Here is a 72,089-nt window from a genome sequence, read left to right on the forward strand (position 1 = left end):
TACAATCACAAACGGAAACAAACGGTTATGCGTATAATAGAAATTACAGCATGCTTTACTATAAATCAACAAACCTTTGTAGACTCATCTTCAAGTTCCTTGATCACGAACACTCGATCACAGCAACCCAGTAACACACGAACGTTCGTCCAACACGACCGTTATACTGTACGATCGCAACGAACTCAAACTAATCGATCACCATGGTCGCGAACACCGCGAACGACCTCCACAAAATCTCAACTGTGTCGAGTTGAGTATGACACCACCAAGAAGGTTACCTTGGTATTCTCATTATGAGAATCTAGAGGGTGGGCTCTGTATGGACTTAGTTTAAGGTAGAAAATCGGAGGAAGAACAATCGTGTAAATGATTGAGCAAGTGGGAGATGAAACAGTCTATCATATAGGTCAATACCCAATCGTTTAGCAAAAGTTATGCGATCATCTAACAACAGCTATGCGATCGTTTAGCTCGTAGTCTAGCTGAGTGTCTATCGTGTAAGAACACTCCACGATCGTTTAGCTAACTCCAAGCTGTTGCTTAGTAAATTTGATTTACTTGACAACTATCCGTGAGTAATTTCCGAGATTAGAAATCTCAAATACACAAAATGAAAATCTTTTCTCCTACTAAAATTAGGAAAATATTTTTCCTTTTATCTCATGGTTATCATGAAACCACCAATAACCTCTCACTCAATTGGTTATTAGAGAAAAAGAGATAATTATCTAATAATTAATATTATTATAAATATAAATGATAACTAACTTACCATAATATATTTATAACCTATAGTTTTACTATTTCATCTCATGAAACATATAAACCATAGCTCTTTTTCTATTCCATGGCACTTAATGTAAATCTCATTTACATTAATCCTCCACTTGATGTATCTCATACACCATACCGATCATATCATATATAATCGAATTACCTCTTATTAATTTGAACAATTCAAATCAACACCAAGAACTGATCCTCAGCTTGAATCCATTGAGCTACCAAGGTGACCTTATGAACCTCAGGTCGAAGATCCAATGGTACGTGAATGACTGACTAAACTCTTTAGTCATGGGATCCACCATCCGTTAACTGCCAGACACTTCACTAAGGACCGACAGCTGAACTTTCCTTACCACAGATATATTATGTGTCCATCTTAACCAATTAATAATACAACAACCCTTCACAGATCACTCATGAGTATAGCTCGACCAATAACCGTTATGCCCCTGTAGTTACATCTAACTCCTTAAGTACCACTGATTCCTCTAATGAACATAAGTCATAATTCTACTATGACTGATTCCTTTCTTCCAAAGAGAAGCTATGACCACTATGTTCAAGCCACGGAATCAGCCCTTAAAGGAGTAATCTATCTACCTACCCCTGCTTCAGGGAATGAGTGAATTCTATCTTGTGTAATTGAGTTCCTAGCTCCCAAATCAGACAAGTCCCCAAAAAGGTAGGCATGTTGAGTTGGAAATCTGGCCACTCTCACCCATACTAATCAAAGGACCGCCCTCAAAGGTAGGAGTTCCTAAACACTTGGATTGAGGTCGTGTCACCTATGGTCGTTTAGGTGAGATGTAAGTTTTCAGTATCAAAAGCGTTATATACAAAGGCGAATCATCTCATAGTCTGGTTTTATACAAACTCTTTGTATAGGACACCTCCGCTCGCATGTCTCCACATGAATGGTCAGGATCTACCATCTGTAGTAGTTTATAACACTTGCAAACCTCTACAAAGTAGGTCTTATCCGTAGTGTCACCAAGATCAGGTATCCCACCTTAATCCTTATACTACAGACCTATTTAGGTTATCACCTAAGACATGATCCACTTATATATCACATATACATGCTTAAGTTTACATAAGATAACCATGGAACTTTGTTTATTGGATGTAAGTAAATGTCAGAATGAAATAATAGTTATTTGATTCATAAAATAATGTGTATCATAAAACAATGTGTATAATTACAAACAACAAGACTCTGGGAGAATTAAGACACCAATCCCAACAATCTCCCACTTGTCCTATATCCTCGATAGACTAATATACAATACAATAAAAAAAAAACATGTACAATATAAAATAAACTAGGGCATATCCCAGTATCATCTCCCACTTATCCTAAACAAGATGCCACATGTGCTGCAAACTCAGACTCTCCAGGTGACCCTTGAACACTTTAGTCGTGAGTCTTTGTAAAGGGATCAGCAATGTTGTGCTCCGACCCGATCTTCGTGACTATCACATCACCGCGATGCACAATCTCCCTGATCAAGTGGTAATTACAAACAACGAGACTCTGGGAGAATTAGGACACCAATCCCAACAATCTCCCACTTACTGCCTCGATAGACTAATGTACAATACAATAAAAAACATATATAATATACAATAAACTAGGGCATACCCCAATATCATTTCCCATTTTCCCTAGACAAGATGCCACATATGCTGCAAACTCAGACTCTCCAGGTGACCCTTGAACACTTTAGTCGTGAGAGCCTTTGTAAAGGGATCAACAATGTTATGCTCCGACCAAATCTTCGTGACTATCACATCACCGCGATGCACAATCTCCCTGATCAAGTGGTATTTCTGCTCTATATACTTACCCCGATGATGACTCCAAGGCTCCTTCAAATTTGCCACAACCCCATTGTTATCACAATACAGAGTGATAGACAAATCCATATTTGGAACAACTTCCAAATCTGAAAGAAATTTCCTCAGCCAAACAGTCTTCTTAGCTGCTTCATAAGTCGCCACGTATTTGACTTCCAAAGTGGAGTTCGTGATACATCCTTGCTTGATGTTTTGCCACACTACAGCCCCTACACTCAAAGTGAACACTGACCCCGATGTCGATTTGCAAGAATCTTTATCGGTTTGAAAGTCAAAGTCCATGTATCCTGTAAGGATCGAATCTTTGTCCCCATACACGAGCATGTAGTCCCTCGTTCTCCGAAAATACTTGAGGATCATCTTGACCGCTGTCTAGTGATCAAATCCTGGATTGGACTGATACCGACTGGCAATCTCTACTGCATAGCAAATGTCGGTTCTGGTATACAATGTTGGATACATTAAGCTTTCTACAGCTGAAGCATAGAGAATCCGTCTCATCTCTTCAACCTCTTGAGGTGTCTTAGGACATTGATCCTTAGACAAAACGATTCCATACCTGAAGAGTAACAAACCCCTCTTGGAATCTTGCATTTTGTACTTGATCAACATTTGATCGATGTACGATGTCTGAGACAAGGCTAACCGTTTGTTCTTACGTTTCGAATAATCTGGATCCCTAGAACATACTGTGCCTCACCCAAATCTTTCATTTGGAACTGGGCAGCTAGCCATTTCTTAATATCAGTCAGATACCCTACATCAGTCCTAATGAGTAGGATATCATCTACATACAGTATTAGGAAAACTACTGAGTTATTGATGATCTTCTTGTAGACACAAGGCTCATCAACGTTCAGATCAAAACCAAACGACTAGACTGCAGTGTCAAATCTAATGTTCCATGATCGAGATGTTTGTTTCAGCCTATATATGGACCTATTAAGCTTGCAAACTTTTTGCTCTTGATCTGGAACTATAAACCCCTTTAGTTGAGTCATATAGATAGTCTCCTCAAGATTACCATTAAGAAAGGAAGTCTTGACGTCCATTTGCCATATCTCATAGTCATAAAATGTGACTATGGACAGGATTATCCGGATAGACTTGAGCATGACAATAGATGAGAAAGTTTCCTCATAGTCAACTCCCTCGACCTGAGTATAACTCTTTGCCATGAGTCTAGCCTTAAATTGTACATTTTCATCTATACCTCTCTTTCGCTTATAAATCCACTTACACCCAATAGGTCTTACCCCATAAGGTGGATCAACAAGCTCTCAAACGTTATTGAAGTACATAGACTCCATTTCCTAGTTCATGGCTTTAACCCATTCATCTTTGTCAACATTCTCCATTGCTTTCTTAAAAGACAACGAATCCTTGACTCCATCATCAGAAATGACGTTCTGGGCTTTAGTTAAACCCATTTAGCAATCCGGTGGGTTCATAACTCTCCCACTATGTCGAGGCAGCCTGAACTCTTGAGCTGGTTGACTAGATGTATCGACTTCAACAACTCTTGTTGAACCTTTAGCAGTCTCAGTCTCACTGGAAATCTCATGCAAAATGAGATTACTTCGTGGCTTATGATCTGAATGTGGTCTTCTTCCAAGAAGATAGCATTTGTAGAAACAAAAACTTTGTTCTCACTCAGATCATAGAAACATCCACCTCTCATTTCCTTGGGGTAGCCTAAAAAGAGGCAAACCTTCGAACGCGGTTCCAACTTTTTTGGGTTAGTCACAAGCACATGTGCCGGACAGCCCCAAATCCTGAAGTGGCATATGAAGGATCTCCTAACGAAGAGTTCCATGAGCGCGTTCAGATTGCTCCAATTTCACTGTGACCGAAATACACCATATACAATTAAACACACAGTTATGCAAACAAATAGTAATTAACGACATGCTTTGAACAAAAAATAACAAGGGAGAGAGTTCTCATACCAGTTGAAGATGTTCTTTAAGCTATGAAACTCAACGCAGCGGAAGATCTCTACCCGATCAATAAACGCCCAACAAATGCATCGGCCACAGCAGCACGAACAACTGCAAACAAATGAATGCAGCGGGGACAATACTACCAGAAGAAGCCATTGGTATTCTTAGAGTGAGAACCTAAAGCGTGGTCTTTGGTGAGTTTGGTAGAGGTAGAAGGAAGAACTGATTGTGTAGACGATAAGCAAGTGGGAGATAATATGAAGCTATCACATAGCTAGATGCTTATCGCTTACAAGAAACTACATGATCGTTTAGGTTTTACTAAACGATCGTTTAGGAAAAGGTATGCGATCGTTTAGCAAACATGACACATTATACGATCGTTTAGGAACTAATGTGCGATCATCTAGGCGCGAGGTATGTAATCGGTTAGGCGCCAAGCGACTATTGTATAGGCCCTCGACTTATGCGATCGTTTACGTTTCCACACCAACACAAAACCTTCCGATCTTTTTTCGAACCTTTTCAAAATGAAACAAAAGTTCATTTTTATTCTTCGGTTACAATAATCGACATTGTTTTTGTTGGGGTTGATGCCCTAAAGTCTTGTGTCCTGTAGTTTGTAAACAGTATGTACAAACACTTGTGTTGTTAATATATGATATTTACTTCACATCTTGTATTTTGCTCATTTATTTGTTTTATTTGCTTTACCACAAACCAACAAACATAAAATCTCTGGTTATCTGTATATGACTCAAGCATGTATGTGGTGACATACAAGTGGATAATGTCTTAAGTGATAACCAAAAATGGTTTGTAGTATATGGATAAAGGAGGGAAACCTTATCTTAGTAACGCTACGGACGCGGCTCGCTTTCTGGAATGGTTACAAATGTTGTGACTTGTCACAGATAGTCTGATCTTGATCATTCGTGTTGGGGACATGCAAGCGGGGGCGTCCTATACAAAAAGTTTGTATAAGATCTACGATCTGACTACGAAATGTTAACGTCTCGTTATATAACACCGTTCATGATAGAGACTTCACTTCACTAGGATGACATAGGTAACATGACCTCAATCCTGAGTGAGTTGGGAACTCCTGCCATTGAGGGTGGTTCTTTGATTTGTATAGGTGCGAGTGGCCAGGTCACAGATTTAAACCTACTATTTTGGGGATTTGTCCGAGTGGCCAGTCACCGATTTAAACCTACTATTTTGGGGATTTGTCTGATTTGGGAGCTGGGAACTCAGCTACACAAGATGGAATTCACTCCTTCCCCGAGGCAGGGGTAAGTAGATAGATGGCTCCCTTAAAGGTTTATTCTGGGGCTTGAACAATGTGGCGCCACACACCTTCTCTTGGCCCGAGAAGTGTTCACACATGGTTGGACTATGTTGTATTGTTCATTAGAGGAATCAGTGGTACTTAAGGAGTGAAATGTAACTATAGGGGCAAAACGGTAATTTGGTCCAACTGTACTTACGAACATTTATGAAGGGTCATCGTACTCCTAATTGGTTATACCCGATGGACATAGAAATATATTTGTGGTAAGAAGAGTTTAGTTGTTGGTCTTTAGTGGAATGCCTGACAGTTAACGGATGGTGGATCTCGTGGCTAAAGAGTTTAGTCAGCTATTCACGTACTGTTGGAGCTTCAAGCCACAGGTCCATTAGGTCCCCTAGGTAACTTGGATAAAGTCGAGAACCAGTATTTGGGTTAATTTGAAATGTTCAAATTGACAAGAGGAAGTTCGATTATATATGATATAATTAGACTGGTTGATTATATATGATATAATTGGCTAAATGTATGAGATAAATTATTTTGGAGGAAATTAGATATAAATATGATTTATGTTAAGTAGAGGAGAAAATACTATAGTAGATATGTGATGTCAAACTATGGGATATAATATAATATGATTATATTAATTAATTAATTAATTGATTAATTATATGATAATTAATCCTAATATCACGTTTGGACGTGAGTTAGTAGGCAACGTCGGTTATGGTAACTAATGGGTTAAAATGAAAATAGTTTTCATTTTTTAATCGTGCAATCAATAATCCGTCATCCACCCAAGAGAATTCATGAAGCACGCATTGGTGAAAGAAAAAGATCGATCGAGAGTCTATACAATAGTCATTTCTCTGCCTAAACAATCGTCCATCTCGCGCTAAACGATCTCACACTCTCGCCTATATGATCGGATAGCTTCTTTAAACGATCGTATAGTGTGCTGATTTAGCTAAATGATCGTGTACCTTTTTCTAAATGATCGTTTAGTAGATCCTACACGATCGTGAAGCTCCTCTAGACGATTAGCATTTCTGCTATGTGATAGCGGTCTTCACCCTCCCACTTGCTTATTGCCTACACGATTCGTGTTCCTCTGTCCTCTACCAAATTCACCAAAGCCCACCCTTTGGGTTTTCACTCCGAGAATACCCGGGGCTCATTAATGGTGGTGTCGTCCCTGTTGCGGCATTCGTGTTCGCGTTGATCGTGCTGCTGCAGTCGACGTTCCCACCGGGCGTTGGTAGATCTGTTGGAGGGTTCCGCTGTTCCATTCCGCCTTCTTCTTTCTTAGCTTTGTTCCAATCGAGTCTAAGGCAAAGCAAAAGTGGTTCGTATACCTATTTTTTTACCTACTTAACGAAAGGGTTCTGAAGTTTGAAGATAGTCTTCAACTGGTATGGAACTCTGTCTCCTTGTTATTTATCTTTCTTCGTAGCATGCCGTTAATTAAATTTCGATTGCATAACTGTATGTGTTGAATGTATAATGTTATATTTTGGTCACGGTGAGATCAGAGTGATCGGAGCATACTCATGGAACTCTCGGTATGAGATCCTTCAGTTTTCCCACTAATGCACGTCCAAGAGAGTTTTTAGGTTAATTATCATATAATTAATCGATTAAATTATTAATAAATATAATCATATTATATTTTTACCCTATAATTTGATATCACATATCTACTATAGTAATTTCTCCTTTACTTGATATAAATCACATTTATATCTAATTTCTTCCAAAATAATGTATCTCTACATTTAGCCAATTATATCATATATAATTAACCAGTCCAATTATATGATATATAATCGAACTTCCTCTTGTCAATTTGAATATTTCAAATTAACCCAAATATTGATTCTCGACTTTATCCAAGCTACCCAGGGGACCTAATGGACCTGTGATTCGAAGCTTCAACGGCCCGTGAATAGCTGACTAAACTCTTTAGCCACGAGATCCACCATCCGTTAACTGTCAGGCATTCCATTAAAGACCAATAGCTGAACTCTTCTTATCACAGATATATTTCTGTGTCCATCGGATATAACCAATCATGAGTACGATGACCCTTCACAGATGCTCATAAGTACAATTGGGCCAAATTATCGTTTTTCCCTTGTAGTTATATCTCACTCCTTAAGTACTACTGATTCCTCTAATGAACAATACAACATAGTCCAACTATGTGTGAACACCTCTCGGGCCAAGAGAAGGTGTGTAGCGCCACATCGTTAAAGCCCTCGAATCAGCCCTTAAGGGAGCTATCTATTTACTTACCCCTTCCTCGGGAAAGGAGTGAATTCCAACTTGTGTAGCTAAGTTCCCAGCTCCCAAATCAGACGAATCCCCAAAATGGTAGGTTTGAATCGGTGACCTGGCCATTCACACCCATACAAATCAAAGGACTGCCCTCAATGGCAGGAGTTCTCAACTCACTCAAGATTGAGGTCATGTTACCTATGGTCATCCTAGTGAAGTGAAGTCTCTGTCATGAACGATGTTATATAATGAGACGTTAACACTTCGTGGTCAGGTCCTATACAAACTCTTTGTATAGGATGCCCTCGCTCGCATGTCCCTAACATGAATGATCAGGATCAAACCATATGTGACAAGTCACAACACTTGTGACCAATCCACAAAGTGGGCCGCATCGGTAGCGTTACCAGGATAAGGTTTCCCTCCTATATCCATGTACTACAGACCATTTTGGTTATCACTCAAGACATGATCCACTTGTATGTCACCATATACATGCTTGAGTTACATATAGATAACCAAGGATTTTAAGTTTATTGGTTTATAGTAAAGCAAATAAAACATGCAACTGAGCAAAATACAAGATATGAAGTAAAATATCATATATTATAGAACACAAGCGTTCGTACAAACTATTTACAAACTACAGGACACGAGACTTTAGAACATCAACCCCAACAACGTAAATTACCTTTACGGCCTCTCTACAACTAAAAGGTTTTTAGAAACACTTTTCGAGGGAACGTTGTTCAGGATATAGCATGTAGTCACCACTGCAAAATCCCAAAACGAGTCTAGAAGATGAACATAACTCATCATAGACCAAACCATGTCAAAAAAAAGTTCTGTTTCTCCTTTCTGATACACCATTCTACTGAGGTGTACCTGGGACCGAGAGTTGGGATGCAATCCCATGTTCTATCATATAGTTCTGGAATTTGAGGTCTATATACTCTCAATCACGATCAGATCGTAGTGTTTTTATCTTCTTACCTAACAAGTTTTCTACTTCAGCCTTATACTCCTTGAATTTGTCAAGGGCTTTAGACTTACGTTGCATTAGGTACAGATTCCTGTACCTTGAATAATCATCTATGAAAGAGATGAAATATTCATACCCGCCTCGAGCCCTAACATTCATCGAACCATAGAGGTCTGAATGTATAAGTTTTAAGGCTTCCTTGGCTCTGTAACCTTTTCTAGTAAAAGGTCGTTTTGTCATGTTGCCTTCGAGACATGATTCACATACCAACAAAGTGTTTTCTTCTAAACTATTTAAAAGTCCACTTTTCACCAACTTCTCAATCCTATTGAGGTTGATGTGATCTAACCTTAGATTCCAAAGATGGGTGTTTTTCTTAGGAGAAACCTTTGGGCCTTTAGCTGTTGTTGGCGTACTGAACATTTCAGTGTTAAACAAGGCTTTTATAACTAATGGCCTTAATACATATAAGTTAATTTCCATTGAACCATAACCAATCTCCATTCCATTCTTGAAAATAAACCATTTTATTCTCAGAAAAAGTGATGGTATACCCTTGTTCAATGAGCCAAGAAACCGAGATTAAGGAATATAAGGAACTACGAAAACATTATCCAGTAACAGATATAAGGAACTACGAAAACATTATCCAGTAACAGATAACATTTCTTGTCAACAAATAACTTCAACCTGCCTACAGCAACAACTGAAACAACCTCACCAGTGTCGACTCATAGAGTCATCTCTCCCTATGGCAACGTTTGCCAAGAACTGAATCCTTAGTAAGATGAATTGACATGATTAGTAGCACCCGAATCTTGGATCCAGGCAAAATCATCATTCTCTACCAAACATGTCTCCAAGACCAATAAATCAGATTTACCGTCTTTCCTCCTTTTTTGGAGAGTAGTGGGATCAGTGTTAGAACAATTGACACTATTGGTTTCGTCATCTATCCCTTTGCACTCGAAAAGTAAGAACTGATGTTCAAACAAATCTTGCAACGAGTCCATGATCTTGCGTGCAATGACCATGTGTTCAAACCTTTTGGCCAAAACATCAGGTATGTTAGCCAAAATGTGAAGTCCGGCCAATGAATTAGCCTTTATTCACACCTCATATGTATTACGAACACTTCACGGTGCATCAAGGGTCAGGACTTGAGGACATTCCCCAACCATGACAAATTCAAGGTTGTTTGCCACGAAATACATTTTACACGATTCTTTCCACTGTATGTAATCGGTCAAATTAAAAATACTAAATGGAAATACTATGCTAAAAAGAAAAACACATTGACCTATGTTAGGTTTTAAGCAAATACCCGTTGTACAACAAACAACATCCAATAAGGTTTTAGCAAAACTAATTTGAATCCCGTGTGACATCTAGTTTCGCAATGACGCTTCAAAGGTTTAAGACAAAAGCTGCCGAAGGGAGGTCAATTATCCCTCCTCTGAATTGAGAAGTTCTCAACCAGTCATTAATACCAGAACAACTCTTGCTTCTATAACGACTTGCTATCATTAATTTGGTCAAGAGATCATTAACTTACTTAACAATTTCCCGTAAGTGTGACCCGCCATTTTAGGCCTTAGAGATCCGCCCCAAGTAGCCAATGCGAAGGGAAAAAATTCAAATGGGGCAAAACCTAAAGTGACCCTATCCATTTCTAAAGTTCACCTTGATCTTGACCAACTGCACAAAACCCATCCGAAGGGGGACGCTCCCAGGGCGCCACGAGGGAGTACAGAATGATCTAACGGTGTGAACCAATGACAAAGACCATACGACGTGTTGACACACACCCTTCACCCACTTACTATAAACAATCTCTCCATCCACCTTGATATTGACTCATTCAAACACCATCCGAAGGGGGATGCTTCTAGGGGACCAAGAGGCCAAGCATGAATCTCACCGTGTGAACATACAGGGAGAAACGTGAGTGGAAACATAGACATATCAGATACATCTCTTTCTCCCACTGAGTATTTTATAACCTAGGGTTTAATTTACTTAGAAAAAACACGGCTAAGGATTTTAAGTAAGTGATTTTTAGGTTTTCCCAAGAGTAACTTTTACCTTGGATTGTTAAATAACGTTTGATCATCATCCATTAAACTCTTTAACGGAATCTTTGACCAATTGTCGCATGTTTATAGAAAATATATCTAATTCACCTTTCTAGGTAGGTTTATGTAGGATTGTATCAATCGTAGCGGAAGAATAAAGATCATCTAAGCATTCAAATTCACTAATTTTGGCATAATATAAAGCATTCTTCTGTAGAAAAATGGGTTTCAAGACATACCTCTTGAAGAACTTTTTCAAAGCTCCATCTCTAACTGCAATTTTCTCCATATCTTGTTATAGACCACCTCAAGATCTTCCCTACTATTCTCTTGGTGCTCTAGATTGAGTTGTGGGACTCAAAACAAGCTTGAAGCAAGGGATGAAGGAGAAAAGCTCATTACTGCAACAAGGTTGAAGAACCTTTCTTCAAACCAATTTTTCTCTAAAAAAACCTTTTGATTGCATGCACGATTTTCACTCAAATCTTCTCATTATATTGCAGATCAACATGCAAGGAGAAGAGCTGTATGTGTTGCAGCTAATGCTTGGAGAAGACAAGGCCAGAATGGTTGCTTCATGAGTGAGCTAGTTAAGTGATGGATAATGGAAAAATCCATTTTTCCATTTAAATGTGTTTTTGTCTTCTTTTTCAATTTTATCTAAAAATCAAATTTTGATTTGATAAATCTATTTGATTTTAAAAATGAAAAAATTAATTAATTTGATTAATTAATTAATTAAACTTAATTAATTTAATATCAAATATTAAATTAATTTTAACACATATCCATCTTTATATATTTAAATCATATTTAAATANATATCCATCTTTATATATTTAAATCATATTTAAATATATAAATTCTCCTATACTGTTTAATTCTAAAATTAAACATAATTATATCTCATATAATTACTAATTCCCTTAATTCTAATTTGAACGTTTCAAATTAACTTATCACGCTATTCTAGAACTAGTCCGTTACGAGCTAGTAGGGGGACCTCGCGAACCTACAGATCATGGGATCCAACAATCCGAGATTAATTGGCTAAACTTATTAGACCAGATTAATCTCCATTTGTTAACTAAAGGGTCATTCCACTAAAGCCCATAGTTGCACTCCCCTCACTATAGATATATTACATCCACATGATTTAACTATAAATAGCAAGTCGACCCTTCATTGGTTGTTCGTAATAACGGTTGGATCAAATATCTGTTTTACCCCCGAGATTACATCTTATTCATCAAGTCCCTACTGATCCTCTAATGAACAATTGGTTTGTGATTCGATCACTAAACCAAATTCTCTCAGTCTAATGAGAGAGTGGGGCCCCTTGTTCAAGACCTGGATTCAATACTTGAGAGAACAACCTTTCTCCTATCCCTAAATCGGGTAGGCGTCAACTCCGTCTTGCACCCTATGTCCCCAGCTATCTATCCAGTCTTAACCCTAGAATGGGAGTCTTATTGAGCCGGCGCTGTTGAGCCAACTCAACTATGCAAATCTAAGGGCAATCCAGAATAAACAGGAGTTCAGTTAGCTCAGGATTAAGATCGAGTTACCTAGGTCATCTAGGTGAAATAGTCAGTCTTAAACAGTAAATAGCGTTATAAAGTAAGAGTGACTTATTTCTTGGTCCTGATTTTATGCAAACTCATTGCATAGGATGCCCCCACTTCTCTTGTCATAACTTGTACGAATTAGGATCACATCGTATGTAGCACTTTACAACTCTTTGTAACAACTATAGAGTAGGCCGCATCCAATGGTGTTACCAGAATAAGATACCCAACCTCATTTATGTATTGTAGATCATTTTGACTATTTACTCGAACCTGATCTACTCTTATGTCTCCACATAAAGTTCAAGTACTCATACAATAGTCATGGGTTTTAGTTTATTGGATTTAGACTTTCATACAATTTATAAGATCAATAATAAGTATATTGATAATAGAAAATGTTTATCATTTTACAAACTGCGAGTTTTTAGGACATAAAACCCAACAGTTCCCAGGTAGGGGTATTCCGTTTTCGTCAGCTTAAGAACCCCAGTCTAGAAAGAACCTATCTTAGACAAACGGTCCCTTATAGATAGATTTAATCCTATTAAACCTATTTTAAAAGATTAATCTAGATTACTAATCTTATTAGAACCACTTAAACTTAGGTCTATTTCAATTAAATTTTAAAACTCTTTTAAAAAACAATGAGTTCACCCTAAGTTCGCATGCAACTCTTTCTTATCGATTTTAGTTCTAATTTCCTTTATAACGCTTATAAACGGAAAAATGGAAATAACCAAAACCAAAATGCAAAGCTAACACATGCAAGGCAATTATAATGATTATAAACAACCTAAGTGTCCTGCTCAATGTATTGTTCATTTATTGCTACTTCTTTTATATAACGCTTATACAAAACAGCAACGAAAACAAGCACAACATGCTTCCATTCACCCTTAGACTATAACACTTATAATAAAAGGATGATGCATGATAATGCTCACTGCATGCAAAATATAACTCTTATATTTCATGATGCATGCACATTCTTTCAAGTAATTTCGTCATGCAAGATTATAACATTTATAATACATGAGGCATAAATAAATGCACAACGTAAGGTGGGTTTTTAATATATATGTCAAACACTTTGCCATATAAATACCATACATCACATGTATAATAAGAAAATGTTGATGAACCGGGTAAAATTACCTCAAATCCACAAAAATAAAGCTAAATATTACAAAACAAGGAATCTCCGGTTCAAACAGGCGAACTGGGTCTTGAACCGTCCGGGCGAAGCAACGCGTCTCCAACCATCATGCGCCAAACACCCCGCTATCGTCTACATAAAAAAACAAACGCTTTGCTTTATCATTTACCAACGCTCCCAGAGCTAAACGATCGTGTATTTTTTACTAAGCGATGAAGCCCAAGGTACACGATCACCTAGCGTGCTCCGCACAATGCAAGCCTTACACGACCGTCTAAACGACTACGGTGCGGCGAAGCACCATCGCCTAAACAATCGCTTAGCGAGCACCTTCGTATTGTATACCGCGTGATCATGTAGGTAGTAACCATGCGATGAGGCATGCTAACTACACGATCATTTAGCGCACGCCTTTTTTCTAAACGATGAGCATCGAATGCTCCCACTACGATCGTTTACCTCTATCGTCTATGCGATCGGGCAACCAATGCTACGTGATAGAGTAAACGATTTACCCCATCATTTAGCTGAGGCTTCACGACACGACCAACTCTTGGTCTTCTTCCTCGTTGAGAATCGCATCTCCTTACTTCAAAACTTCATCACGAACGACTCGACTAACTCAAACTCTTTGAATTACAGACTCGATAGCATGTTAATTACGCCCAAAAACACAGAGGCCCTTACAAATTAACACTTTGGAATTGAAGAAAGCTTTAAACAAAGACAATTAAACCCATAAAAATTCATCAACGCCATCCACACAAGCATTTAACAATTAAATACAAATGCAGAAAACCCACCAAGACTGTAAAAGAAGTTCAAAACATAATTGAAAATTGGAATATCGTAACAACCTGTCTCTGATACCAATTGAAGGAAATCGGGCAGGAGGATTTTCATGAGCTGTGGAATGATCTTTCCAAATTTCAATTGTATATGAACATTGCAATTACAATCACAAATGAAAACAAAGGATTATGCGTAAAACAGAAATTACAGCATGCTTTACTATAAATCAAGGACAAGAATCAACAAATCTTTGTAGACTCATCTTCAAGTTCCTTGATCACGAATGCTCGATCATAGCAACCCAACAACATACGAACGTTCATCCAACACGACCGCTACATTGCACGATCGTAGCGAACTTGAACTAATCGATCACCACGGTCACGAACACACCGAACACCACGAACGACCTCCACATAACATCAACTGTGTCGAGTTGAGTATAACATCACCAAGAAGGTTACCTTGGTATTCTCGGTGTGAGAATCCAGAGGGTGGGCTCTGTGTGTACTTGGTTTGAGATAGAAAACTGGAGGAAGAACAATCATGTAAATGATTGAGCAAGTAGGAGATGAAATAGTCTATCGTATAGGTCAATGTCTAATCGTTTAGCAAAAGTTATGCGATTGTCTAGCAAAAGCTATGCGATCATTTGGCTCAGCTGAGTGTCTATCGTGTAAGAATACTCCACGATCATTTAGCTAACTCCAAGCTGTCGCTTAGTAAATCTGATTTACTTGACAACTATCCGTGAGTAATTTCCGAGATTGGAAATCTCAAATTCACAAAATGCAAATCTTTTCTCTTACTAAAATTAGGAAAACATTTTTCCTTTTATCTCATAGTTACCATGAAAACACCAATAACCTCCTACTCAATTGGTTATTAGAGAAAAAGAGATAATTATCCAATAATTAGTATTATTATAAATATAAATGATAACTAACTTACCATAATATATTTATAACCTATAGTTTTAATATTTCACTTCATGAAACATATAAACCATAGCTCTTTTTCTATTCCATGGCATTTAATGTAAATCTCATTTACATTAATCCTCCACTTGATGTATTTCATACACCATATTGATCATATCATATATAATCGAATTACCTCTTGTCAATTGGAACAATTCAAATCAACACCAAGAACTGATCCTTAGTTTGAATCCATTGAGCTACTAGGGGAACCTTATGGACCTGCAGCTCGAAGCTCCAACGGTACGTGAATGATTTACTAAACTCTTTAGTCACCTGATCTACCATCCATTAACTGCTAGGCACTTCACTAAAGACCGACAACTGAACTCTTCTTACTAAGATATATTATGTGTCCATTTTAACCAATCAACAGTACGACAACCCTTCACAGATTGCTCATAAGTATAGCTCGACCAATAATCGTTATGCCCCTGTAGTTACATCTAACTCTTTAAGTACCATTGATCTCTCTAATGAACATAAGTCATAGTCCTACTATGACTGAGTTATCTCTTCCAAAGAGAAACTGTGGCCACTATGTTCAAGCCCTAGAATCAGCCCTTAAGGGAGCAATCTATCTACTTACCCCTACCTCAGGGAAGGAGTGAATTTCATCTTGTGTAATTGAGTTTCCAGCTCCTAAATCAGACAAGTCCCCAAAAAGGTAGGCATGTTGAGTTGGCAATCTAGCCACTCTCACCCATACTAATCAAAGGACCGCCCTCAAAGGCAAGAGTTCCCAAAACACTCAAGATTGAGGTCATGTCACCTATGGTCGTTTAGGTGAGATATAAGTCTCCAGTATCAATGGCGTTATATACAGAGATGAATCATCTCGTGGTCTAGTCTTATACAAACTTTTTATATAGAACACCTCCGCTCGCATGTCTCCATATGAATGGTCAAGATCTACCATATGTAGTAGTTTACAACACTTGCAAACCTCTACAAAGCGGGTCGTATCCATAGTGTCACCAGGATCAGGTATCCTATCTTAATCTTTATATTGCAGACCTATTTAGGTTATCACTTAAGGCATGATCTACTTGTATATCACATATACATACTTAAGTTTACATAAGATAATCATGGAGCTTTGTTTATTGGATATGAGTAAATGCCAGAATGAAATAACAATTATTTGATTCCTAAAAAAATGTGTAATTGCAAACAACGAGACTCTAGGAGAATTAGGACAACAATCCCAGCAATAAATATGTTAAATTAGGTGTAATGTAGATGCCCATTATTAGTGTCCATTGGTCACGTGTCACTTATCCATTACCCATTGTGTCGTCCATATGTCTCAAGATTACACACTATTAGTGTCTATGTAATCCACCTCCTACTTGCCAAATTGTCTGTAAATAGTGATATTTGGGGGGTTTTGGAAGACACACACATTGGACAAAATCCATGAAAATTAGAGAAAATGGAGAATTTAGAGAAATTTCTTCTTTATATTTGTTAATTTATTTTATTTTATTTATTCATGTATTATGTTTAATTTATTTTAATATTTATTTATTTTATTATTATATTATTTTTCTTCATATTCGTGTTCTCATTATACGCCATTATGCTCCTCAAATTCACAATACAATTAACTTTTTTTTTCAATCGTTGTGAATGATAATAATGTTAATGCATGTTTCAGGGCTCGTTACAATTGGGCCTAAGCCTGCCTGAAGGTATTTAAGCTCAAGAGACTCTAAAAGTGTTGCCTAAAGAAAAAAGCTAGGCCTCGATTTTCGGGATGGTTGAGTTGAGCCTCACTACTTTCACAAAAGGGGTAATTGGCAAATCGAGCTAACTGCCACCAATGATCTACCATCTTGACATTTCTCAGATTGATTTGTTAGTGGCTCACAAACTTTGAGTGTGTGCCAAGCGATAGGTTTTATAAACAAGCCAACGACATCACCTCCCATTATATGCAACGTCTAATGCTTAGTTGAACTGAATACTTCATTATCTAACTTAAGCATTAGAGTATGGGTAACTTACCAATACATTAATGTGAATTCTCTTTTACAGATTAGCTTGTTTACATACATCTATAGCTCACAAACAACCTGCCCAAAAACTCATATCAATAGAACAGATCACAAATCATCAACATAACTTTTAGTGTTGTAGTGGTTGGTTCGTTATTTGAGTTATTATACATGTGTATGTAATGGCAAGAGAGAAAGTTCTAAATGTGGTTGGTGTCTTCTAAAAATGAAGTCGGTCACATACAATAATAGTCTTTTTTTTGGTTGTAGAGAGAGATATTGTACTCAAACTAAATGGTCCATACAAAAAATTTAGAAATAGAATAAACTTACATCTAGGTGAAAAGTAAAAGGAGTATTATCATATTCCCACTTAGAGAAACTATAGCAACCTTTTTCTCTAAGGAGGGGATGGGTGGTGATTCACACCCTTTTGTTTCAAAGGGCATGGTAAAGAACTATAGAGTCATCTTGTCATTGGTACCTCAAGTATGTTAAGGCTTAATGACTGAATATGTGTACGGATTGATTTAGTTCATAAATCTGCTAAGAAAATGATTGTTAAATACAAGTGCATATTGTCGAAAAGTGATAATATGGAAAATATTTCAAGTATCGTATCTCAAGAGACCATTTGCGAAAATTAGATTTAAAAGAGAATTGAAACTAGAGGTAACCAACAAAAATAGTTGGATTATGATTCTGCAATTGAAAATGTAAGTAATAATGAAAACTAGGGGATTCAACCAAGTCTTAATCCTAGATATATGCTACTTAATATATTGCAATTACATTGCACTTTGAGGCTATTTGGGAGGCTAGAATGTAATCAGGATTACTTAGTATTAGATGAGTGTTGAAATGAGTAAATAATCGAGAGCGTAATGGAAATGGGATCGTGAAGCATGAAAACAATGGGAAAGAGGTTTGGGTTGAAAACTGTGGGAACGAAATAAGTTTGATATTATAAATCAAGCCCCAAATGCTCAATCCAAACATGGATTTTGAATTACATTACATTACAAACTAATTCTATTATAGGCCCCAAACAACCTTTATATGTTATGATCAAAGTTAATCTTTCATTCAACCTTGATTTCAAATACCCCTAAAAGTCTAAGTCCTATATATTTATGGCCCCAATTGTAACTTAGATAATCAATATTCAAACCTTTATCCTAGGTGTGTCTTATGTCAAAGGTCACGTGATGCCCTACGTATGAGCCTTTATTCTCATATTCCCTTGTGAACTTCATATGTTGTCCTTAACGTTTTCAGCATTAAGACTTAACTAGCATGTTAACTTAAGTAATCAGTTAAAATTAACAAGATGTGTCATAAAATTAACAAATGAAATAATAGAAAGAGGTGGATGCAATGTAATTCACAATCTATCTAGCTAGCCTATCCTTCTAGGACATCTATCAAACTGAATCCCTTAAAGATTTTAAATCATACTTACGAGAATAAATATAGACTTCATTGAAGATAAATTCATAAGTGCAAGATAAATGTAAAATGAAATAAAGCAGCAAAAGGTAAATCAAGACAACAACAAATAAATCTAAAAAACAAAATGTTTTTGTCTTTGCGACAATATCTACACTCCCTAAGGTGCTCTCTTGTCTCGATTCATCCTCTTTAAAGGAGAATCTTGCTTACTACTCTCTTTCACAAGATGGAGTTGATCTAAAAACTCTAACTTCATAATAACTTTCATTCTTGAATTATAACTCATCTCTTGAATTATTTGGTAGTATGGAAATTGGCTCAAAGCTTGAAGGCCTTCAAATGGATGGACTAAAGGGCTTTATATAGACATCAAAGAAGTAGTTAGTTGTTAAAATTGATGCTCCAAACTGGCCTAGAAGGATTTGGAGTGAACTAGCAAGTCATAACCCCAAAATCAGCAAGTTCGTTTTGAAAGGATTGAATCTAATAGAAACATGTGATCACCTTTTGCTTTGATTTTCTTTTACATAAAAATTCAGAAAATTGAAAACTTTAATTATAAAATAATCTCATGCTATAATTTTCATGGTTAAACATAAATAAGGAAAAAGAAAAGCAATATCTTTGTAGAAACCTTTTCCTGTATTGCGAAGTTCTTCCTCCAATTAATCGAATTCTCCTATGTGAATCTCCTCCAAAAGGTCTTCCTCGCAAGGAACCAGCTAGTGGGAGTCTCTTAAATTGAGAGGAAGAAGTTGAGAGAATTCAAAGAATTTTTCTCCAAAAAAGTTCTTCAGTGTGTGAGAGAGAGGGGTTATGATTCTTCAAGCAACAAGCAACTAATACAAAATAACTCCGATCTGTATTTAACGTAGAAGTGTAGAGTAAAAAATTTATCTACTCGCTTCCTCACTCCCCTTTATCAAAGAAGAGTTAATTAAATTAAATTAAATTAAATTAAATTGTAAAAGTAAGTAAATTAATTAATTAATTAATTAATTAACTTAATTAAATATTTCATATTTCATATTTAATTAAATAGATATTTGAATCAAATCTATCATAGACCACACGCTTCGGAATTAAATCATCATTTTCATAAGTCAATATTAATTTCTCTCTTAACCTATAGTTTTAACATTCTCATTCATATTAACTCTTAACCTATAGTTTTAATATGAATCTCATTCTTATTAATTTATTATTTGAATCATATTTAAATACATTAATTCTCCTATATTATATAGTTTATATTTGAATCATATTCATAATTAACTATATAATATTGTATCTACATACATTACATTTTATATTAATTGTATCTGATACAATAGACATATTTTTCTTAATTTAATTTGAATATTTCAAATTATTTTTTCAATACTTTGGTTGTTGTTAATCCACTGTAAGTTAGCAAGAGGACTTTATGGACCTACAGATTATAAACTCGAATGATTTGAGACAACTCTTTATTTAGTTAACCTTCATTCATTAACTACGAGACAAACCATTGTAGACTCATTGTTGCACTCTTATGCACTGCAGAACAAGTTGCATTCATGGATATAATTATTACTACATGTAAGTCGATCTTTCACGAGTTATTGGTAATTATAGCTAGGTTAAATGTTTGTTTTACCCCTGTAATTACCTTTGTGTCCTTAAGTACCATTGAACTTCTAATGAATAATTTGTTTTTGGTCCAACAATAAACTAAGCTCTTCTCAACCTAATGAAAAGGTTGGGCCTATTATTCAAGTCCCAAAGTCGACAGTTAAAAGAACTACTCATCTACTTACCCTATATGAGAAGGAGTGATTTTCATCTCGTGGAATTATATTCCTGGCTTTCAATTTGGTCAAGTCCCCAAAATGGTAGACAACTTGAGTCACTCTCATCCATGCAAATCAAAGGACGAGCCCTCACAGACAGAAATTCATAACTCACAAGATCAAATTACTTATGATCATCCAGTGAAATATTAATCTCTTCAATTAAAGGACAAAGAGAGATTAATTATTTCGTGGTTTAGTCTTATACAAACTTTTTGTATAAGATACTCCCACTCACATGTCTCCACATGAATGATTTGAATCATATCGTTTGTAACAATTACAAATTGAGTTGTATCCATATTGTCAACAAGATAAGGTGCCTAACTTTATCCATATAGTAAAAACTTTTTTAGGTTATTTATTGAACATGATCCACTTATATGTTAACTTCAAGTTTTCATAAAATAACCTTAGATTTTATTTTATTGGATTAAATTATGCAAAACTAAATACAAATAAATTAACAATTTATTTTATTAATCATCAATAAATAGTTTATTTACAAAACAACGGGTTTAGGGCATAAAATCTAACGGTTCGTTCTAGTTGCAAAAATTCTGTTTGACCCAGTCTAAGACACAATGCAGTTATATCAAATTTTTGTGTATGGAGCAATGCAATTGCATTAGATTTTAGCCTATAGAGCAATGTGGTCACATTGGAGCAAAAATCTAGATTTCCTGCACAAAACAAAATATGGTTAGTTCAGACTAAGATTAGAGCTTTTACCCTCAACAAAATTACATAAACACGAAATGATCCAAAGCAAGAGATATTTTCATTATTTACCAACCATTTAAGCAAGTCTTTTCTTCAAGTTATACTTGATTCATCCCAGAAATGACCTTAAATCTATAGACAAATACACACCAACGTGATGTTCATTATTGGAAGATTTAAGTTTAAAGAAGGGATGTAATATTCTAGTTAATTTCTATAAGCAACTCTAGTCCGAATGGATCCTCATATACCTTTTACGTTGATAGATTAAAACATATCTTTTAAGACTAAATCGTAAAAAACATCACTAAATGTGTCATTTGTTTCAATACTACTCCTATTCTTTCAAAAGATATACTACTTTTGACTTTTCATAAATGTTTCAAAACTACCATTAAAATAGAGATTCATAAGAACGTTGGATGAACAATGAACATAGACCTATAATAATGTATTGGTGAAAAAATTAGGACCCAAACACAACCGCATTGTTCCAAGTTGCTATCGCGTTGTTCTTATGGATTTATACTCCAATAATTTTTTAAAGGATAGTAATATCTTGAAATAAAGGACCAACAAATTTCAGAGAAGACGGTGATAAATGAGTGCAACGTTCCTAAAGAAAAATAACAAAATTTTATTCATTCTTCTGCGTCTTTCCTCTTCTGCTTCAATTTCCACTATTTAGTGGTTAAATTTGTATTTTCTCTTTCATGGTTGTTATTGTGGACCATTAACATTCTGTCATGTGGCTTTTCTTATGCTAATAAATAACGCTACACGATGAGTGATACCAGTCGTGAAGGCTGATCATCTTAATCAATTCTCTCTGTCGTTTATGCTCTCTACCAATCGTGTAGTAAATTTCTTCTATTGTCTAAATCCTATCGTGTACTCTCCTTCGTGTACATTTCAACCCAATCGTCTACATTCTATCATGTACTTTCTGTCGCCTACACGATCAACCCAATCGTGCAGTTTCCTACCCATCGTCTACACACTTACCTCTATTGTGTAGACGCTTGCCCTATCGTTTACCTTTTTCCCAACAATCGTCTAGATATTTGACAACGATCGTCTAGCATTTTTCTCAACGATCGTCTTTTTTCCAACGATCATTTAGTATTTGACAACGATCGTTTAGCTACCATTTCCTCTTCTTCCTTATAGACGGTAGTTATTTATTTATCAATTAATTAATTTAATCTATCAATTAGTGTCACTAAAATAAAATAAATAAATCATATTCATATTGTTGGTGGAAAAATTGGGACGGGATAATCACACGTACTTTCACGTGCCGCAATGAAGAATTTATATTTCAAAAGATGAGATGATCTATCATCTAGTGTGGCGCTTGTCATACTACACATTTCGATGCTTTAAGTCAGAGAGTGAAAGAGTCTAACAAACTTAAGATTGATGTAAGATTGTCAAATTTAGAATGGACTTATTTTTGGAGGCGGTTCTCAAATTTAAATGTGAGAATCCATTCGAGTTCACCCTCGGTTCTTTGGTCTGAGGGATTATTTGGCTTTTAAGACCTAAAATTATTATGATGAATTCATGGGTTTACCGACAAAAAGTCATACGAAATAGAGCTATGTAAAAGTAAGTGGGACTCATGTTTTGACCCTGATTTATCAAATAAAGATGTTTTGATGAAGAGTCAAGTTTTGAATGGTTAGTTTGATAGACTTTTGTTAAAAAAAATGCCCAAAATGTACCCATAGAATATTGGCCTGCAATCTGAGAAAAGAGTTTTGAGAATTCTAATGTAAGAAATGCGCCCATAACTAAGAAATTATTCTAAAATTATTATTCTATTAAGGTACTTAGATACATATGTGTCACTAAATGTTACTAAATATATGTACTCTAAATATGCTACTCAATATATGGACCTAACCTGTTGGTTAATAACAATCCATCTCTTTTATATAAAATGGTTATGTGGCATGTCTACGTGTTCAATTATGTCTATAGAACATTATTCTAATGACATATAATTTTCTTACTAATACATTTAAACTTTTTTGTATGGGACATAACTGCGAAATTTTAGTACAATAAGTGTACTAAAATTGATGCATTGAAATATTAAGCTTAAATTAAGAATGAGCAAAAAGGTGGATCAATTCACATATTAATATTTCGTTAACATGATAAATTATTAGATAAAAAATATGGAAAAAGATTTAATTTATATCCCTAAACCTGTTGGATTGCATCGATTTTTACCGTAAAATTTTAATTATCAAATTAGATACAAATTTAGGGTCATTTTCAATACCTTCTATTATAAACACCTCTTAAGCTTAAATTTTCAATCACATCTTACATTGGTTCGACCATATACAAATTTGATTTTGTCATTGTAAATATATATATATATATATATATATATATATATATTTTTGGTCGCTATATAATTTGGAATAATTAGACACTTTTAAATGCAAGATACTTTCAAGTATTTTAAAAAGCAACATTTATTATAAATATGATAATTATGTAAATGTCCATGCATAACCTCCACATATTAAAATTCATCAAATAACCGCTTCAATTAATCTCCATAATTTTCTTGTTCTCTCTTTATATTTAGTTCTTCTAACCGCCATTCTCACAACCCTATAAATAGAGGTTGTAGAGATCATTTGAAAACACACCTCAATTACATATGTTCTCTATTTTCTTCTCTTCGTTTCCCTATTATGTTCTTATATTTTTTCTTCTCTCCTCTCTATTTTATAACATATTATCAGCACGAGTCTCTACCACTTGAGAGATTTTGTTGAGATTAGAGTTGATTCATAGGAATACCAAGAATAATAAAGGCCCTATATATTATTGAGATACTTAAAACAAAAGTTTAAAGAAGGTGAGTACTCTATTTAAACCATACATGTGATTAATGTGTTTGTGAATTGATTGTTAAGATATATTTGATATTAAATTTTACATTTAATTAGATCAAATTGTAAACTTGATATAAGTATTATGTGAGCATTGAAATTAAAATCCTTTGGCTTGTGTCTTAAAGTATTTGTGAATTTTTCAGTCTTATTTCCACTTTGAGATTATAATTAATCTTTGGTTGCTCATTATGCAATTTAGTTAGGAAATTAAAGGAGATATGATTTGGTGGGTAAGAGATTTAAACAAAATTTGTGGGTTATTGTGCAAACCTCTATCAAATTTCTATCACAACACTACAAGAAATCACAGTTTTTTCGACGCTTGAAATCGTCGAAAAATGGTAGAAAACACGTAGGGAGATCCTCTACCAACGACGTATTAATTATCCGGAGTTTGGTCGGGAGAAATCCATCGGGAGTAGAACTCCTGATGCCCAACCGTCGAGAGTTCTTATAACTCCCAACGGTCTCTTCCATTTGTTGGGATTTAAAGGAACTCCCGATGGCCCTCTATTTCGTCGGGAGTGTCTTTCTCTCCACTCACCAAACACCTCCATTTCATTTCTCTCTCTTTCTCTTCTAACTTTTTTTCTGCCACAGACAGGTGGAGCTTTTGTCTCCGATTCCAAAGCCACCGGCGCCGAAGGAACTAAAACCGGAGGAGAAAGAGAAGCCCAAACCTGAAGAGAAGAAATAAGAGGTACAACTACAAATAAAAAACACCAACATGCCTTATTTATTGATTAAAGTTTTAGATAAAGTTATAAGTAATATTGAAACCAAACAAATCCGCAGTAAGAACAGTATAACGATGATCAAAATTACAAGAAATCCTAGAAATTGGAGAGAAAAGAACTCACAAAAATGTAGGAACAGACCGTGGTGAATGAACCAGTGTCCCTTACAAACAGACCACCTTCATCTCTCTTTCTCGGACAAACCAGGGAAAGATGACACCAGTATAACGGCAGCGGCCACCGACGGCACCAATGGACCAGCTCTCTCTCTTTCAGCAGCGAACAGACGGCAGCGACTATTTCTCTCCCTCGATCACCTAGGGTTTTAGAATGGGGGAAGAAAAAGGCAAATAATCTGCCTTTTGTGCGATTTGGTTTTTATACCAGATCTCCCAACGACTCTCGATAACCATCGGGACATCCGTCGGGAGTTACTATAACTCCAAACGGGTAATATCCCACCGTCTGGAGATAGCTCCAATCTTCTGAAGAATAGTATACATAGTTGGGAGTTCTTTCTAACTTCTGACGTGTCTGTTACGTCGTTGAGAGAGACCTTATCTCCCGACGACCGATCTCCGATGACAAATTTACGTGTCGGGAGAGCCTCTTTTTCTTGTAGCGCATGCACACAATGTATTCCATTGTACACTGAATTCTATCATCAATTCCATCTATTACTTTGCCAATTGTTTGTATACATATAATTGTAGACGTTCTCATCGTATTTTCAATCTCCATCTTTTCGAATTCAATTTGATTTTTAATAAAAACTCCAAGAGGCATTTGTAGGGTTTCTGTTAGGCATTTTATGTCATAGTTTTGCCAATGAAGTGCATATCAATAATTTTATCAATACTTTTATTGGGGTAACATTCAACGTGTGTAATTTGTTATAGCTTTATTCCTTTGCTAGAAGGTAGATTCTTTAATTTTTTTTTCTTATCATGTTTATGATATCATAGATGTCACAACCAAGATTATAAATCATGCATGCATCATTTTTTTTTTTTTTTTGTGTGTAATGTATGTAAAATCTATTATAAATTGCAATTATGCATCTTAATTTTCTTATATTTGAAATATTTGTTTGAGATATTTTTCTCATTAGATTATATTTTCAATATCTTGAAATATAATTGTTATTTATGAAAAAATAAGTTATGATATTTGTTTCCTTAATTGGATTGCATATTTCTTAATAAGATTGAGTTTCTTTTAAATAAAGATAAGGTTCTCTCATACTAATATTAACTTCTTTATGTTAAAAGATTCTCTCATATTAATATTAACTTTTATATGTTAAAATTATTTTATGATAATATTGTCTTTTATTTTTCAAATATGAGCATAAATGTGCATGATTATCTTTAATTTCTTTTTAATTTGAAAGGTTTAATGTTTAAGATATTAAAGATCATTTCTTAAAGTTAATTTGTTTTAATAAGATTAATAATTCACTTAAAAATTAACACCTAATTAAAAGATTAATGAATTAGAAATAAAAATTGACTAAGGAAACTATAAGTATCGTTCTGGGCTAAGGTATTTAAGTTGACCGTAAGGAACACCTCTACCTAGGAATTTACCTAATTAGTCAATTTTTGTTCGCTATGCTAGAATTGAAATTTAAATTATTCTCATATGGATAAATCTGTGAGCTTTTGAAATTTATATATCGTGATTACATATATAATATATATATATATATATATATAGTATAATTATATAATATAATCGATTGAATTCCTTTATGGCAAAGTTTGAAAGTTATGCATAATAGATAATTACTCTTCCTAAAGCTAATTTTGATTTAATACACCTGAAGTTGCTTAAATCAATTAATGCTCATTATTTTTGTCTTGAACATGTAGTTGCACATATTTTAAATTAATACATACTTATAAATTAATAAGCATATATCAAACATGTTATGCTCTTGTATTAGCAGTTTGAGAAAGAAAGTTTCAAACATTGTGATGAATATTTATCTAATCTCTTTTAAGGTTGAATAAAACATACGAGCAGATGTTTCTAGGAAAAATAATGAATTTTGACTAAATAATATAATAGCATTCCCTAAAGTGAATGTTCCAATATCTAATCATTGAGGTCGGAATCATGTTAATTACTAAAAGATGAAGTAATTTATTAAAATCACACACATATATAATGTTTTGAGGGAAATTTTCATTTTCCAAATGTGATGCAAAAGAGACAATAATTTTATACCGTACAATAAGAGTCTATTTGAAAAACTAAAATCCTATTAATGAAAAAAAAAACAATGTGTGGAAGGAAAGTTTGAGAATTTATTTGAATCTCTTGAAGAGATTATAACTTATCCTTTTAACTCCTAAATATGATATTATTTGGATGTTACAAGTTTCTTAGAATCTCATGTAGAGACGATTATTGTTTTTGACCCACTTGTATATGAGATATTTGGATTTCTTTTGAATATCCTCAAGAGAATAAGAATAAATAATATTTATATAGAGTACATCTATGCATATTATACTTATGTTTTCCAAACTTCAAATACTTAAAGCGAAAAATAAAATATGATATTAAATCTTGAGGACTTAATAAAGATTTTGGAAAAGAAAATAATATTTTGCTAAAAGAGTAAAATTAATAATTGATATACTTTATTCTCTTGTAATCAAAGAGGAGTATATCAAATTTGGAAGATATATGTTGTAATAGATATCATCTAGGGAAAATGATAATAAATATACTATATTTGTTGTTTTTTATGGGAAATGCATATAGAAAAGTTATGTTTTTCCTTCTAAATGGTATTCACACATATTTGTGTAGTTGAAATATATGCATATGCAACAGTGAATCTGGCGTTCATTGATCCAAATATATTGTTCTTTGACATGATGAGTCATTTTGGGTGAATAGTAAAAATAATTATTGCAAATATATATTGGCATCTATTGAAGAACTAGAAGATTCTTCCATATAATTATTTGTCAATGTGTCTTGTTCTTAAAAGATTAATTATTGTAATCTCACAACTAAAATTGAAATTGAACTTCTCCTATTTTTGGAACAGATTCATGGTTGTATTATTGGATTTATTAATCCACCAAGTGAACTATTTCAATATTTTATGACTTTTGTTGGCGCATCCAGTCGATGGTCACATATATACTTATTATTTTGTTTTGATACTGTTAGTGAGTTTGCATCCCAAACATTTGATAATTGATTGGAATGTTTGGGATAAGTGTTGAATATCCTATAGCATATGTTCAAATAATAAAGCTTCTAAATATGTATGAGATCATGTTATTGTATATACTCTAAGTCAATGACTTATAAGCTTATGCTCAGAAGCCAAATATATTTCATGTGTAGTAAATGTTTAAATTGTTCCACAACAACAATTAAGATAATGAAACAATTAAAATTAATCATCAAGAGAGGTTATGAATCTGTGTTGAAATTGATTTCACATCAATTAATAAATACTTTGAACCCCTAACGGGTAATGTATTTACTACATAATTTGTTGTTTTTTTATTAATGAGATAAATTTTTCAATATTATATGGAAGAATTAAGAAGAAATTGGAAAAATAAGTTGAATAAAATGTATAAGAATTGTCTCATTTTGATAATCATACAGATCAATTTGAATTGGAACTTTGAAAGATAATTCATTTACAAATATTGCAAATCAAATACTAGATGCATTTACAAAACATTTATTATTGCAAGAAAGTGACCAAGTTATAAAAAAAAATGGTTACAAATACACCATCTAAAATTGATATCTCAATACTGTTGGGATTGGTGTCTTAATTCTCTCGGAGTCTCATTGTTTTGTAAAGATACACATTGTTCAATGAATAAAATAAGTGTTATTTAATTCTGGCATTTACTCATATCCAATAAAGAAATCTCCTTGGTTATCTTATGTGAACTTAAGCATGTATATGTGATATACAAGTGGATCATGCCTTAAGTAATAACCTAAATAGGTATGTATTATAAGGATTAAGATGGGATACCTGATCCTGGTGACACTACGGATACGGCCCGCTCTGTAGAAGTTTTCAAGTGTTGTAAACTAGTTGATCCTGACCATTCATGTGGAGACGTGCGAGGGGGGTGTCTTATACAAAGAGCTTGTATAAGACCTGGACCACGAGATGATTAGACTCTGTATATAACGCCGTTGATACTAGAGACTTGCATCTCACCTAAACGACCATAGGTGACACGACCTCAATCCTAAGTGTTTTGGGAACTCTTGCCTTTGAGGGCAGTCCTTTGATTAGTATGGGTGAGATTGGCCAGATTGCCAACTCAACATGCCTACCTTTTTGGAGACTTGTCTGATCTGGGAGTTGGGAACTCAATCCACAAGATGAAATTCACTCCTTTCCCGAAGCAGGGATAAGTAGAGAGATTGCTTCTTTAAGGGCTGATTCCGGAGCTTGAACATAGTGGCCACAACTTCTCTTTGGAAGAGAAGACTTGGTCATAGTAGGACTATGACTTATATTCATTAGAGAGATCAACGGTACTTAAGGAGACAAATGTAACTATAGGAGCATAACGGGTATTGGCCCAGTTGTACTTACGATCGATCTGTGAAGGGTTTTCGTACTGCTCATTGGTTAAGATGGAAACATAATATATCTGTGGTAAAGAGAGTTCAGTTGTTGGTCTTTAGTGGAGTGCATGGCAGTTAACGGATGCTGGATCTCGTAACTAAAGAGTTTAGTAAGTTATTCACGTACCATTAGAGCTTCGAGCTACAGGTCCATAAGGTCCCCTTGGTAGCTCAATGGATTCAGTTGAGGATCAATTCTTGGTATTGATTTGAAATGTTCAAATTGAAAAGAGGTATTTTGATTATATATGATATAATCAGTATGATGTATGAGATACATCTAGTGGAGGATTGATGTAAATGATATTTACGTTAAGTACCATGGAATGGAAAAAGAACTATGATTTATATGTTTCATGAGATGAAATATTAAAACTATAGGTTATAAATATAGTATGATAAGTTGGTTATCATTTATATTTATAATAATATTAATTATTGGATAATTAATTCTTTTTCTTTAATAAACAATTCTGTTCCTGGTTATTGAATTCATGGTAACCGTGAGTTTAAAAGAAAATTGGTTTTCCTATTTAAAAAAAAAAGTTTTACAAAATATTGATAAAAGTTTTTGAGTTTTTTCTCTCGGTGCAAAAGAAACTCATGTAGTCATCAAGTAAATGCGGATTTACTAAACGACGGCTAGGCGAGCTAAACAATTGTGCAGTGGCAAGCTAAACGATCGTGCAGTATTTACTAAATGATCGCATAGTTTTGCTAGACGATTGCTTGCCCTAAGTAAACGATCGTGTAGTGTCTATAGGCAACAGATCGAGCTAAACGATGAGCTAAACGATCGTATAGTTTTTGCTAGATGATCTCTTAGCTTTATCTAAACGATTGGGCATCGACCTATACGATAGGTCTCCGCCATCTCCCACTTGCCTAGTCGTGTACGCGATCGGTGTTTCCTCCTTCGTCTGCCTCATACCAAGTCTGAACAGAGTCTACCCTCTGGATTCTCACACCGAGAATACCAAGGTAGCCTTGTTGGTGGTGTCAAACTCAACTCGACACTGTCGAGGTTTTTTGGAGGCCATTCGTGGTGCTGTTGAAGCTGTGCTGTTGCTGAGGGGTTCGTGGCCGAGGCGATCGTTGAGGACGAGCGTGAAGTGTTTGTGCCATCTTGCGGTTGTGTAGATCGAGCATTCGAGGTTGCTGTTGTTCGAGCGGGAGTGTGCAAAGGAGAGTGGAGATGCATTTGCGATTATTCATACAGTTTTTCCCTTTGTGCATTTGTATTTTACATACTGTAATTTCTGCATTTTAATTGTATGACCATTTGTTTGAAGTCGACTGTAAATGTATTGTTCATACATGATTGTGATTTGGAATTATCTTTCTTTCGCTGCCCATGGAAATTGCGAATCTGATTTCCTTCAAATACAACAAGTTATTAACACTAATGAGTCTGCAACATGCCTGAAGCATAGGCACATGAGTTCCAAAGATAAAGATTCTCGAAAAAAGTAGTCAATAATCAAAATGACTCAGTTAAAAATATGAATATTCTAGAAGAAATCCTAAATATGTGTACTCATGAGAATCTTGAAGTAAAAGATAATAATAAAGATATCTCAATAAATTATATATCATGACAAGAAAATGATGGAACCATACTTAAATAAGTTTAACACATTTTTGCATACAATGTTGCTCACGATATTATTTATGAAAATGAGCATTATATACTCAAATATATTGAAAAAAAATATTATGACATAAAAATGATTGACTTATGCAGAAAGAAATGGTATAATAGAAATAAATTTATTTTTCAAATCCTGAGAATTAGTAGTTCAACATTAGAGAATATCAAACATGTAGGATACAGGTAAATATTTGTAAGAAAAACAAATAGAATGAGGTCACATTATATAATGCGAGACAAGTTCCACAAATTTTTGCAAAGAAATGGTATTGATTATAATGAAACATATTCTCCTATGGTGGATACAATATCATAAGATATCTAATTTATCTGGTTATTTATGAAAAACTTAACATACATCTTATGGATGTAGTCATTAAACATTTATATGAATCTCTGAATAATTATATCCTTGAAAGATTCAAGGTACCAAATCCATATAATTCAAATATTAAAGAATATTATGTCGCCTCGCTTGTGAGTAGTAAAATGACGTTACGGCTTCCTGCTTCAGCGCGCTCTGGCACCGACTGATTTAGCACCTTCTAAGATCTCATCTTATTGAAGGGTTTCAGAGCTTAGTTTGTACTCTGACTAAGGGTTGTCACGATCTTAAGAAATTTGCTAAACTCTTCAGAATTGTAGAAGGGGGAGAAAGATCCAAGTGCAAGCATTGAGTCAAATTCAGGTATAGCAATGTAGTTCTTGTCTCCCTCTCCTACCTTGAGTACTCAAATAGGTAGCATGTATTAGTCATTAAAAAGATGGTTGAAAGAATAGAAGATTCAAAACCAAAGACTAAAGCGAGTAACAGAGTGACTAAGTTTGAAGATGTAGCATTAGCTGCTATTTAAGTTTGAGCTCTCTTTCTTGATTGCTACTACTAGTTGAGGGGTCTTCCCTGCCTTCTTCAAGTACTTCCTCGCAGTTGTCGCATTTGCTTTCTCTCTGAACAAAGGACTGTGACTTCTTTCTTCTCTATGATATATAAATACACACACAGATTCTTATAAAATATTCTCGACGAATGTGACATAATCATTTTATTAAATATTCGTTGATATAAGAATATAAAAATAACCCCTATTTGTCCATATGCTTTTATAAAAAAAAATGACAATATGAGATTTACTATATATTATTTATATATATGTTGATAATTTGAGCATGAACTCTTGAAGAAATTTTAAAGGCAAATAGAGTTTCTTGAGAAATAAATTGAGATGATAAGTTTTGCCTTAGCTTGCATATAAAGCATGAAGCAGATGAAATTGCATCAATTTATACATATAAGATCTTATATGGACTAGTTCCACCATTGAACATTCCTATGATAGTTCATTCACTTAGTGTAAAAATTTATATCATTTGACATCATAAAGATAATAAAGAACTTTAGGTCCCGAAGAACCATAATTTTGGAGAAATAAGTGCACTTAAATCTTTACTAATTTATACACTACTTATCGTACTATAAATATAGTATTCCTCCAAAGAAAGATATTGGAGTAGAGTTAAACATATTTTATGTTTTTATTTGAGAATTAGTTTACATGTTCTTATGTTCATTCTTCTCTCCTATCTATTTTATAAAAAAATTAATTTTTTAGGAAATTTATAATAGATAATAAAATAAGGTGAGAAAATTTAATATATCACCTCTTTAAAATATTTGTAAATATAGATGTGTTGACTAGTCAACTTTTGAATTTTTTATAATTTTTAGTTTTGCTCTCCCTTGTCTTGTTGTACACCTTTTTCTTCCTTTATTTTTATTTTTATTTTTTATTTACTTCAGTTTTTGCTTTTATTTTTTTTATTTTCGTTCATTTTTTCGATTTTTGCTTCTTCACTTTCATTTTTCATTTTTTAAATTTTCTTTTCTTTCTTCCTTTTTTTTTATTTTCTTTCCTTTATCCGGTTTTTGCTTTTTTTTTTAATTTTCTTTCTTTTTTCTGATTTTTGCTTTTTTTTTTTTTTTTAATTTTCTTTCCTTTCTCCAATTTTTGTTTTTTCTCTTTTTCTTTTAATTTTCTTTTCTTAATATGTTTTTGCTTTTTCTCTCTTTTTTTTTTTTAAAAAAAAATCTTTTCTTAATTTGGTTTTTGCTCATTCCTTTTTTTTTTTTTTTTCATAAGAGTTAGGTTGAGTTTCATACCCAAGACTTGAAAATACCCAATTCATAAGTTACTTAATACCAATAAGCCAATCATCAAGTTTGATTATTATAATAAAACATTAAATATAAATAGCAAATGAAAATGGATTTGAAAGAAACTAGTTTTTTAGTCCATAAATTTGCACCATTTTTAGAAATATTTCTTATAACTTTGAAATAAGAAACAAGAAAAGTTATTGAACAAGTTTAATTCTCAAAAAATGAGAAATGCAAATGATATCATACTAATATTTTTTATTTTTTATTTTTACTTTTTATAGGACTTTAAGAGTATGATGTCTATCATAAATAAACTTGCAAAATGGCATAGATGGCCCAACATGAAGGCATAAATTGAAATATTTGTGTATTTGTGTACTGTAATATTTGTTTACAAATCAAATGAAGAATAAGGGTTTGGTTTGATTGTTCGTTATTTTTACGAAAGTGCCCTCGAGAGGCATCGAAAAGAAAATGGACCATACGAATGTTTGTAAAGAACAAGGAAAGGGACAATAAAGTGATCAGTAGCTATCATTGACAGAAGCTATCATTGATAGCATGATATCAATAAGATCATTGATAGCATGATATTAGTGAGATCATTGATAGCATGATATCAGTGATGTTATCAGTGAAAGAAGTTGTCACTAATAACCACGATATGAGTGATATTAGTGATATCGGTGATAGAAGTTAGGTGAAATCAGTGATAGTCAAGATAGAAGATTATTAGTGATAACTACTGAGTTAATATTTCAAAGTTGATGGTTATTTATGAAAGTCTATCAATGATAGGTATTAATCATTTTCTATCACTGGTATATCTCAAGCTTTCAAAGTTGTTGGTTTTCTTTCAATGTTGATAACTACCTGTAAAAGTCTATCATTGATAATCACCAATAGATTTCAAGATTGATTCTAATTGATGAATGTGCATCAATGATAGCCATTGATAACTGATAGTAAATTGAAAGCTAATATTTCAAGATAGTATTAATATTTTCTCAAATTGAAAGCTACCACCAGTAGCAACTATCAGTATAGTAATTGATAATATCTATCAGTGACTATCACTGATAGTTGCTACCAGCTTTCAATTTGAGAAAATTGGGAAGAAGCGAGCAAAATGGTGGCTAGGCGTGGACTTTTTAATTTTTTACCATTTTTATTCTATATATATAATTATTTTACCCTTGTACTATATATTCTATTATTTGGAGCTTGAATTCTATGTATGCAACTATTTTTTTTAAACTACTTCTCATTTATTAAGATTTTTTAAAAAGTCACTTCCATCATTTAAAATCATTTAAGCAATACAAAACATACGTTAAATTATTAATTTTTTCCCAAAATCCTTTTTATTTCGAAACTTTTTTTTCCAAAGATGTTTCAAATTCACTATTATATAAGTATTTCAATTTTTACGATCTATTCAATTTTCATTAATTTACGCACTAATTTTAATAAGAACTTAGTATAAATTTTCATAAACTCACTAAACTTTATAAATTCAAGTTTTGTACAAATTTTATATGGTAATTGGATGAAATTAATGCAGTTACCGTTTTTAAAGATCAAAAAAAAATTTTTGAAAAAAATGTCAATTATACCCCTAAACTTAGGGACCGCATCGATTTAAACCCTAAAATAATAATTGTATCAATTTAAACCATGAACCTTGAATTAGTTTCAAGTAAAACCCAAAACTAATAGTTGTATCAATATAAATCCTGAACTTTCATGAGTATATAAATTTAACCTCTAAATTTTTACAACTATATCCAAATAAAACATAATGAAGAGTTTAAATTGTAACATTCATGATACTTCAAGATTTAAATTGATACAATTATTAGTTTGAAATTTAAATTGATACACTTTATGAAAATTTAGTTTAAATTTATACAATTATTAGTATAGAGTTTAAATTATACAACCTCTAAAGTTGATGGGTATAAATTCATATTTTCTTAATTTTTTTTTAAAGTAAAAAACTAGAATTACTTTATTTTATTTTTTTTTATTTTTTATTTTTACTGCAGATCTATTGGTTCAAGGAACAAAAACAAAGCATTTCCTTCTACCGCCCCCGTCATAGCCACCATTGAGGTTTCTCTGGAAAACTAAGGCAAGCCTCAAAACTTCTCTAGGGTTCACTGCCACTTTGCTCCACCATGCATAGAATCGCCGGTTCACGACTCAGGTCGCTCAAGGTCAGTCTAATCGTTCCTTTTGCGCCCCATCTTTCTGCTTTCCATGATTTTCTTTTCCCTCAACTATGTGAAGGAGAAAATTGATGTGTTCAATGAATCTCTTTTCGTAATCGAAGAAAGGTCTTGGCGTTATAGATCTGTTCTTTATTTTGTTTATGTTAGCTTCTCTTTTACGTGTTCTGCATATGGTTTCTTTGTGACGATTGAAAGCTTGACGACCCCTTTCGATCCTATACTGGTTAAATAGTTATAGGATGCTTGGAATGCAAAATGCTTATGTTGCATCCACGCGTCCGTTGGAGAGACGGGCATTCATTATGACGTCTTGATTTTTCATTGATAAATGGATTTGGGATTAACTCGTATTATCAATACAGCTATGGTTGTGTAATTTTTTTACATGAAAATTGGTTCATCCATCGTTTGGATGGTGTATGGGATAGGAATACTGCTTTTTAGTTCTATGTTAAGCTAGATTTATGCCTTGAAATTGCATTTCCTGCATTGTTTATCTCGCATAAATGTATATCGGAATGGCTGCATGGCATTTTTTTTTTTAAAAAAAAAGAACTCTCAAGAGATTGAGAGTGCTCGTGGAATTGAACTTTTTAAGCAACAAACAGCGATTTGTTAGACCAATTTTTTATTTTTTATTTTTTATTTTTTTATTTTTTGTTATGTAATTGCGTGGAATTAGAACCATACGGCCAATTTGGGGGCCTCTAGGTTTGCAACATCCAGTGCAGTTGCTGCAAGACCAACGTCTGGGGGGTTTTTTAGCTGGCTCACTGGAGAACGGTCAAGCTCTCTTCCCCCCTTGGAAACACCTCTATCTGGCATTACCCTTCCACCACCATTGCCTGATCACGTTGAACCAAGCAAGACCAAGATTACAACTCTTCCTAATGGTGTTAGAATTGCTTCAGAAACTTCTTCGGTATGTGTGGAGTTTGTAACTTATTGTACATCTAGTCTCTTGTTTTAATTTTTATAGTTAACATATTTATTTATTTATCATACTGACAAGTTTTAGACCGGTTGGCTAACCAGAACCCTGCAGCCTCTATTGGGATATATCTTAATAGTGGTTCCATATATGAGACCCCAGTGTCTTCTGGAGCATCACATTTGTTGGAAAGATTGGCCTTCAAAAGTACAACAAACCGAAGCCATTTGCGCATTGTTAGGGAAGTTGAAGCTATTGGTGGAAACACAGGTGCCTCTGCCTCCCGTGAGCAAATGGGATACACTTTTGATGCTCTAAAGACTTATGTTCCAGAAATGGTGGAACTGCTAGTAGACTGTGTCAGGAATCCTGTATTTTTGGATTGGGAAATCAATGAAGAGGTAATTGGGCATCTAGCCATCCGTTTAGAAGTTTGTCCATATGATAACTATGTGTGAAAAAATGGTAGTTTTTCACTTCTGTATCCACTGCTAATGTGTTGACTCCATGTATTCATACAGCTGCAAAAGCTAAAAGCAGAAATTGGAGAACTTGCAAATAACCCCCAGGGCTTACTTCTTGAAGCAATTCATTCTGCTGGGTATTCTGGTGCACTTGCAAATCCTCTTGTGGCTCCAGAGTTTGCATTAAGCAGATTGGATGGAACCATCTTGGAGGAATTTATTGCTGTGAGACCTTGCATTCTTTTATGACTATTCTCATCCCCTCCTTTTTTGTCCTTCGTGGATGATGGCCATACGACCTACTTTTTTAATTCGTCATATATCTTCTTAGCCCCCTCAGTATGGGGTAATTTCATTTTGTTGTTCCCTTCTCTCTTTTCCAGTATTTTAATTTCCACTTTTGGATTTCAGGAGAACTATACTGCTCCTCGAATGGTGCTTGCAGCATCAGGGGTTGAACATGAGGAGCTTTTATCGATTGCAGAACCTCTTCTATCTGACCTACCCAAAGTACCCAATGTGAAAGTGCCGGAATCTGCCTATGTTGGTGGGGATTATCGTCGTCAAGCTGACTGTGGGGTGTGTATAAACGTATTCTAGTTTATCTATTCACAGTAACCCTCCAGACCATGATTCAAAACCTTGAATGAGATAGAATGGATGTGACTTGGATGAGTTTTATACGTAAACCCATCTAAATCTCTAACCCTTTGAGAATAACATACGGGAGAAAAGAAAAGGGAATTATCAAAGAATTTAATATTACTTGGGCGAGACATGTAATTTGACCTTTGGTTCCTGTGAATGGCTGAGGGGATGATGAACTTGGTTTCATATCATAAAAAGAGAAAAATGATGAACTTGGTCACAGATATATTGTTTTCTATTGCGTCATTTTTGTATATTCACATAGGCTTTTCACTTGAGCAGAGCACACATGTTGCCCTGGCTTTTGAGGTTCCTGGTGGCTGGCATAAGGAGAAAGATGCCATTGTTTTGACGGTTCTTCAGGTACCTCCTTTTATTTACTTTTCATTGTAAAGATGATTATTTTTCTGTTATACCAAAACGTCTTTATCAAATTGTCTTGTTGGATTGTTTTAAAAAATAGAGAATAGAAACATGTTCAAGTACTCTCATAACAGGGGTAAAAAAACATGGCTAAAAAATTGTTCTTTGATAAATCCTATTAAAATCCCTCGGTCCTGCAGATGCTTATGGGAGGTGGTGGTTCATTTTCTGCTGGGGGCCCTGGTAAAGGCATGCACTCGAGGTTATGTAAGTATTACATTGGTTCTCTGTTTAAGATTTAATTAACCTTTTCTTCCCCTTCTTATCTATGGCTTGTTCTTTATTCTCTCTTCTATTTGTTATTTGCTTTACATGTGGTTGAATCTTTTCATTTGCTTTGGGTTTGAAACAGATCTCCGAGTTTTGAATGAATACCAGCAGATTCAATCTTTTTCTGCATTTAACAGCATCTTCAATAACACGGGACTCTTTGGAATTTATGCTAGCACTGTAAGGCGTAATCTTACTATAGATGTTTTATATGGTTAATGTACTTATCTTTCATCTTATCAGTATAAGTGCAAATATCTGTGCAGAGCTACAGTCTGATTTTAATTCGTCTTAGATTTAATTTGATGTAATTTAATTTAATTTTATGTACTTGCCTATCATAATTTCAATTGGGTGCAGGGTTCTAACTTTGTGGCCCAAGCAGTTGATATTGCTACATCGGAACTAATCTCAATTGCAACTCCTGGACAAGGTTCGCAGATTTCTGTTTCTGTGTTTTTTTTTTTTTGTAATTTCTCTGTTTAATACATCTTGCCCTCTGTTGTTGCAGTTTCGGAGGTGCAGCTTAACCGTGCGAAAGAGTCCACAAAATCTGCCGTTTTGATGAATCTAGAGTCCAGGGTACTCTTTCTATCTTCTTTCTCTCTCTCTCACGCACACCATATGTCTTTTGTCCGACCCAATTGTTGGGGTTGCTTTCACTTCTACGCTGACCTATGAACTGAAAAGTGAAAACAGAACCTTCCCATTTAATAAAGGAAAAATAAAGAAAGACAGAGAAACAACAGCAAGCTGACATTTCATTATCTTGCAGATGATCGTGTCTGAGGATATTGGGAGGCAGATTTTGACATATGGAGAGAGGTATCTTTTATGAATAAGCTCAGCTTCTAGTTTGTAGCCATTTTTTCTTCTAAAAACATTTGCACAATTAGTCTTCCTCCGATTTCTTTTTACTTCATGGGCCTTGTCCCTTCTGCACTCTGCAATATTAAGTTTTTGGTTGATGTTTTTTTTTTTTTTTTTTTTCAATATTCCAGGAAACCTGTAGAGCACTTCTTAAAGGCCGTAGACTCAATCACTTTGAACGATATTACTAACATTGCCCAGAAAGTTATATCTTCTCCTTTAACAATGGCATCATATGGAGACGGTAATATTCTAACTTGTAACTCAAACCGATGAATCAGAATATTAATGTAATTATATATCTTAAAGACTGACATCTTGAATCTCCATGGTTGGCATTGCAGTTATTAATGTCCCGACCTACGAGTCTGTTAACAGCAGGTTTCACAGAAAATGAGATACCTGTTCATTTTCAAGCACACCATTTCTGATACTGTTTTGGTCTTCTTGTTCTTCGCCTTGGAAGCAGTTTCGACTTTGCCTCGCCATTTGCAATAAATGTTTTGAATGAAAGTCTTTTCAGATGATGTAAAATTATCTGTTTGTTTCCAATTCATTGAGTTGCTCCCTGTGAATCGTGGAGGAGTTTTTGACCTATTTATTTGAATATTAACCCGGGCATTTTTCCCCCTTCATAGCTTTTGTCGCATCGTATCCTTATTCTATCTTTATATTGGCAGTGTTGGGGTCAATATCTTCAAGGGCAACTCGAAAAGTGTCCTTTAGAAAAAGAAAACATCTTATATCCATAGGCTTTGTTTTTCCTTTTCTTTGATCCGGTTTGGTTTTGTACTCGTCTCAGATTGCAAAAAGAAAGGAACAAATTAGCCAAATTTGCATGTTTATCGTTAAGAACATAAATAAATCAATGGTTAAATTACAACCAATGCATAATTTTTTTACTACGTGTCGCTAATGCATGGTTGTATGCTTGGGCTTTGGCTTTTTCGTTTGGGTCCCACTCTAATTTAAATATAATTCACTTAAATTAAATTATATATATATATATATATATATATATATAACAAACACTTATCTACATTTTCTTTTCGTTGAAGGTAGTCCAGTTTAAAAATTTTGTAATGGTTTATGGTTTCGATTATAAACTATGTTAATATTTAATCATAGTTTAAAATTCGATCCAAATCTCGAAATGACTTTGGAGTTTTATTGGGGGAATTTCATTTTTTTCCAATTTCGACGAATTTCGAGAAAATTTTGAGATTTTTTAAAAAATTAATTACGTTAGTTGAGTTCAAAATTTTCAATTTTATGATCCTTATTACACACGATTTTATAGTTTCACATACTAATATCAGTTTTGACAAAGGTAAGACTTTGTTATGGGTAAGTTTTTCTAATTTCCAGCTTTTTTTCAATTTTTTTTAAAAAAACTTTCATTTATAAAGAAATTGAATTTGAAAAACCATAAAAAGATAACATATGTTAATTTTAACCTTATTCAAATTTTTTTCATTAAATTTTCACATCATTTTACCTCAAAATTGAACTGATGTGAGTTTTTTCTTTAATCATCGAAAACTTTTAGAATTTTTATATCATTTCACCTCAAAATATTCATAAACTTTATATTATTTTGTAATTATTTTCCATTTCTTTTTTAAATTTATGTTCTCGCATCAACATTTATACAAACATTTACAATAGACATCTAAATGTTATCTTACTTTATAGAAGTTGTGATTAGAAATGGTCAATTATAGTAGTCAAAATCAAAGTTCCATTCACTAATTATAATAATTTTCACCATTTTTCATTATTTTCCAGATTTTTTTCGAAATTCCTATCGATATCAATATTTCCATAAAATCGGGACTTTGATATTTTCAGGGACACCGAACCTTGGATTTAATTGGCTTTTTTTTTAATTTTTATATTAATAAACTACCTAAGTATCATTTGTGTTAATAAATCACAAAGATTAAATTATTATATATTTACTTAATTTTGATGAGACTTTCACGTTATAGTAAATTATTATGAACTAACTATTATAAATTATTTAAAATGTTAAATTAGTAACATTTTTCACTAGAGAAACTAAGATCCATTTGGATTGAATAGAGGATAAAAAATATATATTTTTAAAAAACCATTATTACTTAAACTCTTTTGATGATAATGGTTTAAAATATACTTTGATAATAATGGTTTAAAATATACTCTGAAATTGTCTCAAAAGCTATTTTGAGTTGTAGCCAAATATTTCAATTTTTTCTTAAATGATTATTTTTCAAAATTAAACACTTAAGGAGCGTTTGGGGCAACGACTACCGTAAATACTATCTCAAAATCCTAAACTTAGTCAATTCTATTTCAGAACCCCCATTTGCTACTGTATTTATTATTTGCTAGAGTTTTTACTATTTTATATTCATCATTTTTTATTTTTTGCTACAGTATTTTCTATTTCATTTTCAAACTAAAATAGTTTACACCTCAAACACATTCTATTATAACTCAAACTAAAATAGTTTACACCTCAAACACATGCTATTATAACTCAAACAAAATTATCTACACCTCAAACACAAACTATTATAACCCAATTATAATAACCAACTTCTTGTCTCAAACGTTTCCTTAAAATTAAAAGTTAAACCAAACACACCCTAAGTCATTATAAATTTTAAATCCAAAGGACTAGATTACAACAAGCTAAAGTTCATAATTAAATCCTTTATTATAAGAAAATTAAATTGTTACAAATTTAACAACATTACAAGTTAAAGTGCAAATAATTACATCATTACTTTTTAATAAAAAAATCATGAATCAAAGTAATAGTTAACTATTGTGAAATTGAGGAGCAAAACAATGAAAACTATAATATAGTATAATAAATAAATTTAGAAAATAATAAAATTACAAAATATGAAATATAGAAATTTATGGAATTCTATGAATTTTTTTTTTTTCCATTTCTCACTAATATGTGATCTTTAAAATCCAAAAAATACAACTATTTATAGGTAATTTGATAACGATAATACAGATACTAAGTGTGTAATCATAGAAAACAATGGGATAATAAGAGAATGACACTTGGCCTACTATACATAGGCATCTATTTACTTGTAATATTTATAATATTAATCTAATTTTTAAATATACAGTCTTTTTTAGTTTGGTGCTAAGTGGAATCCATCTATTTCTAAGACAGAAGTATAAAATTTATTTTATGATTGGTATCTCAAAAGATACTCTTTTTTTTTTTTTTTGATAAGAAAGCCCATTGTTATTTTTGGACTAATAAAAATCAATGTTTAAAATAGAAATATTGAGATATCAATTTTATGAAAAATATAATAAGCATATCGAGTAAATATTATTGTTGATGAATATTCTAAAAAAATAAATAAATTATAAAGATAAAATATTTAAATTAATAAATTAATATTTTAAGTTTTTTAAACAAGTTAAAAGGTTTATTATTTACCTTATATTCTAATTAATTTAATTACTTATTTTGTATGTTTCATAAATTTTTTTATGATATAATTTGACTTACCTTTCATGTGAATGTTAAACATTTCTATAAAGATATCAACATGTCGAATGATGAAAATTTAATACATAGATTAAACGTATAATTGTTATATTTCTTTCTTAAAAAATGAAATTGGAAAATAAAGCAACTTTTATGCTTGTTCTATTTAATTTTGATTTGGACTGAACTAAAATTATATGTTAAAAGCAACTTTTATGATTAAAAGAAAGTGGGGCCCGGGGAAGGCCAGCCATGAGCATCAGACGGTCGTGATAAGCACTGTAAAGAAAAAGAATGATTATGGATACAGCGAATCAGACCCCATTTGCCACGTTTCATCAGGGCCCCACTCCGAACGAGTCTCGTGGATTAAAAGAAACCCCACAAATGTGAACGACACCCGTTCGATCAAATCCAAATCAACGGCGCAAAATACATCAGAAAGGACCACCAAAAAAAGGAAGTTCCAAACAACACTATATATACCCCTCTCATCTTCTTCTTCGAAGTGAGAGCGAATAAACCAGAACCAAAACAAAGAAGGGAAACTAAGGAGGGAATTTCATTGATTCAGTAACTTGGTGAACATCGAAAATGTCGTGGCAATCTTACATTGATGATCAGTTGATGTATGAGGTCGATGGCCAGCATCTCAAAGCCGCTGCTATAGTCGGTAACGACGGTTCTGTTTGGGCTCAGAGCTCCGGTTTCCCTCAGGTGTTTCTCTTTTCTCTCATCAAATTTTGTTTTCAAATGGCGTTTTTCTGATTTTTCTTCCTTTTTTTCGGATCATTATATGCCGTTCTCGTTTTCTTTTCTTTTACCTTTTAGTTGTTGTCGACGTCATGATCAAATAGGCTCCAGATTTCCTGTTTCGGATATAATGAGCGATGCGTTTCCTGAAAATCGAGTTTCTACGTTTCTTGTTATTATGATCTTGTTGCGATCTGAGAATTCTGCACTTTCATTGCTGATCGTAGATTGTTTCCATTGTTTTATTATTGTATATTGTATATTGACGTGAGCATGAGCGTGGATCGGGAAATGGATTGATCGAAGAAAATGTCTGTAAGTAGGAATTTGAAGGATTCTGTTTCCAATATATTTAGTTGCGTTGGGATTGGAAACTTTGTATTGGCGATTGTTGAATATTCTTGTTGATTAAGAACATTTTTCAGCAATTTCTGTTGGCTGGTAGTAGTTTATGGATAAATAAGCATATATCTTCTTTTGTTATTTTAGTACAAACCAGAAGAGATTTCTGCCATTATGAAGGATTTTGATGAGCCTGGATCTCTTGCCCCGACTGGGTTGCACCTTGGTGGATCAAAATACATGGTTATTCAGGGAGAATCTGGAGCTGTTATCCGTGGAAAGAAGGTAATATCTTGCCGTGATTCTCTTTTATCTTATGATAATCGATCATCAATGTTGTTCATTCTATTTTATGGTTACTCTAATGCAGATTATATACAGAGACTCGACCATTAGGATTGATTATTCTATGAATATTAAGAATATCAAATGCACATTCTGATAATTATGTTCTTTTTTCTTTTTACAAGAAGATGTTGAATAAAAATTGTTAAATCCATTTGATTTTGCTACTTGAGCCATCACTAATGGGTTCCTCCCTACGAAACAAATCAAATCTAAAGAAGAGACCTAAACCTGTGAGATAAATCATTTTGTTCACTGTCTCCATTGTTGGACTTATTTATGTTTCCACAATATTGCCTATTTTTGTCAAAGTCCCATTGTTGTTTTTATAAGATTCTAGATTTTTACTATTAATTAAACCCACTTTGAGAAATTAGTTCATAGATTTGTATTATTTTTGTCAAATTAGTTCCTAGATGGGAAATTTCCATCATTCATGGTTGGTATCATTTTTCAACATTGAGAAATTTCCAATAAATCAATCAATCTTATACTGTGGAGTTTGCATCAAGCAATCTTAAGAGTTTCAGTACATTTTCTGTGATGGTTCTTCAAATTTGGTTTTAATTCCATCCACTTGACAGGGCACTTCTGGAATCACTGTAAAGAAAACAAACCAAGCACTGATTTTTGGTTTATATGATGAACCAATGACACCAGGACAGTGCAACATGATTGTTGAGAAGTTGGGAGATTACCTGATTGATCAAGGCATGTAATCGTTCATCTCAATTTCTCAACTCTCGTCTATTCTATACATAATTGGGATTTTGAGCTGGTGTCCTTTTATGGCTTGTGAACAACTGAGTTGTTAAGAGAAAATAACAGTGTGAAGAATCAGGATGAAGAGCAAGAGTGTGGTGGTTTTGGTCGCTGATTTCTACCCATTCGATGTATTTTTGCCTTTTTTTCCTTCTTTTTGTGTATTTATTATGAATACACTACTTCAAATCTGAATTTTTGAAAGCATTACACGTATGAGATTGTACTTATATTGTTATTTTGGTTTTTAATATTATTCAAAGGTTGTGATCATTCCATTGTAGTTCAGTAATGCGTACCCCTATTCAATAAAGGAGGTGTCTTGGTATGAAAAATCATTAAACATAAGCTAATCTTCACCATTAATTATTTGATACATAATTATGAGGATTTTTTGGATTCACCCGACAAATAAATGTATTTTTTAAAAAATCATTTTTGTTTAAACAATTTTGATAAAAATATATTTGTAAAATTATTTTGAGTGGTTGTCAAACAATCAAATTTCTTCTTGGTCATATTTTCATGCATCTCGATTTAAATAAATATATACTAAATTCTTATTAGATATTAAAATTATTCTCAAAACAGTCCTAGTAAATAGTTTGTTCATCAACTGATTGCTTCAGCGGCTGCTGGGTGGTAAATTTACCGTCTCTTAGTTCAAGGTCTCCGGTTCAAGACAATTAGGCGCAGGTTTCTTATATTTTTCTAACTTAATTAACTCATACACATTTATATATACATAAAAGGGTACTTTTGAGCTGATGTGTAACGGATCAAAGCGACCGTTAGTTGGGCTGAAGTATAATAGTTTATTGAACAAAGACTTAGATCGTCCATTGATTTGGATGAAATGGAATTGGAGCATTACTCCAAAAAAAAAAAAAGTATATATATAATTTTAATATTTTTCTCATATTAAAATATAATTTTTTTTTAATCCTAGATAAATTATTTTACAAAACTTGGTTGAATGAAAAAAAACTTAATTCTACTTTAAAACACTTTTATAAATACGTTTTTAATTGTTTTGTTTATATTTTTAGGTGAATACTTTTATAAAAATTTATAGAAATCTTTTAATTAATATTAATTAATCTCGATATCATATATCAATGTATATAAAGTTACATTTAAAGTAAACCATAAGTTTTAAAAATTGTAACTAATAAATCTTTAAACTTTTAATTTTGATTCAACAAGTCACTTAAAAATGTCTAGTAAAACTATGAACTTTCAATTTCAAATTTAATGAATCTTAGAAATATTTAAAATGTTTAAGAACTAACCATTTTATCATATAAAAAAAATTATTTTCGTCTCTAACTAAACCTTAAAATTTCAAACTTTTAGTTAATATATACATTAATTTTTTCAAAAAAATCTCCAGTCATATTTATCAGGACACAAAATGAAATTTAATGTCTAACAAAAAATCTAATTTTGAATATATAAGAAATTTATTGGATGTAGAATTGATATTTTAAGAATATATTAGATATAAAAATCAAGAATGCAGGGAATTATTAGAAATGTGTTAAAAGTTCAAGTACAATATATATATACATAAACCTAAAAATCCATGCACTATTATTTCTATCCTTACATAAAATTGTGCTTCCGTGACATAAATTTCTAGATATGAGTAGTGGTTTGAGTTACGTGTCTAACATTTTTACTAAAACATGTCAATATATATATATATATTTTCATGAAATAGTTTTCTATTTGAGTCACTATATCACTACAAAAAATTATGTTTCTGTCGACAGAAAAAAAATCGTTGAAAAAAGTCAAAAAAATATTAGAAAAGGCTTTTCCGACGCTTTTTTTTCCGTCGACAAGGTCATCGGAAAAACCTTGTTAGAAAAATCCTATCCCTACACAAAAAAGTTCCTTCGTCGGAAAAAATTGATCCCACGACGCTTGAAATTAGGAGGAGATATGCTGACGCCAAAACGGTAGTGTCGGTTAAAGTCACCTTTCTTGACGCTAAGAAATTGGTTTATTGGCATCAAGATAAATACCCTATGTCGACGCCACTTCTTGGCGTCGGGGAAGGGTTGGATATGTGGGGGAAAAAATCTTTCCTAATGCCAAATTCAAAAAGATTAACGTCGGGTGAGGGTACCTTTCCCGACACCAATCTGATTTCTTCGGGAGAGGTTATCTCTCCCGATGCTTATCTAGTTTGGCATTGGGAGAGGTTACCTCTTCTGATTCTAAATCTAGTTTGGCGTTGGGAAAAGATACCTCTCCTGACATTAATCTAGTTTGATGTTGAGAAAGATTTCAAAATTTTACATATTTTTTTTGTTGTTTTTTTCAGCACCTTAAAATTTGGCATCGGAAATGGTCCTTTTTTATATCAAAATTTTCTAATTTGCTAAAATCAAACCTATTGATTTTTTTTTAAAAAAAAGCAATAATTGGAATCTACTTGAATCTTACAAATTTAAATAAATAGACTAAATTCAATAACTTTTACATTTAATTAGTCTTCTTATATAATATATAATTTAGTCTCACAAAGTTTATTACAATTACATAATATCCACAAAACATAAACCCCAAAATACCTACAAAATACAAATCTACATTACATAATATCCACAAAACATATCTTGATTCTTCTCTACTTGCTTAAACATAAACTCTGAGATACCTACAAAATATAAATAGTAACATCAATATAAAACTTAAACATAACTATACATTTATCTATATACCAATCAAAACTTAATATAAGGTGGTGCCTCTTATTGGGTTCACATTTTTTATCGGATCTCAATTTTTTTTATTAGAATAAGCAAATGTAAAATTTTACCTTCCTCCTTGGCTTCTTAATAACAACATTATATACAAGCCAATTTTCTTCCATTACCACTTCAACCCCAAACTGAAATAATGCATGTCTAACTACAAAGTTAGTAAACAAATTACTTCTAACTTCACATTAATAATAATCAATATTATTCAAATCATCTTAAATTTCTAAAATAAACAATCTAAACAACTAAACTAAGGTAAAATGGTAAAATTCTTATACCATTGAAGAAAAAGAGAATGTAACACAAGCATAGTCATGAATGATGAACCTCAGCATATGATTCAATAAAAGAGCTAAAGCTAGTTCATTAATGATTTGATAAAAGAACAAAAGAGAGAAATGAAAAGTGAATGTGATAGCTCAAGATGACAAAATGAAGAACATGAAAAAAAAAAAAAAGGAAAAAAAAGAGGGCTTTGTATGGACTCAATTCCATTTCAATTTTAAATCAAATAACTAACTTTGGTTTAACTAGTACCGATGATACATAGTCCAACTAGAACATGATGCTTTACATTAATAAATTTAAAAAAATATTAAAAGAAAATTTCACCTATGGAGCAAATAAATTAGTCGAATTCGATAATTACCTCAAAATTTTCATACTTGTATCTGCAAACACACAAATAAAAAGCAAATTAGAGCCTCCACACAAACTCGGGTTCATTAGAATTTCTTTTATAAGCTCATATCTTCCTTTTTTACTTCATTCAATTTCAACGAAAGCAAATTAGAGAAACTAAATGTGCAAAATAAAGTTCAAAACCAACAACAACCAATACCCATAACTGAAAATTTGGAGAAAAATCAGCTTAAAATTAACTCAAACAATGAAAAAAAAAGAAAAAAGAAAAAAAAATGCTAGCCATATTTACCAAGAAAGAGCAATAAACAAAAAGGGAGAGATGCGGAGGAAAGTAAAACCGTTGGAGAAGAACATGGCCGCTGGGTTTTTTAAGATTTATCTGAAAAATAAACAAATATTCCAAATTCCCATAAGAAGCATATAGTGGGAGATTATTTGGAACTATCAAATATGATGGTTATCCAATTCTCAAACGGCTTCGCATAATCCCCTCCAGGAAAAAAAACGAAAGAAAAGAAAAACAAACGTAAAGTGCAGTGACGAAACATGATCTTCCACGAGCACCAGAATCTCCCCCGATTCATGAAACAAAAATCGTACGGTCTAGATGAATTCTTCCTCTGGAGTTCAAAAGACATTGGTATGCTAGGAAAGCCCTGTTTTCAAGAGCATTAGATGTAGTGATGATATATTAGACATCATCTCCTTGAAAAAACACATTTAACCCTAATTTAAAAAATTCCTCAAACCGCACATTTCTTCTTCCTTCAACGATTTTCAGCTCCTCATTCAATATGTATTCAATGCAACATTAACATTCCACCAACGCATTTATTCCTAACTACTATTCTAACAATAGCACTGAATAATATTGATATCAAGAATGGAAGGTCACTCTCAGTTATTCATTTTCCGTTGAACGCTTTTCATTTTCTCATTGTTCTCTCAGAATTTCAGTACAACATCCTCATTGTTGATAGCTTTCATCTTTGTTAATTTCATTGTGTCTTTGGGTATAGAGGAAGACTTGTTCGTTAGATCCAAAAATGGAGTGAATGTAAGTGATATTTTACAGTATTTCTTGTCCCTTAGATAGTTTAGTATTGAATGAACGATCATTCATTACAATATAAACGCTCGTTTAGTATTATATGAATGATCGTTTAGTATTATATAAATGATCGTTTAGTATTATTTAAACGATCGTTTATATAATAGTCAACGATTGTGTAGTATTATATAAATAATCGTATATATAATACTGAACAATTGTTTAGTAGTATATACGCGATTGCGTATACAATTTTAAGTAAACACTTATAGATAGCTAGGTGATCACTTATCAATTACTTGACGATTTCTTAAAATTTGCTAATCCAATAGTAGATCAATGATGCTACTTCGCATCTTTGTACGATTTGGTGGGAAATGAGACCAATCAGGAAACAATTATTTTGGAGATCATATGAAAGGTTCGAAGGTCAGAAATGATATAATAGTCAGTGAATTAGTGAATATTATGCACCAACGACTGAATATCGATCCAAATATGTTTGATATACACATCAAATGTTGCTACAATCTATTGGTCTCGACTCTCCCAACTGACATAGTCGACGATGAAGATCTTAGCTTTTTTTTAGAAGACAGTGATGCATCTCGGATTCCGTTATTTGTATCAGTTACACCTTGTGAAAGTCATGGAGTACACACTGAGAATATGTACCAATAGTGCAATCCAATGAATCAACTCATTCCAACTAATCAAAACTTTGGATATGCAACCATTCCAACATGTAATATTCCCACCATGTCTTCAATGGATGATCATATTGAGCCATGTAACTTCGGAAAGATCGAAGTGAAGCTTGATTTGGTCGTAACAATGAATCAAATGTACTCCACAATTCGATATGGACCATGGATATATATAATCTTCAGGACCAAAAACTTCTCCAACATCTTACATTTATGTTCCAACCCCATCTGCTCCTGTCCTACCATCTATGAGGCCTTTGGTTCAAATGTATTCCACCATTCCAACCCAATCATTGTAGATATACCCAGACCATCAGAGGGTCCATCGTATTACGACCTCATCACAGTACCTCATGATTATATGAATGACGAGGATATAAAGGTCAGTTAGATTTTATTTTTGAAATATGACTTGCTAGTTAAATTGTCAATACTTGCAATAAAAAAGAACTTTGACTACCGTGTAGAGAAGTCAACGAAGAGATTGCTAACTATACGGTGTTCAGTGAAGGAATACAAGTGGAGGGTCTGTGCAAAAAAATTGAAAGAAAGTGATTCCTTCAAAGTGATGAAATATCCAAGTGAACATACATGCTCTCTTGACAAGCAAAAAGTTTGGTTATTGGACACTTAATCAAGTCCAAATACAAACAAGTTAGTCAAACATACCGCCCGAGGGATATCATAGAGGGTGTTCGACAAGATTTTGGAGTGAATATAAGTTACAAACGGGCTTATCACGCTAGAGAGTATGGATTGATGTTTGCATGAGGGTCGCCGGAAGGATCATATGCTATTGTTACGGAATTTGTTAAGGCACTTAAGCTTACAAATTTGGGTACGATATTTGAGATTAAGGTTGAGGATGGACATTACTTTAAGTATGTCTTCATGGCACTTGGTCTGTGTATTAGGGGTTTCTTAAGCTGCATATACCCAGTAATCATTGTTGATGAGACACATCTGTACAAGAAATATAAAGGTATGTTGTAAATAGCAACGTGCATTGATATTAATAACAACATATATCCTATTGTCTTCAGCATTGTAGATGGGGAGAACGATGCATCATGGAATTGGTTCATGACTCATTCGAAGGCTTTGGTAGGAGACATTCTGAATTTAATGATTATATCAAATCGTCACATCTCAGTTGCAAAGGCTATCTCAAGTATATTCCCTGATGCATTCCATGCCCTATGTATAAACTATATTCGAAACAATTTGGTGGACAGATTCAAGAATAAGGTCATAATTCCACACTTCTAACTAGCAATGAAAGATTATAGAATGTTTGAGTTTCAGATGTCTTGGGCTGAGCTCCATCAATATCCTGGAGTGATGACCTATCTTGAAAAGATTGGATTACAATGATGGAAAAAAGTTTATCAAGTCCATTGTAGGTATGACAAGATGACAACAAATGTAGTAGAATGCCTCAATAAAGTGTTGAAAGATGCACGAGAACTACCAATCACGAAGCTATTGGACCATATCCATGAGTGGCTACAAGGTTGGTTCTATGTCTGACGTACATATTGTTGGGGTTGATGCCCTAAATTTCATAGGGTTCTATAGTTTGTAATTGTATTGTACAAACATTTTATTTATTTAATAAAATATGAGATATTTTATTTGACATTTAGTAGCATTAAACCCACGAACCAATAAATTAACATCCAAGGTTATCATCTGTAGCTTAAACATGTATGTAGAGACATACAGGTGGATCATGTTTAAGTGATAATCTAAATGGTCTGTAGTAGATGGATAAGACTGGATACCTTATCCTGGTGACACTACGAGTACGACCCGCTTTGTAGGTGTTATAATTATTGTAAAATGCTATAAATGATCCGATCTTGATCATTCATGTGGAGACATATGAGTGGGGGTATTCTATACAAAGAAGTTTGTATAAGACTGGACCACGAAATGACTAGTCTTATTATATAACGTCGTTCATAATTGAGACTTACATTTAACCAAGATGACCATAAGTGACATGACTTGAATCTTGGGTGAGAGTGGCCAGATCGCCGACTCAATAAGCCTACCATTTTGGGGATTCGTCTGATTGGAGAGCTGGGAAAACAACTACACAAGATGGAATTCACTCATTCTCCAGCATCGGGGTAAGTAGATAAATTGCCCTCTTAAGGGCTGATTATGAGGCTTAAACAATGTGGCACCACACCCTCTTCTGGCCCAAGAAAGATTTGGTCATAGTTAGATTATGACTTATTGTTCATTAGAGGGATCAATGGTACTTGAGAAGTTAGATATAACTATAGGGCAAAACAGTAATTTTGGCTAACTATACTTACGAGCAATTTGTGAAAGGTCATCGTATTGTTGACTGATTATATCCAATAGACACAGAAATATATATATATAGTACGAAGAGTGCAACTATCTATGTTTAGTGGAATGTCCGACAGTTAATGGATGTTGAATAATTTAATTAAAGGAGTTTAATTAATTATTTAAGTACCATTGGAGTTTCAAGCTACAAATCTATGAGGTCCTCTCTGTAGCTCAACAGGGATTAAATGAGAATCAATTTTGGATTAATTTAAAAATTTCAAATTAATTGAGAGAATTAATTATATGTGATATAATTAATTTAATTTAATTATATATGATATGATTACTATAATATATATGATACATTATAATATAAAGTTTATTTGAAAGGAAATAAATATTTGAAAACGATTCAAATATTAATTATGTAAATTAAATTCATATAATTAAATTTAGTATAAATGAGATTTATATTAAATACCGTGCATTAATGAGGGAATGAAAACTATAGGTTATATTGTATTTGATATAATATGAAACTATAGGTTATATGTTATATTTGATATAACATGTAGTTATATATACATATAATAAGTTAGTTATTATTACAAAATCAATTAACCTGCAGATTTTCCATATTCCATTTCCATACCTTCTGGCCAAATCTTGGAAACAATTCCTTGGCAACATTATTGCATCCTAGGGCAAAGTAATACGTAATATAAAGTTGAACAAAGAGTTATTATGATGTGAAATTTTGCATACCGTGAAGCTAGAATCAACCACTGTGAATTGATACTTACACATATCAGGTTTCGACTGTAATTTATGATGCACGTGTACCAATAAGAGGTCAATATTCTGATACAAAAAAAAGGGATGAAAGTATAAATCCAATTTTACTAGATGATCACTTTGTTGTTCTTAAATGATCGTTGAAGATTTACTACAAGATCATTCAAGCATTTATAAACGATCGTTGATGATTGTCTAAACAATCATTGAGGATTTTCTAAACGATCATATAATATTTGCTAAACTACCATTTGGTAATTGCTAAATGATGTTTAGGACTTTTTGAGTGTTCGTTTAACATTTTCTAAACAATCGTATAGAAATTTTATAAGATTTACAGAATTACTCACATTCCTAATCACTCATGTGTTCTGCTCAAGTGTCCTGAAGAACTCCTTGGTTCAAAATATATATACAACCGTTTGCTCCTCATTTTTAGTTTTCAGATGGCTTTTCCATTTTTTATATGCACTCCACAGCTCATCCAGGATTGGGAACAATGGATCATAATCAGTAATGTTTCTTATGGGAAAGTCCGGTACCGGGACTAAAGGGTTGGGATTGATAACACTTGTTTGTTGGTTTCAATTCCACTACATGTCTTGTGGCTGAGGCTTAATTACATGTGGTTGAGCTTCTTGGTAAGATGTTGAAGGTGATTGAGGGTGTGGATCACTTAAAAGTGGTTGGAGGTCACTTGAAGGTGGTTGAGCTTTTCCCTCATTGTTACTAACATGTGACTTTTTTCGCCTTTTCACATACTTAGGTGAAAACTTAGTTGATTTCTTCCTTTTTCGACGCTCGGGGAGATCATTTTTCTCCTACATTTAAATTGTAAATCAATTAAATAATGATGGTCGTACCTTGATGTCATTGTTAAGATGATTAATTCATACAATGGTCGTACCTTCATTTCAATGGCTTCCTTTTGAGTTGCACTATCCATAACATTAGTTGGATCCAAATTGAAGATTGAACAATTGTATGGGGAGGTCAAATCTTTCATCAACTGTTGCTTTCATCATATTGTGCTCAACATCTACACATTGATCACTGATACATTTGGACTACTCAACGTGGGGGGTTCCTTCATTATTATTATTATTACCATCATCGTGAGTCCGTTCATTATTACCACCATCATCATCATTACCATCATTATTATTACTATCACGAGTCCTTTCAGTGTTATCATGAACAAGCCACACAAACAAGTAAAGAAGATATTTTGCACGATTGTTTAAGATATTTTACGCGATCGTTTAAGATATTCTAAATGATTATTTAAGATATTCTGCATGATCGTTTAGATTTTCTACGCGATCATTTAGAAATATCCACAAGATCGTTTAACTGAAATCAAAAGGGGGGTTTAGTGTGAATGTATAATTGAAATTGCATAAAATAAAGTACAAGAATATAAAAGATAGAAGTGCAATTAATCGAGCTGTTGTAGCTTAGAGGAATAGATTTCCTCAATGTAATTTAGATCATTGACTCAATTTATGACTTAAACTTCTTGTTCATGCTTAGCCCAATTGGGAATCCCAACCAATGGTCCTAATTATCTAATTAGTCAAAATGCACAAAAAAGAATCCGCGCTCCATACAAATTAACGAATCGCATTAAGTTCTAGGGATTATGTTAAAATGAGTGCTTAACTTCCAACATTTAATTAAACAATCAATACGATTTTTCTCTAGGTTGCTAGGAGTCGTCCTTTTGCCTAACTAACCTATTGCTTCCAATGGGATTAACTTATAAATATGTGTAAGATATTACAAGGTAATCACAAAGCATCAGAATCACATGACAAAATTATTAGGCGTCAATTAATAATTAAAATCATGCAATTCATAAATATAAATTTGAATCAAAACCCATAAACAAGTTTGTATACATCATTAAATTGAAATCTCACAAAATTACATCGAGTTCCTTCGAATCCCTAAACTAAGAAATCAAAATCTTACCTTCCCATGGAGGACGAGAAGCTACAATTCGACATCTACTCGATAAATTACTAAAAAAACGCCCTAATAACAAGTGAAAGAGGGAAACAAGGGGAAAAATCGACTGGAAGCCGAAGGTGGGCATGTCTTTTCTGACCTAAAGGGAAGAAACATATATATAGGGGTTGGCCGCAACGTCATAATGCTACAAGCAGCGTTGCAATGCTGCCTTGTGCGCACGTTCGTCATAATGTTTGTAGCGTTACAATGATACATTCAACATTGCAGTGCTACCCTGTTTTGCCCAAAATAGGCAGCTACTGCCTTATAGCGTTGCAACACTCCGTCTGGGGGTATTTTCATCCATTCACGTCCCTTTGAAGCCCGGTTGCTCAAATTAGCTTCTAATTGCTCCAAATTAATCCCAAATAGCTCGTAACGACTGATTCTACCTTCAAGATGCTCAATACCTACAAAATCATCAAATAAACACATTAAACATAGTAACAATCTAGAATTAAGAAGAGGAGAATATACATTTTCGGTGCTATCAAATACCCCCAACTTAATTCTTGATCGTCCTAGAGTAAGGTAGAATCACACATTCACGTAGAAAATTATGCTTGCTCAATCACAAGGGTCGTTATTATAGTCTCAACAGTCTATAAGGATGAGATTTGCAGTAAAAAAAATGAAATTCGATTACAATCAATCAATGAAGCACATTTAAAAATGATTCTAAATCTACTCATGTATGAGTGAGTCAAAAGCCCTACTAATTAAGCTCGCAAAACCCAGAATGGTTTATAAGGCCCTCAATTCGTTTCCCCCCTACACTGGCTTGAATCTTCAAGAGTTAAGCTTCCTAGACTCAACTTTGTAATGGCACACTTAAGGTAACCAAACTTTTATGTTACCTTTTTTTTAAAAGAATATATTTTTATTTTCAATTTTTTTAATTTTTTAATTTTGTTTACACAAAAGAGGAAGCCTTATCTAGACACACCACCTTCGTTTTGGCTTGCCCACTCGGGTGTCATGCGAGTCATCCAACTAGGAGCAATGTCTCATAAACAAGTTTGTATACATTATTAAATTGAAATCTCACCTTATAAATTAAGAAACCAAAATCTTACCTTCCCATGGAGGATGAGAAGCTACAATTCGGCATCTACTCAAAAAATTACTAAAGAAACACCCAAATAACAAGTGGAAGAGGGAAACGAGGGGAAAAATCGGTTGGAGGCCGAAGGTGAGCGTGTCTTTTCTGACCTAAAGGGAAGAAACATATATATAGAGGTTGGCCGCAGCGTCGTAATGCTATAAGCAGCGTTGCAACGCTACATTTAACATTGCAATGCTACCCTGTTTTGCCCAAAATAGGTAGCTACTGTCTTATAGCGTTGCAATAATCCGTCCGGGGGTATTTTCATCCATTCACATCCCTTTGAAGCTCGGTTGCTCAAATTAGCTCCTAATTGCTCAAAATTAATCCCAAATAGCTCGTAACAATTTATTCTACCTTCAAGATGCTCAATACCTACAAAATCATCAAATAAACACATTAAACATAGTAACAACCTAGAATTAAGAAGAGGAGAATAACACATTTTCGGTGCTATCAAATACTCCCAACTTAATTCTTGATCGTCCTTGAGCAAGGTAGAATCACACATTCACGTAGAAAATTATGCTTGTTTAATCACAAGGGTCGTTATTCGAGTCTCAACAGTCTATAAGGATGATATTTGCAATAAAAAAATGAAATTCGATTACAATCAATCAATGAAGCACATTTAAAAATGATTCTAAATCTACTCATGCATGAGTGAGTCAAAAGCCCTACTAATTAAGCTCACAAAACCTGGAACAGTTTATAAAGCCTTCAATTCGTTTTTCCCCTACACTGGCTCGAATCTTCAAGAGCTAAGCTTCCTAGACTCAACTTTGTAATGGCACACTTAAGGTAACAAAACTTTTATTTTACCTTTTTTTTAAAAAAAATATTTTTATTTTTAATTTTTTTAATTTTTTAATTTTGTTTACACAAAAGAGGAAGCCTTATCTAGACACGCCACCTTCGATTTGGCTTGCCCACACGGGTGTCATGCGAGTCATCCAACTAGGAGCAATGTCTCATAAACAAGTTTGTATACATCATTAAATTGAAATCTCACAAAATTATATCGAGTTCCTCCGAATCCCTAAACTAAGAAACCAAAATCTTACCTTCCTATGGAGGATGAGAAGCTACAATTCGGCATCTACTTGATAAATTACTAAAGAAACGCCCAAATAACAAGTGGAAGATGGAAACGAGGGGAAAAATCGGCTGGATGCCGAAGGTGGGCGTGTCTTTTCTGACCTAAAGGGAAGAAACATATATATAGGGGTTGGCTGCAACGTCGTAATGCTATAAGCAGCGTTGCAACGCTACATTTAACATTGCAATGCTACCCTGTTTTGCCCAAAATAGGTAGCTACTACCTTATAGCGTTGCAACAATCCGTTTGGGGGTATTTTCATCCATTCACATCCCTTTGAAGCCCGGTTGCTCAAATTAGCTCTTAATTGCTCAAAATTAATCCCAAATAACTCCTAACGATTGATTCTACCTTCAAGATGCTCAATACCTACAAAATCATCAAATAAACACATTAAACATAGTAACAACCTAGAATTAAGAAGAGGAAAATAGCACATTTTCGGTGCTATCAAATACTCCCAACTTAATTCTTGATCGTCCTCGAGCAAGGTAGAATCACACATTCACATAGAAAATTATGCTTGTTTAATCACAAGGGTCATTATTCTAGTCTCAACAGTCTATAAGGATGATATTTGCAATAAAAAAAATGAAATCCGATTACAATCAATCAATGAAGCACATTTAAAAATGATTCTAAATCTACTCATGCATGAGTGAGTCAAAAGCCCTACTAATTAAGCTCACAAAACCTGGAACAGTTTATAAGGCCTTCAATTCGTTTTCCCCATACACTGGCTCGAATCTTCAAGAGCTAAGCTTCCTAGACTCAACTTTGTAATGACACACTTAAGGTAGCAAAACTTTTATTTTACCTTTTTTTTAAAAAAATTATTTTTATTTTTTTATTTTTTTATTTTTTTAATTTTGTTTACACAAAAGAGGAAGCCTTATCTAGACACACCACCTTCGTTTTGGCTTGCCCACACGAGTGTCATGCGAGTCATCCAACTAAGAGCAATGTCTCTTTAACAAGTTTGTATACATCATTAAATTGAAATCTCACAAAATTATATCGAGTTCCTCCGAATCCCTAAACTAAGAAACCAAAATCTTACCTTCTCATGGAGGATGAGAAGCTTTAATTCGGCATCTACTCGATAAATTACTAAAGAAACGCCCAAATAACAAGTGGAAGATGGAAACGAGGGGCAAAATCGGCTGGAGGCTGAAGGTAGGCGTGTCTTTTCTGACCTAAAGGGAAGAAACATATATATAGGGGTTGGCCGCAGCGTCGTAATGCTACAAGCAGCGTTGCAATGCTGCCTTGTGCGCACGCTCTTTATAATGTTTGTAGCGTTGCAACGCTACATTCAACATTGCAATGCTACCCTGTTTTGCCAAAAATAGGCAGCTACTGCCTTATAGCGTTGTGCAACGCTCATTTGAGCATTGCAACACTCCGTTCGAGAATATTTTCATCCATTCACGTCCCTTTCAAGCTCGGTTGCTAAAATTAGCTTCTAATTGCTCTAAATTAATCCCAAATAGCTTGTAACGACTGATTCTACCTTCAAGATGCTCAATACCTACAAAATCATCAAATAAACACATTAAACATAGTAACAACCTAGAATTAAAAAGAGGAGAATAACACATTTTCGGTTCTATCAAATACCCCCAACTTAATTCTTGATCATCCTTGAGCAAGGTAGAATCACACATTCACATAGAAAATTATGCTTGCTCAATCACAAGGGTCGTTCTTCTAGTCTCAACAGTCTATAAGGATGAGATTTGCAATAAAAAAAATGAAATCCGATTACAATCAATCAATGAAGCACATTTAAAAATGATTCGAAATCTACTCATGTGAGTGAGTCAAAAGCCCTACTAATTAAGCTCACAAAACCCGGAACGATTTATAAGGCTCTCAATTCGTTTTCCCCCTACACTGGCTCGAATCTTCAAGAGCTAAGCTTCCTAGACTCAACTTTGTAATGGCACACTTAAGGCAACCAAACTTTTATTTTACCTTTTTAAATATATATATATATATATTTTACACAAAAGAGGAAGCCTTATCTAGACATACCACCTTCGTTTTGGCTTGCCAACACGGGTGTCATGTGAGTCATCCAACTAGAAGCAATGTCTCCTAACAAGGTGCCAATGTTTACTCATTCCTCGGGGTACTTTAGCTCAGAGGGAAACTACGGGTGTCATAGTTGCCCCAGGTTAATCATATCCCAAGAAAGAGGAGTAATCCCCTTAAAAAATAACTACAAGCTTGCTTTTACTTTACAACACACTCTGCTTTTTACAAACTTGCTTTACATACTCTACACTTGGCTTTTACAATATAAAACAAAAGTTTGGCAAAAACTTAGTTATGCATTACTAGGTTGAGCTTCAGTCACTTTACACGTATCACCTAGGCCTTTTGGGGTAACAACAAAAATATAAGCCCCATAATACCACTCTAAGCATGCAACTCTTAATTTCGTTGGACAAGGGACTTAAAGATGCATGAGAGATAAGAAATTTTTTTAAAACAGGCTAAAAATCATGATCTGTTTTTTAAACATAGTTTCATGCAAACCTAATCACAAAAAGGGTGAGTCACCAACTACTTCATCGTAACAAACCAAGCAAGAGAGCAAGCAAGCAAATTAAGCACAAAAACATCGTTTGAGCATAGCGCTCAAGGACCCCAACAACCACCACATACCCCACCCCCAACTTAAAATAATACATCGTCCCCAATATATTTTCAAATAAAGCTCAATAAAATAAAATAGTCAAGGGAATAGAAAACCTCCCCTGATGACGTTTCTGCACATGGGATGGTGGTAAGAGGGCTGCATTAAGTCGATCTTTTTCTTCTTTAGGGCAGAAGGAAGGATCCTACAAAAGAAAAAAACTAAAGAAAGAAAAACTAAAAAAAAACCTACAAAAAAAAAGTGAGCCCACTAAAAAGAAAAAAAAATAACAAAGGAAAAAGAAAAGAAAGATAAAACGAGGGCACGTAGTAGAAAGAAAAGACTAGCCTCAGTCGGAATCTGGAGAGTCTAGATCCCTCTGAATACCACTTTGGAAACAGATGCTAGTGTAGTAGAGACGGTTCTCCTCAGTGATGAAGTTCACCGTCCTTTCCATATGTAGGATTGTATCAACAACAGCGGAAGCAACAAGGATCATTAAGCACTCTAATTCATTAATTTTGGCAGAATATAAAGTATGCTCTTGTAGAAACAAGTGTGTTTCAAGACATACCTCTGTAGAACTTCTTCAAAGCTCGATCTCCAGCTGCAAACTTCTCCAAATCTTGTTGTGGACCACCTCAAGATTTTCCCCACTATTCTCTTGGTGCTCTAGATTAAGTTGTGAGACTCAAAACAAGCTTGAACCAAGGAAATTTTGAGAAGAGCTCACAGTAGCCATCCAGTTGAAGAACACCTTCTTCACCACGAATTTTCAACAAAATTCTATCGATTGCATTCCTCAAATTCACTCTAATCTCTTCAATATATTACAAACCATCATGCAAAGAAGATAGCTGAATGAGATGCAGCTCATGCTTAGAGTAATTGAAGGTAAAAGAATGGGTTTTGTGCGAGCAACTATGAAGGTGTAATTGAAAAATTCAGTTTTCCATCTTTGTGTATTTTTCAACTTATCCAAATTCCAAATTTTGTTTTAGTGTAATGAAAAAATCCAGCTTTCCATCTTTGTGTATTTTTCAACTTATCCAAATTCCAAATTTGATTTTAGAAAATACAATTTTGATTTCCCAAATAAAAATTATTAATTTCACAAATTAATTTTTCCAAATTAATAAATAATTTTTTAAAAAATTCTAATTAATTTAATATCAAATATTAAATTAATTTTATACAAATCCATCTTCATATATTTAAATCATATTTAAATATTAATTCTCCAATTCCGTTTAATTCTTAAAATTAAACATGTAATTATATCTCATATAATTACTAATTCCTTTAATTCTAATTTGAATGTTTCAAATTAACTTATCACGCTAATCTAGAGCTAATCCATTTACGAGCTAGTAGGGGAACCTCGTGGACCTACAGATCATGGGCTCCAACGATCCGAGATTAATCGGCTAAACTCATTAATCCGGATTAACCCTCATTCGTTAACTAATGGGTCACTCCACTAAAGCCCATAGTTGAACTCCCCTCACTATAGATATATTATGTCCACATAATTTAACCATAATTAGTAAGTCGACCTTTCATAAGTTGTTCGTAATAAGGCTGGGTCAAATATCTGTTTTACCCCCGAGATTACTTCTTGTTCCTCAAGTTTCTATTGATCCTCTAATGAATAACTGGTTTGTGATCCAGTCACTAAACCAAAACCCTCTCAGCCCAGTGAGAGGATGAGACCCCTTGTTCAAGACCTGGATTCAGTACTTGAGAGAACAACCTTTCTTCTATTCCTAAATCAGGTAGGTATGAACTTCGTCTTGCACCCTATGTCCCCAGCTATCTATTAGGTCTTACCCCTGAAATGGGAGGCTTATTGAGCCGATGCTATTGGATCAACTCTCACCTATGCAAATCTAAGGATAATCCCGAGTAAACAGGAGTTCATAGTTAACTCAGGATTAAGATCGAGTTACCTAGGTCATCTAAGAAAAATAGTCACTCTTATACAATAAACAACATTATAAAGTAAGAGTGACTTATTTCTTTGTCCGATCTTATGAAAACTCATTGAACAGGACGCCCCCACTTCTCATGTCATAACATGTATGAATTAGGATCACTTCGTATGTAGCACTTTACAACTCTTTGTAACAACTACAGAATAGGTCGCATCTAATAGTGTTACCAGAATAAGGTACCCAACCTTATTCATATACTTTAGATCATTTTGACTATTTACTCGAACCTGATCCACTCTTATGTCTCCACATAAAGTTTAAGTGCTCATGTAATAGTCATGGGTCTTAATTTATTGGATTTAGACTTTCATGTATACAATTTATAAGATCAATAATAAGTTTATTGACTATATAAAAGGTTTATCATTTTACAAACTGCGAGTTTTAGGACATAAAACCCAACCATACGCCTCACCCAATGAGTAGTCTCCTGAGTCACTCTCAGCGACTCAGTGGCTACCTTGAGCGCTTTAATGGACATCCTCAACGCCTGCTCCACGTAGGACTCCCCTGCTACTGGAACATCAGTATGATCCTGGGGACTAGCATGGGGAATTTCCTCTACCGTAGGAGGTTGCTCATCCTCTCCATCATCGTCGTCATCGTTCTCGTTCGGCTGATCTACTCCTCTCCCGTGGAAAGCGACAACTGAAGACCTGTAGATGGGAGCACAACACCTCATCCTCTTGCGTCTTCTGGAATCTCCACCCCAAACCTCCAACACAACTCCGTAATTAGGCTCGAGTGCCCTAAACTACCGGTTCTGGAACAACATCCACAACAACAGATCGAAGCCCTAATAACTCGTCTGACATTAATGGACATCCTCTAGACAATACGGTAAAGGAGTTTGGCCTGCCACTCCCCTGGACCTGGCCCATTGAACTCTTGGATCACACAATGTCTGAATCACCTTCTCCTCTGGAAAATGATGGGATCAGAATCCACCGTACTCATCATTGAAGTCACATAAACCATAGACTTCGTTGATGTGGGACGATGAAAAGGGGACCCTAATACCCCTAACCAACAAGAAGTCCCTACTCTCGTTGATGTTGGCATAGAATTCCCTAACTGGGGGAACAACCGTTTCGCCAGGACAACTGACCAAAGACTCCCACCCTCTTTCCTGAATCTCATCAGTGATGTGTGGATAGTAATTAGCCTCTTGAGTTAAGGCTCTCTCTGGGACAAGATTCCTAGAAGACACTAGATAATGGTATCTATCTAAGGCCTCCTGAGAACTAAACTGGGGTGCCCAAAAACTGGCTTGGGGTTTTGTTTGGCCTCATTGGAACTAACCTCACTTCTCCCTACTCTCCTAGGACCCATTCTAAAGATTTTAAAAAATGGTAAACACACAAATTTTGGTATCCTAGACACCCTCACAACTCTCATTTTCAATTTTCAACTCACAAACCACCCCAACTCTCAACACTCAACCAAAATTCAACCTGCACGCAGAAAAATCCCAGCAATTCATATACATATTCAATATCGACAATATCTAAATCTTCCAATCATACAAAATCAGGCAAGGATCTATGTAAAATCAAGAAATCTCTTACCATTCACCAACAATATGCAATAACAAGCAAGGAATGGGAAAGAAAAAAAAAAAAAAAGAAAAAAAAAAGAAGAACTTACCCTTGAAGTGGAGAAATCCGAAAATACCAAGATCTTGCTAGATTTTCACGTTTTGAGAATAACCCACAAAAATGGCTATAGATCTAGAAAAAATCATGGGGGTTTGGTCAAGATTGAAGGAAAAAAACGTGTTTAGGAAGCAAAATGATGAAGAAGTGAGAGAAAACAAGGGTGAGGGTGCTTGGAGTTGAGGGAAAAATGAAGGAGAAGGTGGAGCGACGCAGGCTGAACAACGTTTGTAATGCTGGTCTGCCTTGCAGCATTACAACGCTGCGGTTTCAACGTTGCGACGTTGTGCCCTAATTTTTCGAATTTTTTTTTCCTTTTTTTTCAAAAATAAAAGATAAGGAAAAATTATGCCCCTAAAAAAAAGAAATAAAATAAATAAATAAAAATCTAACCTAAAAAAAAGGAAAATTTTTAAAACCCAATTGCCTCCAAGAAGCGAAAATTTTTAACGTCGGTTGCTCGACGTGACCTGTCCCCTGTCAAGATACAAATAAATTCTTGTATTTCTCTAGTCCTTTCTTGGATGAGTCAATATAGCCTAGTAAGGCTATAAGGTTTCTCATCTTCTGAAGAGAACCAGACAGGTCGAATTTGAGTTTTTTAGAATATGACAAAAAAGGCAAAAAGAAATAATCGAAAGACTCAAATGACTCTAAAGAATCGAAACAAATAAAAGACTCAACTAACTCGTGAGGATTAGGGGAACACAACTCGAATATATATGAAATACCAGAAGTTAGAACGGGACGAGGTCTTTTGACCTCTAACTCTATCACCTGGATGTCGTCAAATTTAGGCTCAAAATTCTCCTTAACCTCACAAAATGGAAAGCATGAAGTAACGTCCTCATCATCACTGGAGTAGTAGCATTCCGCAAGGAACTCGGCCTCCTAGGTATGGACGATGGACTGTTCTGGTGTGCTTTCAAGTTTTTGCATGGCCTCGTTCAGTTGGGCAACATGAGTGATCAATCCTTGCAGCCGAGCTTGAAAATCTTGCTGAAAATTCTTTGTATCTTACTGAAACTGAGAAGTACTATTAGCAAGTTCAGAAACTAAAAACTCCAGAGTCATACCTGGGCACGAATCTCTACGAAGTGGTTTCTGCTCCTCCATTGTGTCGACATGGACTACCTCATACCTCTGGGTCTTTAGAAAATCAAAGGAATGGTCTGGCAATTGCTCGTCTGGCCTCCCAACTGAAGTTGCAAACTGAGCAACAAGGTCACTCAGACTTTGCAAGTTAGTTCTAGCCTCTGCCTTGGGATAAAGACTCTCTTGTTGGATGGGCACGAACTCTTGCTGCCTACGGAGGTTGTCCTGCTCAAACTTAAAAGCTCTGTCAGCAAGTTCTATAACCGAAGCATCTAAAGACTTACCTGACCCTAAAGACTGAGCATGAGTCGACTGGTGTGGTGCCGTGAAATCTTGGCCGCCAAAGCTCTGTTGCCATCCTGAGTATCCATGGTCGAAGGACTCCCCTACCAAAAATGGTGAGGCTCGTAGTCCCAAGGACCATAATACCCCTTTTCGGTGAATCCACATGGTATTGGCATCCATGCAACCTCGGGCATGCTTGCGTGGGATGCCTTTTGAGTAGGCAACTCCCACACGCCTCTACTTGCTGCAATTTCCTTTTCACTAGGTGGCTAACCAAGGAATCAGCCCGGCAAGCTTGTGGCGAAGGCCACTTACCTCGTCATCAAAATTTGTAACTTGGCTTTCGGTCGTCCAAGATTGATTTGGAAATCCTTTCATGCTTAATTGACACAAAAAGAAAACAAATCAAAGCAAAAGAAACTTTAACTAAAAACTAACTAAGAAGAATTAATTGGCTTCCCTGACGACGACGCTAATTTGGTAGGGTCGGGTTTATCGTCACCTGTAAACCCGTGCCTATGCAAATAATATTAATAAATCATCGAATGAACTAGTTATACTAACTGGTAGTACAAGCGGCAAGTTCGGGGTCGAACCTCAGGGAAGCACGAAAGATTAGTTCATCAAAGCTCGTTTTCAGTTGAAAAGATAAACGAGGGGTTTGGTGTGGATGTATAATTGAAATTGCATAAAATAAAGTGCAAGAAAATAAAAGATAGAAGCACAATTAATCGAGATGCCTTAGCTTAGAGGAATGGATTTTCCCAATGTAATTTAGATCATTGACCCAATTTATGACGTAAACTTCTTGTTCATACTTAGCTCAATTGATTGGAATCCCAACCAATGGTCCTAATTATCTAATTAATCAAAATGTATAGAAAATGAATCCACTCCATACAAGTTAACGAATCACATTAAGTTCTAGGGATTATGCTAAGATGAGTGTTTAACTTCCAACGTCTAATTAAACAATCAACACGGTTTTTCTCTAGGTTGCTAGGAGCAGTCCTTTTTGCCTTACTAACCTATTACTTCCAATGAGATTAACTTATAAATATGTGCTAGATATTACAAGGTAATCACAAAGCATTAGAATCACATGACAAAATTATTGGGCATCAATCAACAAATAAAATCATGCAATTCATAAATATAAATTCGAATCAAAACCCATAAATAAGTTTGTATACATCATTAAATTAAAATCTCACAAATTTACATCGAGTTCCTTCGAATCCATAAACTAAGAAACCAAAATCTTACCTTCCCATAGAGGATGAGAAGCTACAATCCGGCATTTACTTGATAAATTACTAAAGAAACGCCCAAATAATTAGTCGAAGAGGAAGGGAGAGGAAAATCGGCTGGAGGTCGAAGGTGGGCGTGTCTTTTTTTACCTAAAGGGAAGAAACATATATATAGGGGTTGGCCACAGCGTCGCAACGCTGCCTTGCGCGCACGTTCGTCATATTGTTTATACCGTTGCAACACTACATTCAGTGTTGCAACGCTGCCCTGTTTCACTTAAAATAGATAGATACTACCTTATAGTGTTGCATAAAGCTCCGTCCGGGGTATTTTCATCCATTCACGTCATTTTGAAGCTCGGTTGCTCAAATTAGCTCCTAATTGCTCAAATTAGCCTTACTCTTCCCGCACATGATAGCCTTCATGTTATTCAAGGTACGTTTGAAAAAGATGGACGACCAGTCATAATGTCTAAAGACTTCAGGGTCATCAACAGTCCTAAATGTCTTCACATCAAACTGAGTTTCTTTTCTTTTCTAATCATCACCATTTCAATGAATAATGCCAATGCAACCTTGACGACATCTTCATCGTTTGTAAAAGTGAACTTCTCGAACGCATTCTCCATGTCCTTGTAAGAACTATCCTTATCATTTAGATCATTCATTCCAAGAATGAGTTGTTGTAGTCTCTCACCGCTTGTTTCTTTTTCTACAATTTCCTTGGTCGGCCACAATCCAGTTATTAGATTAAAATCGTCTTGGGAGAATGTTACCTTCTTCCCCAATATGTTGAATGGTATAATGTCTGGATTCGCATCTGTTACCTCCCTCAATAGAAAATGGTGAAAAATTTGCCCAATACAAGATCTACATCCAATAGTGGACCAGAGGTCGTTGTCCTAAACATTCTCATTTGCTCTTCTGTCAACTTATTCTTAATAACGGACGCAATTTTGTGTAGGGGTGTACATAGTTTGGGTTGGGCTGGGTTAGGGTAGTTTTTTGGTCCAACTCGAAAATTTGGGTTGGCCTTACACTCAACCCTATCAGTTCTAGTTTGAAGGGTAAACCCAACCCAATATTTTTGGGTTGGGTTATCGGGTTGTGTGTGTGTCTTTTTCCTTCTTTTTCCTTTTCTTTCCTCTCTATTACGATCGAGAGGAAGACCGTGAACGACGAAGTTATTGAAACCAAGATAAAAAAAAATCACTAAAATCAACTAAAAAATCGCTAAATTCCATTTACTAAAATTTCTGATTCCAAGATTCATAAATAAAAATTAACAACAAAGATCACAGAACTAGAGAACTAAACACTAAAATTAGGGCTTAAAATAAATTCAAGAAATCCTATGAAACGAAAAATTGAGGAAAAATTAAAGAAGAAGAATGAAGGCATTAGTAATTACAGACCTTATCGAGATAGGCATTTTTCTTAGAGACTTGATGCTGGTATTATTCTCATCAGACTCACTCTGTGACAAGGGTAAGTCAGATATCTCGAGGAGTTAAATGAAAGCGAAATAGTAGGGCTTGGCTCTTTGACGGCGAAGGAGGTGGCAGTTGGGGGATGATGAAGGCGGAGTCTGATGGGGAATCAACGACAGATCTTTTGGAGAGGAAGAGGAAGGTTGTGAGGCGAGATTTTAGACGAAGAGGGAGACCTTGGCGAGCGAGCGTGAAGTTGAATGAGAGGGAGGTGGCTGCAGCGTGAATGAGAAGATAAAAGAACAATGGAAGAAAACCTAGGTTTTGAGCGTGTCGGGTCAGGTCAACCCAGGACTATTTTTCCTCAACTCAAAAACCAACCAGAATTTTACTTTTTCAAAATTTTCAACCCAACCGAACCAAAAAAAAAATATAATAAATAAATAACTTAACCCCACCGTTATGGTTTAGGTTGGGTAGTCCGAGTTGATTGAGTTATCCAGTTTTTCGAACGCCCCTAGTTTTGTGGACTTGGCAAGAAACTGTAGCAAGAAAATATTTCTCAGTAGGGATGACCATTTCAGCAACCTGTAACAAATGCATACATTACCACAATAAGTAAACAGTCACATAAAAAATTAAATGGTCGCATAACAAATAACTAAACGATCGTATAACATAATTCAAAACAACCAGATAACAAACAACTAAACGATCGTGTAACAAACAACTAAACGATCGCATTACAAATATCTAAACGATCGTGTAACAAACAAATAAACATTCGCATTACAAATACCTAAAAAACTGTGTAACAAATAACCAAACAATCACATTATAAATACCTATACGATTGTGTAAACACCACTAAACAACCACACATTTTTTTTCTAAACGATCGTTTACATTTCTTTAATCGATCATTTAAAGAATACTAGACGCTCGCCTAGGATTATTTAAGTGATCTCTTAAGAACGAATACACGATCATTCAACAAAAGCTAAGAGATCGTTTAAAAAATGATAGGCGCGAACCCTAAAGCCGACAAGAATCCTAAACGAATATCAACATGCATTTAAAGAGAAGAGTCACATACCTTTCAGAGATCGACAACGGTGGAAAATGTGTACAAAAGATCGGTGAGAAGGTTGCCAAATGCTCGGATGAAGATGGGAGATGACGAGTCAAGTACGAGAGAAAATGGGAGCCAAAATCACAGAGTGAGAAAAGATGTAAGCGAAAAAGTGGGGTGAACGATTCTTCGTAGTGCGGTTTGAAGAGTTTTTTAAATTGGGGGGTAAAATTGGTATTTCACAAGGGCAAAAGGTTAGTCATAGAAAATTTTTTAGGAAGAGGTCATCCATAGAAAATTTTTTTAGAGTTGGATCATTTCATGAAATTATAAAAAAAAAAAAAAAAAAAACTAGCATTATTGAGCCAAATAGTGAGTAAAATTCAAGAGTGGTATTATATTCATCCAAAACGATTTATAAATCATGACAACAACAAACGAGACAAAACAAAACAATCAAAAGCAACTTAGAAACAGAGTTATTAAACAAAAACATCAAAGTAATAGCTGAACAATAAAAGAACGAAACAATCCAACAACGATCAAAAGGGTACTAAGTAAATGCACAAAGTAATACAAAGAAACCCTCATTTCTTAACAAAGTAGAAAGTTACTAACAAGGTCAACTCAAGAACAAAAACAACAAAAACCCATAAATCTCCATAGACGACGATGAAACAAAGCATCACTGCGATGGAAAGGGGGAAAAGGAGAAGAGATTATAAAATTTTGAGAGAAAAACTGTAGAAACTGTACCAAAATTACGAGAAAGAGAGCGAGGGAGAAATGGAGATGGAAAAAAAACACTGCCATGAACAGATGAGGGAGAGGGAGATGGAGAAGGGAAGGGGGAAAGTAGCATATGTACTTCCAAAAAGGGAAGTGGAAGATTGGAGAGGTTATGTTGAAGAAAGACTTGAACTAGCTTCTTGAAGGGAAGAGAGATGGGGACAGAAGGGACTAACAGAGGGGTCTTCAGGGAGGGGGTTGGGGAGGTAAAGTAGAAGAGGGAGGCAGGGGGAGAGGAGGGAATAGAAAGGGGATGGGGGGAAATTAAGGGGGAGGGGAATTTAAAAAAAATTCAACTTAATTTGGCATTGGGATAGAAACTTTTCCCGACTCTTGAAAAAAGTGTCCAGAAAGGAGGCTTCTCCCAATGGTTTTGAATATACCGTCAGAATAGGCTACTAAAAACTTTTTTCTCTCAATTTTTTTCCAGACGCCTAATCAAATGACGTTGAGAAAACCATCTTCTCCAAACGATATTAAAAATGGTGTCGGGAAAGATGTTCTTATGCTTTTTTAGGTCGAGAGAAAATTTGTCGAGAAAGACAAATTTTCTTGTAGTGTATTGGCAAACAATATTAAAATTTTATGTGAACAATAAAATTTAGAGAGAGATTCTTTATAGAATAATGATTAGGTTGCACCTAAATCTTGTTCCCACATCTCTACCTGTACAAAAAAGAAATTAGAAAAAAATATTTTTTTAAAAAAAATTAAAAAATGCGATGTGGCAACATTTTATTGGACTATATTTTAGATGCACCAAGATAGGTGCATCCAAGGGAGCACCCAAATTTTTTTTTTCTATGTCATCTTTCCCACCACCATTTGTAGAAATCGAGGCAAGGATTTATAGGGAGAAATTATCTTAATTCTTAAATATAATGATGAGATGACTTGTATTTTTGGATGACTGGGTTGCTAAACAAGTAAGCCACGCTACAAAATCTAGGTTCTAATTTTGAATTAGGTGGTAAATCGATTTTTATAGGAAATCTCAAAAGTTATTATGGGTTTAAGATTTTGGCCATTTCACTATTTGGGCGTATTGGTGAGATATATTTTACTTCATTTTCATCTTACTCAATCCATGTTAGATACAATTTCATCCTTAAACAGATTTCATCTTTAAAAGTTAACAGAATCTTAATACGCTGGCCAAAAGAAACACTTTTTACAAGTGTAGGGACTAAAACATACATATTTTTTAATTTAGGGACCAAAATAGAAAAAATTCAAAGTTAAGGAACCAAAATAGTATTTAAACCTTGTTTCAGTTAATTGGATTTTATTTTGTTTATGGAACATAAATTTTGATCATATATGTGGGAAAATTTACACGAAAATTGGCCGGTAAAATTAAAATAATATAGTAGTTTTAAAAACTATTTATAAAAATATTGTACTTTTGAAACTATTTAGAAAAATATTGTTGTTGTTTTTTTTAATAGATCGAGGGTTCAAAATTCGACCTACCTAGGTCGAATTTTGAACTCTCGATTTTTACTTTTTTTTTCTTTTTAATAATTTAGAGATCGAATGTTGGAAATTCGACCTCTTTTCTTTCTTTCTTTCTTTTTTAATTTTCCATTTTATAAAAACAATTTCTAAAAATATTTTATTATTTTATTTAAACTCTAAAAAGAATAAATTAAAAAAAATAATATTAAAAATAAAAAAGTGTAAATTAAAACATCTCATTTATATAAAAATAATTAAAAAATTCAATGTGTTCCACAAGACGGACGTCGTCAATTTCGAGCTGGTTGTCGTTGTCGACTTCAAATTTGAGGTTGCTCTGGTTCTTCTTGATGTTGCTCTGGTACCTATGCAGACGCTTCGTGATATAAATATTCACTATGCTCTCCACGACCTTGACCATGTCCATGCACGTATGAAGACGAAGGACCAGCTTCTGAGTCATAATGTCAGAACCAAATGCTGGCATCATCATCATCGGGCTAACATAATCAGTTTGACTCTGCGTCTGCATCACATGAGGGC

General features: G+C 34.1%; 2 protein-coding genes across 2 annotated transcripts; both read left to right on the forward strand.

Moving 5' to 3' along the window:
- Positions 1-35,886: 35,886 nt before the first annotated feature.
- Positions 35,887-40,412, forward strand: LOC120069289 (mitochondrial-processing peptidase subunit alpha-like). The gene is made up of 13 exons (XM_039021006.1): positions 35,887-36,044; positions 36,742-36,981; positions 37,095-37,391; positions 37,512-37,679; positions 37,866-38,033; positions 38,385-38,465; positions 38,666-38,732; positions 38,878-38,975; positions 39,156-39,228; positions 39,307-39,377; positions 39,571-39,620; positions 39,797-39,909; positions 40,010-40,412. Exons 1-13 carry the CDS (start codon positions 36,006-36,008, stop codon positions 40,060-40,062), a joined length of 1,518 nt encoding a protein of 505 aa, XP_038876934.1. The 5' UTR covers positions 35,887-36,005; the 3' UTR covers positions 40,063-40,412.
- A 3,275-nt stretch (positions 40,413-43,687) lies between these two features.
- LOC120071731 (profilin-like) lies at positions 43,688-45,651 on the forward strand. Its single transcript, XM_039024115.1, has 3 exons — positions 43,688-43,893; positions 44,419-44,556; positions 45,201-45,651. The coding sequence occupies exons 1-3, from the start codon at positions 43,771-43,773 to the stop codon at positions 45,333-45,335; spliced, it is 396 nt and encodes a 131-aa protein (XP_038880043.1). The 5' UTR covers positions 43,688-43,770; the 3' UTR covers positions 45,336-45,651.
- Positions 45,652-72,089: the final 26,438 nt, after the last annotated feature.

This window comes from Benincasa hispida, chromosome 1, assembly GCF_009727055.1.
Source record: "Benincasa hispida cultivar B227 chromosome 1, ASM972705v1, whole genome shotgun sequence".
In the NCBI taxonomy this organism is placed as follows: domain Eukaryota; kingdom Viridiplantae; phylum Streptophyta; class Magnoliopsida; order Cucurbitales; family Cucurbitaceae; genus Benincasa; species Benincasa hispida.

What these genes read in the sequence shown, in the direction of transcription:
- LOC120069289 (XM_039021006.1), top strand. Translation starts at nt 36,006, where the DNA reads ATGCATAGAATCGCCGGTTCACGACTCAGGTCGCTCAAG. An exon ending in TCTTGGAGGAATTTATTGCT is followed by an intron (nt 37,680 to 37,865) that starts GTGAGACCTTGC and finishes TTTGGATTTCAG; the next exon opens with GAGAACTATACTGCTCCTCG. An exon ending in TTGGAATTTATGCTAGCACT is followed by an intron (nt 38,976 to 39,155) that starts GTAAGGCGTAAT and finishes AATTGGGTGCAG; the next exon opens with GGTTCTAACTTTGTGGCCCA.
- LOC120071731 (XM_039024115.1), top strand. Translation starts at nt 43,771, where the DNA reads ATGTCGTGGCAATCTTACATTGATGATCAGTTGATGTATGAGGTCGAT. An exon ending in AGAGCTCCGGTTTCCCTCAG is followed by an intron (nt 43,894 to 44,418) that starts GTGTTTCTCTTT and finishes TTGTTATTTTAG; the next exon opens with TACAAACCAGAAGAGATTTC. An exon ending in CTGTTATCCGTGGAAAGAAG is followed by an intron (nt 44,557 to 45,200) that starts GTAATATCTTGC and finishes TCCACTTGACAG; the next exon opens with GGCACTTCTGGAATCACTGT.